Here is a 72,089-nt window from a genome sequence, read left to right as displayed (position 1 = left end):
TTGGCTGATAGAATCCTATCAGCCAATCGGAATTCGAGGGACGCCATCTTGGATGACGTCCCTTAAAGGAACCGTCATTCGTCGGGAGACAACGGAAGAAGAGGATGGATCCGCGTCGCCTGCTTCAAGATGGACCCGCTCCGCACCGGATGGAAGAAGATTGAAGATGCCGCTTGGAGAAGATGTTTGCCGGTCCGGATGTCCTCTTCTTGCCGGATAGGAGGAAGACTTTGGAGCCTCTTCTGGACCTCTTCAGCACCGGATGATGGATCGCCAACCCCCGCTTGGGTTGGATGAAGATGTTGGAGCCAGGACGGATCGGTGAACCTGGTATGGTGAAGACAAGGTAGGAAGATCTTCAGGGGCTTAGTGTTAGGTTTATTTAAGGGGGGTTTGGGTTAGATTAGGGGTATGTGGGTGGTGGGTTGTAATGTTGGGGGGGGGTATGGTATGTTTTTTTTTACAGGCAAAAGAGCTGAAATCCTTGGGGCATGCCCCGCAAAGGGCCCTGTTCAGGGCTGGTAAGGTAAAAGAGCTTGTAACTTTTTTAATTTAGAATAGGGTAGGGCATTTTTTATTTTGGGGGGCTTTGTTATTTTATTAGGGGGCTTAGAGTAGGTGTAATTAGTTTAAAATTGTTGTAAGATTTTTCATATGTTTGTAAATATTTTATTATTTTTTGTAACTTAGTTCTTTTTTATTTTTTGTACTTTAGCTAGTTTATTTAATTGCATTTATTTGTAGCAATTGTGTTTAATTAATTTATTGATAGTGTAGTGTTAGGTTAATTGTAGGTAATTGTAGGTAGTTTATTTAATTATTTTATTGATAGGGTAGTGTTAGGTTTAATTATATCTTAGGTTAGGATTTATTTTACAGGTAAATTTGTTATTATTTTAACTAGGTAACTATTAAATAGTTCTTAACTATTTAATAGCTATTGTACCTGGTTAAAATAATTACAAAGTTGCCTGTAAAATAAATATTAATCCTAAAATAGCTATAATATAATTATAATTTATATTGTAGCTATATTAGGATTTATTTTACAGGTAAGTATTTAGCTTTAAATAGGAATCATTTATTTAATAAGAGTTAATTAATTTCGTTAGATTTAAATTATATTTAACTTAGGGGGGTGTTAGTGTTAGGGTTAGACTTAGCTTTAGGGGTTAATCAATTTATTAGAATAGCGGTGAGCTCCGTTCGTCAGATTAGGGGTTAATAATTGAAGTTAGGTGTTGGCGATGTTAGGGAGGGCAGATTAGGGGTTAATACTATTTATGATAGGGTTAGTGAGGCGGATTAGGGGTTAATAACTTTATTATAGTAGCGCTCAGGTCCGCTCGGCAGATTAGGGGTTAATAAGTGTAGGCAGGTGTCGGCGACGTTGAGGGGGGCAGATTAGGGGTTAATAAATATAATATAGGGGTCGGCGATGTTAGGGCAGCAGATTAGGGGTACATAGGGATAACGTAGGTTGCGGCGGTTTACGGAGCGGCAGATTAGGGGTTAAAAAAAATATGCAGGGGTCAGCGATAGCGGGGGCGGCAGATTAGGGGTTAATAAGTGTAAGGTTAGGGGTGTTTAGACTCGGGGTACATGTTAGGGTGTTAGGTGCAGACGTAGGAAGTGTTTCCCCATAGGAAACAATGGGGCTGCGTTAGGAGCTGAACGCTGCTTTTTTGCAGGTGTTAGGTTTTTTTTCAGCTCAAACAGCCCCATTGTTTCCTATGGGAGAATCGTGCACGAGCACGTTTTTGAGGCCGGCCGCGTCCGTAAGCAACTCTGGTATCGAGAGTTGCATTTGCGGTAAAAATGCTCTATGCTCCTTTTTTGGAGCCTAACGCAGCATTTGATTAAACTCTCGATACCAGAGTTAAATTTATGGTGCGGCCAGAAAAAAGCCTGCGGAGCGTTAACAGCCCTTTTACCGCCGAACTCCAAATCTAGGCCTAAGTGTTTATAACTCTAAGCCAATGGATATCTCAAATTAACTTAAGAACAACAATAGATACCTTAAAAAAAATTATAATAATTATACATGAGATTACAAAATACATTTTATAATTTATCAAATAATCCCATTGCTTTCTTTACCAGATAGTATTAACCTTTCATAAAAAAAAAATATTGCCTACCTCCCTGCAATTATACTACATCAACACCCACCCAAAAGAGGTTGACACTACATTGCACCCATTTACTGTTAATATTATACCTACTCTTCTGGCAGGAACACTAAAACACAACACTACCCAAAAACTACTACACGTCCTTATTCAGAACACATTAATTAAACAAAATTTGGCATTCAATTTTAGTAGATCAATAATGCAGTAAATAAAATTGTATATAGGTAACAATATGAAAGAATATGGGCTATATCACGTAAGTCAAATAAGGTTTATGACATTTACTGTGTAACAGTATGGTCATCGGCATGACTTAAAGGGACACTGAACCCAAATTTTTTCTTTCGTGATTCAGATAGAGCAGCAATTTTAAGCAAATTTCTAATTTACTCCTATTATCATTTTTTCTTCGTTCTCTTGCTATCTTTGTTTGAAAAAGAAGGCACCTAAGCTATTTGTTTGGTTCAGGTCCCTGGAAAGCACTTGTTCATTGGTGGATGAATTTATCCACCAATCAGCAAGAACAACCCAGGTTGTTCACCAAAAATGGGCCGGCATCTAAACTTACATTCTTGCATTTCAAATAAAAATACCAATAGAATGAAGAAATTTTGATAATATGAGTAAATTAGAAAGTTGCTTAAAATTGCATGCTCTATCTGAATAACGAAAGAAAAAATTTGGGTTCAGTGTCCCTTTAAACTTTTCAACAAACTTATGACATTTTTTTAAAGCTTTGTTATGTCTAAAAATCACCCCTTTAGTTTAATATTGCCTGAAAAAAACTGTTATTAAAATAAGCCCTAATAAATAAGTATGAATGAAGATTTCAAAGCATTCATATGAGTCACTGAATGTTGGTCAGATCAGAAATTAAAGTTTGTGTCTGAGACGTAACAGTCCAAATTGAAATGTACATAAAAGTATTTATATTTTGCATAGAAACATTTTTTGCAATATGCTTGTTTTAGCAACAAATATATTCTAGTAAGATATATCATTATTTCATCCACATACACACGTATCAAGTGCCCTGTGTACCCTCATTCAAACAATGTTCGATTTCAAATAGCAAGCGGTGGTGTGTATGATTATTACTTAATTTGTGTCATAAAAGCTAACGCTGACTCTCTGTGCAGGAGTAGTTTTATAATGATGATGTTCATGCATATACAACATAAGTGCATTCACTGCTTAAAAAAAGTAAAAATACTTCAATGCAGAATTAAAATGCACTCATGAACATGAATTTGACTGTTATGTCTCTGTAATATAAACTATTTACAATAGAAGTCCTAAATGTTTGGACCCCATCTGTCTTGATTTTGTTGTCTAAAAAAAATATAATTCCACTGGAAATATGGAAATATTTAACTTGGTCCACAAGACCCACCCAAATAATATATTAACAATGCTTTACTGGTAACTACAAATAAAGTTGCTATATGACGGTATTTAAACTGGTTTATCATAAATATAATAACAAAAGTACTGTCTTTAAAACAAATAAAACACCCACATAATATGGTACATATCCCAAATTCCAAGATCCAAACTTATTCTAAAATCCAAACTTTTTTATTAATAATTAAAAAAAATAATACTTTTTTCCTGCCTGTGTCTATGGTTTGATTCTTTGTGTTCTAAAATGCAAAAAAATATCTATATTTATTTTAAACAACACATATTATCTTTCTGATTACAATACTGTACTTTCTTTCTAAGGGTACTATGTATATAAAAGTATTAATAATGATATAAAACTACCTTTAGGTTACATGTATGAACTGTAATATGACATATAAATATTGCCTAAAAGATATAAGATGTTATTAAGACTTGGTTCCATCCCCTCTCCAAACTGTTCTATTTTTAAAAATGGAAATATTTCAAAATCCAAACTATTCTAAAATTCAAACCTTTTCCAGTCCCAAGCAGTTTGGTTAAATGGTTTTCAACCCCTATCTACATCTGATATAACCAATAAACTGCCAATAGGTTACATGTGTGTGGATACATACAATATTAGATTATTTTTCCCCACATGTATAACCACTTCATTTTTGACCCAAAAGTGTCTTGGACGGGGCCGGCTCTTTAAAGGGTTGCAATGGGACCATGAGATCCAGATGGCATTTTGACAGGGGTGGCACTTATATTATTAACTTGCCGACACCAGCACATCTGCAACCAATCACCTAGATGACAAGTTTTGCGTTAACAGGGGTGCGGTGCTAACGAGCAGTTTTCCCTCACCGCTTACTTGCAGACAGAGCTGGTATTACGGGTTTTTACAAACCCGGCGATAACCGCAAAAAAGTGAGCGAACAGCAAAATTTTGCTGCACATCTCACCTCAATACCAGCGCTGCTTACGGTAGCGGTGAGTAGGTAAAACGTGCTTGTGCACGATTTCCCCATAGTAATCAATGGGGAGAGCCAGCTGAAAAAAAAACCTAACACCTGCAAAAAAGCAGCGTTCAGCTCCTAACGCAGCCCCATTGATTCCAATGAGGAAATACATTTTATGTCTACACCTAACACCCTAACATGAACCCTGAGTCTAAACACCCCTAATCTTACACTCATTAACCCCTAATCTGCCGCCCAGACATCGCCGACACCTACATTATAATATTAACCCCTAATCTGCCACTCCGGACACCGCCGCCACCTACATTATATTTATGAACCCCTAATGTGATGCCCCCAACATTGCCGAACACTACATTATATTTATTAACCCCTAATCTTAAGCCCCAAATTTCACTGCAACCTAACTACATTTATTAACCCCTAATCTGCCGCCCACAACGTTGCCGCCACTATAATGCACATTCTATTGGCTGATGCAATCAGCCAATAGGATTGAGCTCACATTCTATTGGCTGATTGGATCAGCCTTTAGAATGTGAGCTCAATCCTATTGGCTGATTGCATCAGCCAATGGGATTTTTTCTACCTTAATTCCGATTGGCTGATAGAATTCTATCAGCAAATCGGAATTGAAGGGACGCCATCTTGGATGACGTCATTTAAAGGAACCTTCAGTCGGCCGTCATTTGAAGAGGATGCTCCGCGTCGGATGTCTTGAAGATGGACCCGCTCCGCGCTGGAAGGATGAAGATAGAAGATGCCGTCTGGATGAAGACTTCTGTCCGTCTGGAGGACCTCTTCTGCCCGGCTTGGATGAAGACTTCTCATGGTAAGGTGATCTTCAAGGGGTTAGTGTTAGTTTTTTTTTAAGGGGGGAATGGGTGGGTTTTAGAGTAGGGTTGGTTGTGTGGGTGGTGGGTTTTAATGTTGGGGGGGTATTTGTACTTTTTTTTTACAGGTAAAAGAGCTGATTACTTTGGGGCAATGCCCGGCAAAAGGACCTTTTATGGGCTATTTGTAATTTAGTGTAGGGTAGGGCTTTTTTTTGGGGGGGGGGGGGCTTTTTTATTTTGTTAGGGGGATTAGAGTAGGTGTAATTAGTTTAAAATTCTTGTAATTATTTTATTATCTTCTGTAATTTAGTGGGGTTTTTTTTCGTACTTTAGCTATTTTTTAAAAATTGTTATTAATTGTATTTATTTTAGGAAATTTATTTAATTATAGTGTAGTGTTAGGTGTAATTGTAACATAGGTTAGGTTTTATTTTACAGGTAAATCTGTCTTTATTTTAACTAGGTAGTTATTAAATAGTTAATAACTATTTAATAACTATTGTACCTAGTTAAAATAAATACAAAGTTGAATGTAAAATAAAAATAAACCCTAAGCTAGCTACAATGTAACTATTAGTTATATTGTAGCTAGCTTAGGGTTTATTTTACAGTTAAGTATTTAGTTTTAAATAGGAATAATTTAGTTAATGATAGTATTATTTAGATTTATTAAAATTATATTTAAGTTAGGGGGGTTAGGGTTAGACTTAGGTTTATGGGTTAATACATTTAATATAGTGGCGGCGACGTTGGGGGCGGCAGATTAGGGGTTAATAAATGTAGGTAGGTGTCGGCGATGTTAGGGCAGGCATATTATGGGTTAATAATATTTAACTAGTGTTTGCGATGCGGGAGTGCACGGTTTAGTGGTTAATATGTTTATTATAGTGGCGGCAATGTCCGGAGCGGCAAATTAGGGGTAAATAATTTTATTTTAGTGTTTGTGTTGTGGGGGGGGGGCTTGGTTTAGGGGTTAATAGGTAGTTTATGGGTGTTAGTGTACTTTTTAGAACTTTAGTTAAGAGTTTTATGCTACGGCGTAGTGTAAAACTCTTAACTACTGACTTTTAAATGCGGTACCAGGCTTGACAGGAGAGGGTCTACAGTTCACTTTTTGGAAGAATCGTAATACCGGCGCTATGCAAGTCCAACTGAAAAAAGAGGATACGCAATTGACGTAAGTGGATTTGTGGTATTTCCAAGTCTGGCCAAAAAAGTGAGCAGTACACCTGTACCTTCAAGACTCGTAATACCGGCGGGCGTTAAAAAGCAGCGTTAGGACCTCTCAACGCTGCTTTTTAACCCTAACGCACAACTCGTAATCTAGCCAAATGTTTTTCAAGAGAATGTAAAGTTAAATATATATACATTCATCCATGCATTTAGTTTTATGTATGAGACAGAAGCCTCAGATTACTTTGAATGTGAAATTACATTGGACACTGTAACAGTGGTCTGTTCTCATTTTCACTATACAACATAGGAAGAAGGTGCAAGTAGCCTGATTATTTAAACTTCAATATACCATAGATAATGCACCAACATATTCTGTAGCATTTGCATTTACATCTGTGTCAATTTGTGCCCTCAGCAGGTGAAGTGAAAAAAGATCTATAAGCAAAACAGCCATCATATGCTGTTCCTAAAACTTAATTGTGTTCATTGTATAGCAATACACATGTTGACATTCAATCGTATGTTTCACAAAACGTTTATATTTACAGCTGGTAGCACTTGTACATATTTTAAATATTATTTTAACAGTAGAAAATGTCAATGCAGCCCCTTCACTATGTAAGTAAATTGTGTGTTTCTGTGTGGCATCAGTGTACATACTGTATGTATTTATGTTTGTTTCATTATACTAACTGTGTATTTGAGCATGTGTGTGATTTTATTTTTAACTAATGCTAGACAAGCTGGGGTATGGTAAAGCTCAATATACATCATTTAGTTTTCTGGCCCTAAGAGGGTGACTGTATACTAACAATGGCCAAGATTACAAGTGGTGCGATAATGGTCACGTCGGTCACAATATCAATATCTGCATTTAAATTAGTCTATATAACAAGGCAATGGTAAAACAAATTAACCAGAGAAGGTTTACAGTGGCTAACATTATTTTAGCACACCCTATACTGTCAATGGCTATAGCAACTGTAATAAACATTGCACATATTACAAGTTGAAAGCTATGGGTTGCGCTACAGAAAAAAACAAATAGCGTTAGAAGAATTATTGTGACCTGAGACTTGAACTAAAATTTTTTTTCACAAAACACATAAAAACATACTAAAATAAAGTATTACACTCACATATATACATTTTTAATTAAAAAATATATATAAATTTATTATTAAAAAAAAAAGGTTTTAAAGACTTAAAAATGGATGTATTATATAGCAAGGAGTTTAACTGGGAAGGGCTACAAAGTATACAGTATATAAAGCATACAATACATATCTTAAAGGGCCACTGTAAGTAAATATTTTCTATGCCTGTTACTAACTAACTACCCCAAATAAGCTTTTTATCAATAGCATTCCATTAACATATCTCTACCGTATATCAGAAATCTTGTCTGCAAATTTAATTGTTTTCCAAACCCACTCCGTGGGTATCCTTTGCTCTGTACCAATCCGTTTACAATACCTAGGTTTCAAAATGGCGCTTTAAACACAAAGTTATTGGTTTAAGTATTTTGAACACACAGTGCTGAAAATAGTGGGCAGGATAACGTGACATCATCGGCGAATAAAAGATATAACTTTTAGAACGTTATGAAACTTCGTTTTGGAGAAAATATAGGTCAGTAGCTTTTAATTAATGCTTATTAACTTTAATATGTTAGTTGTTTAGCTTAAAAATTATAACACAAAGTAATCCTTTAATATTTGTATGATGTGTATGTATATATGTGCATATATGTCTACATATGTGTATGTGGTTATATGTGTAAATATGTATGCACTATGAAGAAAGGTTCACCGCTCGCCAAAGTTAAAAGTGCATTTTATTCATACAAAAGAATTACAAATACACAGGACACTGCTCACAAACAGATCATCATAGTCCAACAAGCAGACCGGCCTACGCGTTTTGTCCGTGCACCCATAATAATAGCCTTAAGGTCATTGATTAACACTGGCTTTAAAATACATAAAATAACCACCATTGTTTAATGCTATTTTTGGACTACCCTTATTGATTTAGTCAAAAAAGTGATATGCTTCTAATTCGATAATGGTTATATGACTGCTTTTTGCACATATTGATATTAATTCAAGCAATGTTAGACATTCAACTGCTTCTAACACACAACCTTGATATTGCAGATTATATTAGACATTACAATTTCGCACATCTAGATATTGCTTCACTTGGATACCATCTATCAAGAAATATATGAAAAAAACAGTGTGTATCTAATGTGTAGTCTTTATACCTTCCTAACAGCTAGATTATGAGTTTTCAGCACTATAGGGAAATTAACGAGCGCCACAAAAGCATCTGTAATTCACCTCACTATAGCGCTGCTATTGCAAGTTTTTAAAAACCCGACTTGTGCGGGCGATATGGTGGCGTTGAGTTCCATACCTCACCCAAATATAAGCAGTGTTTTGACGTGCTCGTGCACGATTTCCCCATAGACATCATTAGGGAGAGCCGGACAAAAAAAAGCCTAACACCTGCGATAGCGGAAAAAAAAGCTCCGTAACACAGCCCCATTGATGTCTATGGGGAAATAAAAAGTTACGTTTAAACCTAATACCTTAACATAAAAACCACGTCTAAACACCCCTAATCTGCTGCCCCTAACATCTCCACCAGCTACATTACAGTTATTAACCCCTAATCTTCTGCCCCTAACATTGCTGCCACCTACATTACAGTTATTAACCCCTAATCTTTCGCCCCCAGTGTTGCCACCACTATACTAAAGTTATTAATCCCTAAACCTCTGGCCTCCCACATCACTAACACTAAATAAATATATTAACCCCTAAACCTAACCCTAACGTAACCCTAACCCTAAGTTTAACCTTAACCACCCCCTAATTTAAATATAATTAAAATAAATCTAATTTAAACTTACAATTATTACCTAAATAATTCCTATTTAAAACTAAATACCTGTAAATGAAAACCTAAGCTAGCTACAAAATAAATAATAGTTACTTCGTAGCTAGATCAGGTTTTATTTTTATTTCACAGGTAAGTTTGTATTTATTTTAACTAGGTAGACTAGTTAGTAAATAGTTATTAACTATTTACTAACTACCTAGCTAAAATAAATACAAAGTTACTTGTAAAATAAAACCTAACCTGCCTTACACTAAAACCTAACATTACAATCAAATCAAATAAATTAAATTAATAAAATACAATTATCTAAATTACAAAAAAATAAACACTAAATTACGCGCCGTATGTCTTGAAGATGGACCCGCTCCGCGCCGGATGGATGAAGATAGAAGATGCCTTCTGGATGAAGACTTCTGCCTGCTTGGATTAGGGGTTAATAATCTTTAAATAGTGTTTGCGATGCGGGAGGGGCGGTGGTTTAGGGGTTAATAGGTTTATTATAGTGGCAACGATGTCGGGGAGCAGCAGAATAGGGGTTAATACATTTTTTAAGTGGCGGCGATGTCCGGAGCGGCAGATTAGGGGTTAATATATTTATTTTAGTATTTGCGATGCGGGAGAGCCTCGGTTTAGGGGTTAATAAGTAGTTTCTGGGTGTTAGTGTACTTTTTAACAGTTTAGTTATGAGTTTTATGCTACAGATTTGTAGCGTAACACTCATAACTACTGACTTTAGATGGCGGTACAAATCTTGCCAGTATAGGGTGTACCGCTCACTTTTTGGCCTCACAGCAAAACTTGTAATACCGGCGCTATGGGAGTCCCATTTAAAAAGTACTTTTTTAAAAGTGCGGTACTGACGTTCCGTGACGGCCAAAAAGGTGTGCGCTTTACCTATACCTGCAATACTTGTAATAGCGGTGTTAGGGAAAATGCATCATTATGAAGCATAACCATGCTTTTTCACTCATAACGCCAAACTCGTAATCTAGCTGTAACTTATTAACATGTCTGAAATATCACACATACTGAATGCATTTATGTATAAATTGAATGCATTTTACAAATTCATATATTGCAAGAGTAACTGAATATATAAAATAATATATATATATATATATATATATATATATATATATATATATATATATATATATATATATATATATATATATATATATATATATATATATAGATAGATAGATTTATATATATATATTTATATACAGTATATGGATATAAATTAATATTAAAGGGATACTGAACTCAATTTTTTTCTTTCATGATTCAGATAGAGCATGCAATTTTAAGCATCTTTCTAATTTACTTCTATTATCATTTTTTCTTCGTTCTCTTGCTATCTTTATTTGAAAAAGAAGGCATCTAAGTTAAGGAGCCAGCAAAATTTTGGTGCAGGACCATGGACAGTACTTTTTTTGGTGCTGTCTAATCAGCAAGGAAAACCCAGGTTGTTTACCAAAAATGGGCCGGCATCTAAACTTACATTTTTGCTTTTCAAACAAACATACCAAGAGAATGAAGAAAATTTGATAATAGGAGTAAATTAGTAAGTTTCTTAAAATTGCAGGCTCTATCTGAATCACAAAAGAAAAAATTTGGGTTCAGTGTCCCTTTAAGTAGTTATCCCAAAATATCACTCCCAGTAATTGATCAAATCATATGCTAAGTTCAAGCCCAGGGGCAAACACATCCTGAGCTTGAAAATCCAGAACATCTCCCATTTGTTGAGAAGTTTTAGTCTATCATCCCCTCTTTTGGGAACCGACACTTTTTCAATGTCACAGCACCTGATGGATCTGAACAAAATGTTGAGCAATGGGGGTAGAAGAAGTGCCAAATTGATGGTTGAGAAGTGTCCTTGAATGGACATCCCTAGTGGTTAAATCTAGGTACTGCATCTTGCAATAACAGCAGGTAATTAGATATACTGTATAACATAGGTGGAAGAACAGTTCAAACATGCATCAATGTGTAATTCTTCCCCTGTAACCATGGAAGAAAAAGAGTCAGTTAATAATATGTAGGAACAAGGTCTACATTTCCAATGACCACATTTGAACATGCCATGGCAAGTAAGCCAAGAGCTTTGCAGTTGGGAAATATATTTTATTTGGGAAGGTGATATCAGATTACTAAATTGTTTTCACTTCTTGTAAGAACACCTCAACCCTTTGTGTACTGTTTCTTGCAAATGGTCATCTGCTAGCAAATATGTAAAATGCGTATGTTTGCTTATGATTTTGCAAATGTCATAATATTGTGCAAAGTATTTGGTTACAAAAGTAACCCCATTGAATTATGTACATTTATTTTCTACTGGTTTGCCTACCAAGATAGAGTTCCTGTTGTTCAGCTTATCTACCTTGTGTGCTATATTTATATGAACTCTGGAGTAACCTCTGTCTCTTAAACGGGCAGCTAACTGATCAGCATCCCATTGCGGCCATTCTCCAGTGGGTCACTTGAACCCTTTGTTTATTAAATGTGTATGCACACACATAAATTCAGAAATACCCATATATTGACATGTATACACACCCACATATATATATTTAAATACAAGGCCATGACATCAATAGTCAACCATTTGCATTCTTTACTCCATTGAATATCTGTAAGCTGTTCAATTAAATGTGAGCTATCCCTAATGTATCCTGGCAAGGCTAGGACTATTGGCTGGAGTACGTGATCAAGCCATTCGCTCAATCTTTCAAAAAGTGAGCCATTGTTTGCCACTATGGGTCTACCCGGGGGTTTAATAGTGGTTTTATGAATTTTGGGTGTAATTCTAAAATATGGAATTCTGGGGTCATTCACTACGAGATAATCAACCAGATCTTTATCCATGTGATTATTTTCTATATCTGTATCTAATAAAGACATCATCATACCGCTCCCCCCTTGTCTGCCTGAGTAATGATGATGTCTGAAATTTGTAATTTGTGCATTACTAACTACTACTCCAAGTTTTTCTGAGCTAGCATGCCTTCCCCCTTTTTTGGCGTGCTAGTCTGTTGTGGTGATTTAACTAAAGTTTTTAAATCCTACCTCAATGGTTGACCTGTGTGGCTAGGGCCTGCTGTATCATCTAATTGTTCACTCTTTGAGGATGTGGTTGGATCTATATCATGATGGTCTGTTTCTATGCTAGAGAAAGTGACCTTTTTTTGGTTGCTGTCTGTTATGTCTCTTAACTTTCTTTTTCTTGTTTTTATGTTGTTTCCCATTTTCTCCACTGTTATCTTTATTAGTCTGAGTTGGTTTAATTATAATTTTTTTCCCCAAAAATAGACTATATCTGGTTAAATTGGTATTCCATTCTTTTATAAACTCCGGTATGTTCAAAGCAAATGTGGGATATTTTTTCATTCCTCTAGGGTCCCTATTTTCTGTAATGTATAACTCAGGAAACTCAATGTCCCACCATAAGTTGCTTTCTTTAAACCTCAAATTTTCTAAAGAGAAAAACACTATAGATAAATCCTGCTCTCTAACAGAATCTGCAATCTGTGAATGACCCTTTAAAGCATTCTCCATTATTAGCTTACATTTTTTTACATCTATTAACCCGGTGGGAATGTTTTCAGTAGCCATCAGGGAATAATATACAGATAGGTAAATATGAATAAGTATATGTTAAATTACAATGCTTGTATGAATGCGGTTGAAAGACATATATTATGTGTGACGTGAGTCACCAAGATCTGAGGGCCTGTTATGGAACATTCTTTGGGCAGGAGGTACATGGGCTTAAGGATACCCAGAGACTGCATGGAAATTTGGAATTTTATATGCTGGACACCCCATGTACTTTCATAACTCTGTCTTATGTGCATGTCACCCTGTATCCATAAATACAGGATGGGTACAGGGTGTGAGTGCCCCTTGTGGGAGCAATTGTGACTCTATAAACCAAGTGGGCATAAAGGACTTAATAGTTAATACAAGCTGTTTTTATATTTTGTAATAAGTTGTATTTTATTTACGTTTCTGATCTGATTGTGTCTCAGGAGTCTGTCTGGGTAAACTGATTGTGTTCCTGTGTGATTATGTTAACTAGACTGCCCAAAATCAGATTGTCTGAGTAAACTTTCCTCCCCAGTTAATTAACTTGATACTTTAATCTGTTTTACCTGTGAATAGATAATTGTTAGAAGTTTTATGTATTGTTTGTATGTTTGCTTTACTGTTTAACCAATTCCCTCTAAAACCTGAAGCTCTGTGACTCTAAAATGTGAGGATGTATAAATATGTGTGCTGCTTTTAAATAAAGTGTTCATTTTTGTGTTCAGACCACTGAGTGTTGTCTCAGTTCTGTTCCCCTCCATAACTTTAGACTGCGGTCAAAGGGAGATACCAGGAGCTATTGCTCTGGATAAAGGGATGTCCAGGACAAGGGAAGTGTTCTGACAGAGGTACTCATTCAGGGTACCAGGCAGCCATCACATTTGGTGGCAAGCGCTGGGATTTATTTCTTGTCCTGCTGACAGAGGAGGAGTGGCACTGTCACCTGCAGCTATGAAAGCAGAGCTACTATGGCGAATGCAGCAAGTGCTGACCCACCTTGACGAACCTGTTTCTGCACAGGACAAGCTGGGTTAGAGGGATGTGCTGCCTAGCTATCAGTCCCTAAGCAGCACTACAAAGATGCACCAATGGCAGACAGTGAAGGATTGCAGCCAGACGATTATAGATAATGCAGAGGAAAAATTCCACAGCAGAGAGCAGAGAAGGTTGTCAAATCTACAGAGCTAACTCATCTGAAGCAGTAGTCCGGGTAACGAACACTGAGTTTTTGAAGCAGATCACCAGGTATCGGAATATTCGGACAGCTGAGATGCTGGGATCAGATACCTCTAAATGGGAATTTCTGATATGGGACTTTGAGCGACAAATCAAATTCGCCCTTGCTGTTTTAGGAGGGCCAGTTCTAGAAGAGATGTGCCTGGAATGGAGAGCCTTGATTTGGCTAGAGATGTGGGAAGATGCACTGGATAATTGGTTTGGCTGCAGAGGCAAAGTCCTGCCTTCCCCAGAACAGCGCTTCTGGGACCAGGTGAACTTGCGGATCTGCTTACTGAGAGGACAACCCACAGGTGAGGGGATAGCTGAAGTGTCTGGTGCAAAGAAAGGTCGAGCTCAAGGATCGGTACCGAGCGTTATATTGGTTTGCAGAAAGGTGGCCGTCGAGGGCAGAACCGCATTATTCCCCAGAAGGTGATGACTTTGGTGGCCCTGGCTTATTATGGGAAGCATTTGAGGAGAAAGTTGACTTTGGCAGTCCCGAGGGATATCGATTCTGGGACATTAAAAGCAAGAGGCAGGAGCTGTTACAGCCATCGGAAGCACTTGCTTTAGAGCCTGACCTAACAAGGCTTATCTATAAGGAATGGTACCTTGAGGTGGATTACCTAGAACTGATGGAAAGTGGTCCTTTTCATACTTCAGAGGCAGTGGATCTAGTTTACTTCATATCTACGGATGTTGGATCGGAAGGTGTGGGGGAGACAGTGGTCTCCACATGTGAAGTGCTGGAATACGGGGAAGTCGGTCCTGATCCCAAACCCCCTGGCATGGGGAACCTAGTCACCCTGTTATCTCCCCAGCTGGACTCAGAGATTGTGGATCTAAATGACTTTTCTTCTGAGGTGTCAGATGCAGATTACCCAACAGAAGAGCAGGCAACAGGGGAAGAGTGTTGTTGGCCTCTGCCCACCCCTAACCGGCACCCCAGAAAACAGGAATGACAGCCTCATGCTGGCAGAGGGGCTGGAGGAGCATGTAGCAATCCCAGTGAAGGAGCTGCCATTGGGACCGAGAGATGTCAGCCTCACTCCGCAAGCAATGGCAGATTCCTATCCAGTACAAGTGGATGGGACTACAGTCTCCACCTATATTCTCCAGGGATGCTGGGCAGTTGGCCCAGATCTGCAACAGCATGTTGGAGTGAGCCCATCCACCCTGTCTTCTCTTCAGCGACTGAAAGGACTCAAGGAGGGACAGTCGGCACTTCTCCCCAGCAGCGGGTATGTTCTATGAGAGAGGCAGAGGTTGGCCGGGTGTGTGATGCTCTGTTTGGGACAATTTGTTTGGAGTACTGTGTGGATATGGGTTTTGGGGGAATGGATCTACAGACTAACTTCAAAGTCAACCCGTCTGGGGTCTCCTCCTGTGTTAGTCTACTTCCTAAGGGGGAGATATGTGACGTGAGTCATCAAGATCTGAGGGCCTGTTATGGAACATTCTTTGGGCAGGAGGTACATGGGCTTAAGGATACCCAGAGACTGCATGGAAATTTGGAATTTTATATGCTGGAGACCCCTTGTACTTTCATAACTCTGTCTTATGTCCATGTCACCTTGTATCCATTAATAATAAGATGTATTTTATTTATGTTTCTGATCTGATTGTGTCTCAGGAGTCTGTCTGGGTAAAGTGATTGTGTTCCTGTGTGATTATGTTAACTAGACTGCCCAAAATCAGATTGTCTGAGTAAACTTTCCTCGCCAGTTTATTAACTTGATATGTTAATCTGTTTTACCTGTGAATAGACAATTGTTAGAAGTTTTATGTACTAAAAAAAGAGTTTTCTTTACTGTTTATCTAATTCCCTCTAAACCCTCAAGCTCTGTGACTCTGGAATGCCAGGGTGTATAAATATGTGTGCTGTTTTTAAATAAAGTGTTCATTTTTGTGTTCAGACCACTGAGTGTAACTCTGTAACTTTAGACTGCGGAAGGGAGATACCAGGAGCTATTGCTCTGGTTAAAGAGATATCCAGGACAAGGGAAGTGTTCTGACAGAGGTACTCATTCGGGGTACCAGGCGGTCCGTCACATTATGTAATCTATTTCAATAGGCACTATTGTCTCCACAAGATTGCAGTTTGCATAGTCCAGAGTAAAATACATCAGTATTACCAAACAAAGAAAAAAGTGGACTGTGATCTTCCACAAGAAGAATGCCAATGGTGTTGTCACAGCTCGTAAAGATGTAACTCTCTGAGGTACTGTTCGTTATTGGGGCATGAAAGTAGAAGTCATGTCTCAATAAGAGCCCCAGAGAAATGAAAGTTAGTGATAAATCTGAATCACCTCCCCAGTTGCTCTCCAGTAATATGCGACCACTCACCACAAAGTCACTCTCTGTGAAATTCCAGCCGGTGCCGAAGTTACCATGTGAAAGGCCCACCGTCCTCTGCACTAGCTGCCGATAAGCAAGGAAATGCCAAAAGACCTGCATCGTGGGGGTGTGTCCTCCAACAAGCAAAATATTACAGCACCTACTGCTGCTGGAATAGATGTTAAGGCTAACTCTCCTCACACTTCCACCTGGAACTAGATAGAGTACAAAAGTTCCTTGACACACAGAAATGTAGCAATCCGGAAGTCCTTGGGACTGTACTTACGGCTCAACGAATCTCCAGTTTCACTTGTGGCTCTCCGTATCCACCTCCGCCTCTAAGGATAATCCTGGGTGGTTCTTTGTGGTATACTGCATTACCGCTTCAGCCACAAGCTGGTTCGTCTCTGTTCCTAAGCCCCAGATCACTCGGTGTGTGACGTCATCTGGATTTCGATCTGTGATATGCTAGAGGGTGTTCACTCCCATCCAATAGCTGAGCTCGACACACAAAAAACTTGATGAGGAGCACTCGGCAGCTGTATAAAACTTAGCATTTATTGGTTATCATTCCAGCATAGAATAACTAATAAATGCTAAGTTTTATACAGCTGCCGAGTGCTCCTCGTCAAGTTTTTTTAGTGTGTCCCCCAAGACACACCAGGATTGGATCCAAGAATGGCTGTGGGAATCTTCGTGTGTGGTCACACAGTGATGATGTCGATGGATGAGGTTAGAGGTGAAAACAGATTCTCGGTCTCAAGCGCTGAAACAAGGCTATTGGTGGAAGCAGTGAAGCAGCACTCTCCAGCCGCAAATATAATCAGGAACAAGAAGAAAGAAAATACTGCTGGACAACAAGAAGTGCAGTAAAATCCCAGTGAAAATTTTATTCAACCACAGTCATCCATAAGTCACAGACTATAACACCTAACATGTTTCGCGCAGGCATACCTGCGCTTCATAAGAGGTGATTAATTCCAGGTAATGTGTAACTATTTAAAGGCTGAATGGACCAATTATAGCTATGACTGGTGCATTCACTCCCCCCTTTTTAACTTGTTAACTCTTTAATGACTTGTCAGTTTGATATATATGTGTGTGTTTACATGTCTATATATGTGTATATATGTGTATATCTGTATGGGCTAATTTACAATATCACATTAACGTTAGCTTGTGCATGTATTACAAGTTGAAAGTAAACGTGTTTTCTCTGTTAGCGCGACGTAAGAGCTTGTGTAAAGGCTAAGAGTAAATAATAAATAATCACCAAACACAATATAAATACATCAAAGTAAAAAGTTACACTCATATATACACTATATGAAAAAAAAAAAAAAAAAAATATTTAAAAAAAATATTTAAAAGGGTTCAAAGGTATATTCAGTATATGTCAATGTATTTCTCTGTATATGAATAACATTGGAATGTGAAATATTAATAAGTTCTGTTGGGTATAGCACTGTGGGTTTAATATGGTGCTGGGTTAGTGCAGGAGAAATAGAAGTGTATGAGGAGAAGGAGTTAAAGTGGCCGCAATATCCAAAGTACTTTAGTGAACTCGTGTTGGGTTTTGCAAAATCTTTAGTTCTGACAATGTTAACACTTGAGCGAAAGAGCTAATGCACCACTTGTAATCTAACCCTATATTAGTATATAAAATATTTACATATAGATATATAGGTATAACTATATATTTTACAAATAAATATAAAGATATATTTAGAAATGTATATTTAAAAATATAAAAAAAATATTTTCTTCTAAGTGAGGAAAGTAGGTATTTGAATTATTTCTAATGCATCTTCATCTTTAGCGCAGTTGGTCTAAAGCAATTCCAGGTTAGTGCTTGAGCAATAAAAATAGAATGCTTTCTTAGCACACCCCGTAGAAGTCTATGGGGAGATGGAGTTAGCGCAGTGTCGGTATCCAAATTCCAGAAGTTAGTGTATCTGAGTCACTCTCACACTAACTTTTGACTTTCGATTTGTAATACCAGTGCCAATATGAGAACGCTATTGTTTTAATTTGAGCGCAGATAGCGTTCACGAACAATACAAATTTATCGCTCTTCTTGTAATCTAAGCTATATTTACATCTTTATACACTGTATACAGACATTTTCAACCCTGACCCTTAATGACATATAGGGGCCGATTTATCAAGCTCCATATGGAACTTGATGCTCCTTTTTCTGCGCGATCCTTCAGGCTCGCCGGAAACAGAAGTTATGAAGCAGCGATCTAAAGAATGCTGCTCCATAACTGGTCCACCTGCTCTGAGGCCGCGGTCAGAAATCAACCAGATCGAATATGATCGGGTTGATTGACACCCCCTGCTAGCGGCCAATTCACAAGAACTGCTGGTGCAATTATAAATGCTGACAGCGTATGCTATCGACATTTATCGATGTGCAGCGGGAATGATATGCTACATCGTATCATGTCCGCTCGTACTATGATAAATCTACCTCATGGTATAAAAAAAATAAAAAAAATAAAATCAGGTTAATCCACAGCAGTTACAAAGGGCAAACTAGCGAAACATGTGCTGCTGTCAAATAGGTATCTCCTTCTCCAGCCTCCCTTCTACACATTCACAGTTCCTGCATGAGATACCTTCTAGAACAAACATGACTACCACGTGGCAGATAGACTGTTTAGAAGCACATTCGTTACAGAAATGGGCTTCACTATGTCAATCTGTGAATGTACAAGATTTAAATTAGTATCCATTGAGTTACATACTGGAAAAAACCTGCAGAGACTGTAACCTGCCTTGTTAGAAGAAGTTTCTAAGTATAAGTTTATAGTAATATGTGAGTATGCCAGTATGAACTTAACTTTGCTACTTCAGGCATTTATCTTTTTTTTGCGCTTCGTCTTATAGCATTCTCAGATATAAGTTTGTGGTGACCTTATGTCAAGCAAGTCTATTGGCACTATTTTTCCAACATTTATACACATATAAACACATAAATACACATATATACACACCTATTTATATACACCACCAGCAAAAAGATTATGACACACTGAAGGCTCAGACGATGGTAAGTATTTTTTAATAATACAGCATTTTTTAATTATGGTATGTATATTGTTGTTATTGCACTTAATAACTTATAAGGGCATATTTATCAATGTGCGAGCGGACCTGATACGAAGTAGCGTATCATGTCCGCTGCACATGGGTAAATTCGATCGGGTTGATTTCTGTCCGCGGCCTCAGAGCAGGCGGACAAGTTATGGAGCAGAGGTATATTAGTGTAAATATAACTGTTATATGCACTGGGAAACAAAATAAAATAGTGTGACTCTCTTTTGCTATATTCGGTTTATTGTGGTGGTCTGGAACCGAACCTGCAAAATATTCTGTATTCGCCTGTATAAAGCATTACTACTACCATATAGGAGGCACAAGAATCTTCAGTACTCTATGTGTGAGTTGTCCTTGCACAGTTACCTGCCAACTGAACATATTAAAGTTCAGCTTTAATTCAATATTTGACTATAATGTCCTTTAATACCTTTACCAGGTGAATTATTGTACATTTTATTTTTATCCTATGAATGTTATAGTTGGAAAAGAACACAGCTGTCCTGCTTTCTATTCAGAAAACCATGTCATGCCAATTAAACCTATAAAAGAACAACAGAAACAAAAGTACAATGATATTTCAAATTCATGGCACACAGAAGAGAGGGAATGACTTTGAAAGAGTTTGTAATTGGAAGAAAGGAGGTACTGAAGATAACAGCCGTCAAAAAAATCTAACAATGTTATCTGAACCATGGCAGGCGGTTTAGTACCAAATATGTTAGAAGTGCCAATTGAAAGTATCTCAATTGTTTTCCTGCAATAGCATAAAATACCTACCTTTTACTAAATGATCATATATGCATGTGCATTATAATATTTAAACTGTAATTTAAAACACAAATAGCTAAGTAATCTATAAAACATTATAATATATTCATTTGTGGAATGTAATTGAACTTTTTCTTGTCTTTCAAAAGCATAAATATTTTATTAAAACACTGTGGGTAATAAAAATACATCCTTGTCATGTTACTTTGACAGTCCTTTTATCATTCTTGCACACCAAACATATGAGCATTGATTTATATATATATATACAGTATATATTCACTACATGCTCAACATTGCATTTATTAACATTTTATGTTATTTATTATTTTATCATTTCTGTTTATTTTTATTATTAATACATTTTTCTTTTTCTCTCTCTCTCTTTTTTTTTTTTTTGCTAAGAGACCATGCCTTGTCTTTTTTCAATATTTCATTTTTACCACCTCTGTTTTACTTAATTGGTTTCTGTGGTTCTTTGAAATGTATCAATTTTTCCTGTGGTCTGAAAGCTGGATACACCATCCAGTTGAAATTTTCAACTCCAGTGAGTTTCTTAACACATGAAAGTCTAAAACTTCAATTCTGCAGCTCTACCTCCTATTGATTGCTGAGATGCAAAGTGATTGTGCATTGGGGAGTTCTTGTGAGATATATCTGACCATATTGTAAGAAAAATGATAAATAATTTATTCTGTAGAACATGCTTTCTCATGGGGATGTCTGCAAAATACATCTCTTATAAATTTAAAAAAAAATGTAAACATTTCCCTCTCTGGTTTTAAAATAGATTTTTATTCAAACAAAAATATGGCTTTAAGTCTATGTTGTTATGTGTTTTGCTATTATGCTAAGTACCCTTTTTTGTACGTGTTTATTATGTTTACGTGTTTGTTTCTCTATTTCCCTGTTTTAGTACATAGCATACATTTTCTTTTCTATAGGAATGATGATATTAAAATGAATGGTTTTATAACATAGGATTGTGTAGATATAATTTTGTTTCTGAGGTTTTTCAAAATATACTAGCCAAGAATATAGAAAAATTGGGGTAGATTTACTATCAGTCAAGCGGGCATGATTCGCTACAGCATACGCTGTCAGCATTTATCATTGCACAAGCATTTCTACTGAAATGCTTGTACAATGCCGCCCCCTGCTAACTGACGGCCAATCAGCTGCTAGCAGGGGCTGTCAATCATCCTGATCATATTGGATCAGGATCATTTCAATCTGTCACCTAAACGGTGAGCCTAAAATGATGGGACTCCAAAGCAGCAATCGCTGCTTCAAAAATGGAGCCCATAGAATTTAACAGTACATAAAAACCAGGCCAAGGCTTGTCCGTGGCCTAAGAGCAAGGCTTCACAAAAAAACATTAAAAAAAATGTAAAACTACAGTTACACTCATAATAATACTAATAAAAATTACAATATTTTTACAAAAATAGTGCTCCACTTGTAATCTATTCCATGTATTTACTGCTTTTACTGTAAAAAAAAACATTTCTCCGGCTACCCTTTAACTTAAGATTGGAACCCCTTGGTTTGGTAATTCTATTTTTGTGGATAATGCTTTTCAGATTCATCTTCATTCAAAGTTATGGTAAATGTATGCTTCTTACTTACTAAACTGCTAACGTTGGGCTAGATTACAAGTGTAGCGCACCTGCTTATATACTGTATAATATATAAGCAATATTTGTGCACCACTTAGTAATACCAGCACACGCAAAAGTGTGCATGTATTACAAGATAGCCCCACGTTCACATTGCAGGAAAGCTTTGTGCCCCAATGGGAGCCTTGTTCTTATGCCGTCAGACACAATATAAGAACCTAGCGTAGTGAAGGGGGTAAGTCACGCAGCGATGGACAGCAGATTGAAATATATATATATTTATGTTTATATATGTACATAGTTTCTCTATGGTCACTGTTAATCCATCTGAACTAAAGCCATATATTCCACACCAAAAATATAAGTTTGCCATTCATACAGGGAGTGCAGAATTATTAGGCAAATGAGTATTTTGACCACATCATCCTCTTTATGCATGTTGTCTTACTCCAAGCTGTATAGGCTCGAAAGCCTACTACCAATTAAGCATATTAGGTGATGTGCATCTCTGTAATGAGAAGGGGTGTGGTCTAATGACATCAACACCCTATATCAGGTGTGCATAATTATTAGGCAACTTCCTTTCCTTTGGCAAAATGGGTCAAAAGAAGGACTTGACAGGCTCAGAAAAGTCAAAAATAGTGAGATATCTTGCAGAGGGATGCAGCACTCTTAAAATTGCAAAGCTTCTGAAGCGTGATCATCGAACAATCAAGCGTTTCATTCAACATAGTCAACAGGGTCGCAAGAAGCGTGTGGAAAAACCAAGGCGCAAAATAACTGCCCATGAACTGAGAAAAGTCAAGCGTGCAGCTGCCAAGATGCCACTTGCCACCAGTTTGGCCATATTTCAGAGCTGCAACATCACTGGAGTGCCCAAAAGCACAAGGTGTGCAATACTCAGAAACATGGCCAAGGTAAGAAAGGCTGAAAGACGACCACCACTGAACAAGACACACAAGCTGAAACATCAAGACTGGGCCAAGAAATATCTCAAGACTGATTTTTCTAAGGTTTTATGGACTGATGAAATGAGAGTGAGTCTTGATGGGCCAGATGGATGGGCCCGTGGCTGGGTTGGTAAAGGGCAGAGAGCTCCAGTCCGACTCAGACGCCAGCAAGGTGGAGGTGGAGTACTGGTTTGGGCTGGTATCATCAAAGATGAGCTTGTGGGGCCTTTTTGGGTTGAGGATGGAGTCAAGCTCAATTCCCAGTCCTACTGCCAGTTTCTGGAAGACACCTTCTTCAAGCAGTGGTACAGGAAGAAGTCGGCATCCTTCAAGAAAAACATGATTTTCATGCAGGACAATGCTCCATCACAAGCGTCCAAGTACTCCACAGCGTGGCTGGCAAGAAAGGGTATAAAAGAAGAAAATCTAATGACATGGCCTCCTTGTTCACCTGATCTGAACCCCATTGAGAACCTGTGGTCCATCATCAAATGTGAGATTTACAAGGAGGGAAAACAGTACACCTCTCTGAACAGTGTCTGGGAGGCTGTGGTTGCTGCTGCACGCAATGTTGATGGTGAATAGATCAAAACACTGACAGAATCCATGGATGGCAGGCTTTTGAGTGTCCTTGCAAAGAAAGGTGGCTATATTGGTCACTGATTTGTTTTTGTTTTGTTTTTGAATGTCAGAAATGTATATTTGTGAAAGTTGAGATGTTATATTGGTTTCACTGGTAAAAATAAATAATTGAAATGGGTATATATTTGTTTTTTGTTAAGTTGCCTAATAATTATGCACAGTAATAGTCACCTGCACACACAGATATCCCCCTAAAATAGCTATAACTAAAAAAAACTACAAACTACTTCCAAAACTATTCAGCTTTGATATTAATGGGTTTTTTGGGTTCATTGAGAACATGGTTGTTGTTCAATAATAAAATGAATCCTCAAAAATACAACTTGCCTAATAATTCTGCACTCCCTGTAATCGAAGACCCTCACTGAGTGCCAGGATAGGGTAACTTCAGAGCTCTGGTTAACTATTACGCTTGACTTAAAAGCTGCACAAAAACATTAAAATTATATTTAAAAGTAGATTTACACTCATAATAACACTATCTAATAATTATTATTTTAAATAATTGCAATACAAACTTAAAAGGGCTCAAATATATGAGCGATATATGTGTACATATGTATATATATATATATATATATATATATATATATATATATATATATATATATATATATATATATATATATATATATATATATATATATATATATATATATATTATATGTAGAGATGGTGTTTCTAACAGAGCTTCCATGAGAGGTTCCACATGTGCATATTTGGGTACAAAGAGATAAATATATCCCCAATGAGTACAATTGTGTAATCAGCAGTAGCAGACGCTATAAAATAGCTCACCTGTAGAATTACAGGAACCAGTGATCAACGACGTAGAATCCTTTAAGTGGATTAGGTCTTAAATAGTTAACTTTATAACTTTTAAACAAGGAAAGGAATTTCACAAAAACAGTCAAAACAGACATGCCTCTGATGAAGTGAGCTGATACGCCCACAAAATGCGTAAGGCACGTGACGCATGATCGTGACGTCATTTCTGGATATCCATCTGCACTTCAGGAGGCTACACTAACGATTTTTCTTTTTTCACAGTTACTCCAGATACTTCACATAGTTAGTGCTCCTACGGCCCCTCTTTCTCCAATTAAATAAGGTTCAGTCTCTTAATGTTCTGAGTTACTTACACCGCACTAGAAAGTGTTATAAGCATTCTCCTCACTACTACTTGTTAAACCAGGGGTCTTTTATTACGCTCACATATTATATATATTTTTTTATATATTTTTTTTTAATTTAATATCATACGCCTAGATTTAGAGTTCTGCGTTAGCCGTCCAAACCAGCGTTAAGGGGTCCTAATGCTGGTTTTGGCCGCCCGCTGGTATTTAGAGTCAGCCAGGAAAGGGTCTAACGCTCACTTTCCAGCCACGACTTTTCCATACCACAGATCCCCTTACGTCAATTGCGTATCCTATCTTTTCAATGGGATCTTTCTAACGCTGCTATTTAGAGTCTTGGCTGAAGTGAGCGTTAGAACTCTAATGACAAGACTCCAGCCACAGAAAAAAGTCATGAGTTAAGAGCTTTATGGGCTAACGCCAGTTCATAAAGCTCTTAACTACTCTGCTCTAAAGTACACTAACACCCATAAACTACCTATGTACCCCTAAACCGAGGTCCCCCCACATTGCCGCCACTCTAATAAAAATTTTTAACCCCTAATCTGCCGACCGCACACCGACGCAACCTACATTATCCCTATGTACCCCTAATCTGCTGCCCCTAATATCGCCGACACCTACATAATATTTATTAACCCCTAATCTGCCCCCCCACGTAGCTGCTACCTAACTACACTTATTAACCCCTTATCTGCCGACCAGACCTCGCAGCTACTCTAATAAATGTATTAACCCCTAAAGCTAAGTCTAACCCAAATACTAACACCCCCCTAAGTTAAATATAATTTAAATCTAACGAAATAAAATAAATCTTATTAAATAAATGAATCCTATTTAAAGCTGAATACTTACCTGTAAAATAAACCCTTATATAGCTACAATATAATGAATAATTATATTGTAGCTATTTAAGGATTTATATTTATTTTACAGGCAACTTTGTATTTATTTTAACTCTATTACTAGGTAACTATTTAATAGCTACCTAGTTAAAATAATTACAAAATTACCTGTAAAATAAATCCTAACCTAAGTTACAATTAAACCTAACACTACACAATCAATAAATTAATTAACTAAACTATCTACAATTATCTACAATTAAATCAACTAAACTAAATTACAAAAAAAAACAAACACTAAATTACAAAAATAAAAAAAGATTACAAGAATTTTAAACTAATTACACCTACTCTAAGCCCCCTAAAAAAATAACAAAGCCCCCCAAAATAAAAAAAATGCCCTACCCTATTTTAAAATAAAAAGTTAACAGCTCTATAACCTTAACAGCCCTTAAAGGGCCTTTTGCAGGGCATGCCCCAAGGAAAACAGCTCTTTTGCATTAAAAAAAAACATACAATACCCCCCAACATTACAACCCACCACCCACATACCACTAATCTAACCCAAACACCCCTTAAAAAAACCTAACACTAAGCCCCTGAAGATCTCCCTACCTTATCTTCACCACGCCGGGTATCACCGATCCGTCCAGAAGAGGGTCCGAAGTCTTCATCCTATCCAGCAAGAAGAGGTCCAGAAGAGGGTCCAAAGTCTTCATCCTATCCGGCAAGAAGAGGACATCCGGACCAGTATACATGTTCATCCAGGCGGCGTCTTCTATCTTCATCCATCCGGCACGGAGCGGGACCATCTTGAAGCAGCCGACGCGGATCCATCCTCTTCTTCCAGCGACTCCCGACGAATGAAGGTTCTTTTAAGTGACGTCATCCACGATGGCGTCCCTCGAATTCCGATTGGCTGATTCTATCAGCCAATCGGAAGGCTGATTGAATCAGCCAATCAGATTCAAGTTCAATCCGATTGGCTGATTGGATCAGCCAATCAGATTGAGCTTGCATTCTATTGGCTGATCGGAACAGCCAATAGAATGCAAGCTCAATCTGATTGGCTGATTGGATCAGCCAATCGGATTGAACTTGAATCAGATTTTTCCTACCTTAATTCCGATTGGCTGATAGAATCCTATCAGCCAATCGGAATTCAAGGGACGCCATCTTGGATGACGTCACTTAAAGGGACCTTCATTGGTCAGGAGTCGCCCGAAGAAGAGGATGGATCCACGTTGGCTGCTTCAAGATGGTCCCGCTCCACGCCAGATGGATGAAGATAGAAGACGCCGCCTGGATGAACATGTCTACCGGTCCAGATGTCCTCTTCTTGCCAGATAGGATGAAGACTTCGGACCCTCTTCTGGACCTCTTCTTGCCGGATAGGATGAAGACTTTGGACCCTCTTCTGGACGGATCGATGATACCCGGCGTGGTGAAGATAAGGTAGGGAGATCTTCAGTGGGCTTAGTGTTAGGTTTTTTTAAGGTGGATGTTTGGGTTAGATTAGGGGTATGTGGGTGGTGGGTTGTAATGTTGGGGGGGTATTGTATGTTTTTTTAAATGCAAAAGAGCTGATTTCTTTGGGGCATGCCCCACAAAAGGCCCTTTTAAGGGCTGGTAAGGTAAAAGATCTCTTAACTTTTTATTTTAGAAAAGGGTAGGGCATTTTTTTATTTTGGGGGCTTTGTTATTTTTTTAGGGGCTTAGAGTAGGTGTAATTAGATTAAAATTCTTGTAATCTTTTTTTATTTTTTGTAATTTAGTGGGGTTTTTTTGTAATTTAGTTTAGTTGATTTAATTGTAGATAATTGTAGATAGTTTAGTTAATTAATTTATTGATAGTGTAGTGTTAGGTTTAAATGTAACTTAGGTTAGAATTTATTTTACAGGTAATTTTGTACTTATTTTAACTAGGTAGCTATTAAATAGTTATTAACTATTTAATAGCTATTGTACCTAGTTAAAATAAATACAAAGTTGCCTGTAAAATAAATATAAATGCTAAAATAGCTACAATATAATTATTCGTAATATTGTAGCTATATTAGGTTTTATTTTACAGGTAAGTATTTAGCTTTTAATAGGATTAATTTATTTAATAAGATTTATTTTATTTCGTTAGATTTAAATTAAATTTAACTTAGGGGGGTGTTAGTGTTAGGGTTAGACTTAGCTTTAGGGGTTAATACATTTATTAGAGTAGCGGCGAGGTCCGGTCGGCAGATTAGGGGTTAATACTTGAAGTTAGGTGTCGGCGATGTTAGGGAGGGCAGATTAGGAGTTAATACTATTTATTATACGGTTTTTGAGGCGGGAGTGAGGCGGTTTAGGGGTTAATACATTTATTATAGTGGCGGCGAGGTCCGGTCGGCAGATTAGGGGTTAATAAGTGTAGTTAGGTAGCGGCGACATTGGGGGGGGGGCAGATTAGGGGTTAATAAATATAATATAGGGGTCGGCGATGTTAGGGGCAGCAGATTAGGGGTACATAGGGATAATGTAGGTTGCGGTGGTGTACGGAGCGGCAGATTAGGGGTTAATAATAAAATGCAGGGGTCAGCGATAGCGGGGGCGGCAGATTAGGGGTTAATAAGTGTAAGGTTAGGGGTGTTTAGACTCGGGGTACATGTTAGGGTGTTAGGTGCAGACTTAGGAAGTGTTTCCCCATAGGAAACAATGGGGCTGTGTTAGGAGCTGAACGCTGCTTTTTTGCAGGTGTTAGGTTTTTTTTCAGCTCAAACTGCCCCATTGTTTCTTATGGGGATATCGTGCACGAGCATGTTTTTGAAGCTGGCCGCGTCCGTAAGCAACGCTAGTATTTAGAGTTGAAGTGGCGGTAAATTATGCTCTACGCTCCCTTTTTGGAGCCTAACTCAGCCCTTCAGAGAACTCTAAATACCAGCATTGTTTAAAAGGTGCGGGGGGAAAAAAACACGCGTAGCTAACGCACCCCTTCTAACGCAAAACTCTAAATCTAGGTGATATATTGTTACTAATATTTACATATTGCACAGATTACTCTTGTAGCACTTTAAAGATATTGCTCCTTCCACATAGAAACTGGAAATATCACTTTGATCACCTGTCCGTTTTTGCATCTATTGTCTTTTATTACTGGACTAGTATTACATGAATTATAACTATTCACTATTTTTAACATATTTATATTAAACATTAACTGTTTTTATTATACATTTTTATATAGTCACATATATTTTTTACCCTAATAAAATTATTTATATTTTTTCACTTGTTATATTTGTTATTAAATACGATTAAACATTTATCAGCTCATATTAATTTGGAGCACCCCATCGTGTGTCCCTCCATTGAATTATATGGAGTGGATTTAGATCAAGGGGGATCCTACAACACAAAATACAGTCCCCTGTTTTGACTGTTTTTGTGAAATTCCTTCCTTGTTTAAAAGTTATTAAGTTAACTATTTAAGACCTCGTCCACTTAAAAGATTCTACGCCGTTGATCACTGGTTCCTGTAATTCTACATGTGAGCTATTTTATATCGTCTGCTACTGCCGATTAAACAATTGTACTAATTGGGGATATATTTATCTCTTTGTACCCATATATGCACATGTGAAACCTCTCTTGGAAGCGCTGTTAAAAACACCATCTCTACAAACTACTAACATTTAATCTCACTCTGGAGGAAGCGGGATACCCCTAACAGCAGCATTCATCAGACCCATTCCCATTGCTCCTGTCCTCTTTCCACCTCTTTAGGTGCAACTACCTACAAACACATCCAGAAATATATATATATATACAGGTAGCCCTCAGTTTATGCCGGGGTTAGGTTCCAGAAGGAATGGTTGTAAATCGAAACAGTTGTAAATTGAAACCCAGTTTATGTAATTCAATGGGAAGTGAGGGAGATAGTTTCCATGCCCCTCTCAAAAATTGTCATAAGTAACACCTAATACATTATTTTTAAAGCTTTGAAATGAAGACTTAAATGCTAAACAGCATTATAAACCTAATAAAATAATCACACAACACAGAATATATAATTAAAGTAAGTAAAATGAACAAAAACATTTGCTAAACAGCATTATAAACCTAATAAAATAATCTCACAACACAGACTTCACTTGCATTTTTCTGCAAACAGATCTTTCTATGCATTCCAATCTGGACTGATTTATAGACAGGAAGATCTTGTTCCTTTTGAAATCTGCTTGATAGCTCATATCTGGTTAAACTGATTAATTTCAGCTTGCTTGGCTTTGCTGCAACACAAGCGGACAGCTTCACCTACTGGCTGTTTTAATAGCAGTCACATGACTGGAAAAAAAGGTTGTTATTCTGAAACGGTGTAAATTGAACCGTTGTAAAATGAGGGCCACCTATATATATATATATATATATATATATATATATATATATATATATATAGTGAAGATTGGAGTAGCCGTGTTAGTCCAGTAGATAAGATGCTCAAAAAACAAAGTATTGCAGTATGCAGTGATACCTTTTTTATTGGACTAACATAATATTTCAAAGACAAGCTTTCAAGAGTTTTCCTCTCTTCCTCAGGTCTAAAGCAATACTGATCAATCTGATATAGATACACATCCAGACATCCCAACCTGCAAAAACGAATTTCAGGGAGGTGGCTTCACCCGCTACTGCGCCGCCACCCCCAACCCCCCCTCGCAGTTATATATTGGACAGCTTGAAACCCTAAATAAGATAGACTTATCATTAAAGTAGCTTCCCACTAAAGTCACATTAAAAAAAAAAAAAGTAGCTTTATTGCTCAACCACATACAACAAACCTATTTTCCAGTGATCGTACGCTTGTTGAATGCTTAAATATTTTAGAATACAAAGTTTAATTACGTGCAGTAAATAAGGTAGTATTTGTGTTTTTATTTTATTAATATCAACGGAGGCTTTTTGGTTACTGATGCATGCTTTGCGGGTTCTATAACGTCCCAGCAACTATAGACATTCCTTAAAGAAACAGTTTTACGGATTTGGGCCACATTGGATCATGGTACTTTGAGTTTCAGGGAGATTGCATTCCATTTTCTGGCATCAGGGAGCCGCTATTACTATCAGGGAGACTCCCTGAACTTCAGGGAGAGTTGGGATGTCTGCACATCACATACAACAAATGGAAGGGAGGGAGGAAGGGGGGTGAGAGGGGTGTCATAAAAAGCAGATAATGTGTCTGAAGGAGAAAATAGCTGAGAATAGCCAGAAAGAGTAAATAAACAGAGGAGAGTAAATAGGCCAGATGAGAGGAAAAACAAAAGGAAAAAGAAACCAATATAGGACAATAAAAATGACAGATTATAGAAAGTTATGGTAGTGTGTGAGAAAGCCAGAGTCTACATTAAGTCCTTCATTTCTGGTATTGAAATGTGTGATCATTTTCATCTCAAACGTCTTTCGTTCATGAGAGTCTTTGAAATTCCCTTAAAGAATTTTAATCCTGAGGTTAAGGATGGAGTGACCAGTCTTGGTGAAGTGATGACCAACAGGGGTACAATATTCATTAACCTTGTGGTTTTTGATCGAGTGTCTGTGTAGATTCATTCTGAGATGCAGCTTTAGGCCAGTTTCTCCAATGTAGCCACCTCTGTCACACGCTGTACACTGTATTATGTACACCACATTAGCAGATGAGCACGAATAGGATCCTTTAATATTATATGATGTGTTGTTGTGTCTGGCTTTGTTGTTGTCACATATATGTTGTCACAGTTTACAGAGTGATTTGTTGCATTGTGCAGTGCCATTCTGTGTAAGCTTCTGTTCTGTGGTTAATTTGCTGCGGACCAATCTCTGTCTCAGGTTAGGCGGTTGTTTGAATGCTAGTATGGGGGGTTCAGGAAATATTATTTTGAGTGTGGGGTCCTCTGAAATTAGTGATTGTAGCTCTTTAATAATTTTGCGTACTCCTTCCAGAGTAGGGTTGTAAGTGACTCGCACTCGATCAAAAACCACAAGGAAAATGAATATTGTACCCCTGTTGGTCATCACTTCCCCCAGACTGGTCACTCCATCCTTAACCTCAAGATTAAAATTCTTAAAGGGAATTTTAAAGACTCTCATGAACGAAAGACGTTTGAGATGAAAATGATAACACATTTCAATACCAGAAATGAAGGACTTAATGTAGAATCTGGCTTTCTCACACACTACCGTAACTTTCTATAATCTCTCATCTTATTGTCCTATATTGGTTTCTTTTTCCTTTTTGTTTTTCCTCTTATCTGGCCTATTTACTCTCCTCTGTTTATTTACTCTTTCTGGCTATTCTCAGCTATTTTCTCCTTCAGACACATTCTCTGCTTTTTATGACACCCCTCTCGCCCCCCTTCCTCCCTCCCTTTTATTTGTTGTATGTGATGTGTATCTATATCAGATTGATCAGTATTGCTTTAGACCTGAGGAAGAGAGGAAAACTCTTGAAAGCTTGTCTTTGAAATATTATGTTAGTCCAATAAAAAAGGTATCACTGCATACTGCAATACTTTGTTTTTTGAGCATCTTATATATATATATATATATATATATATATATATATATATATATATATATATATATATATATATATATATATATATATATATATATATATGTGTGTGTGTGTGTACATATGTATTTATATATATATATATATATATATATATATATATATATATATATATATATATATATATGTGTGTGTGTGTACATATGTATTTATATATATATATATATATATATATATATATATATATATATATATACACATTATATACATATATAAACACAAAAAACACACACACACACACACATATATATATATATATATATATATATATATATATATACACATATATTTAAATGCATTGGAGCACTTTGCAGTCAAGTAGCTGAAAACATGTAAAATCATATTGATATATTCATATTTAATAAAAATGTTTAGTTAATTATTAAAAATATATTCATTCATATATATATATATATATATATATGTGTGTGTGTGTGTTTGTGTATTTTTGAATAAATAAAACATATTTTTCTATGTGAAGAACAATGGAATGTGAAAAATAAATTTTTCATGTCGGGTTAGGGCACTTGAGAAATGTGATCAGGTTTGCGTGGCTTGTTGGGTGTTACAGGTTCTTTCCACTTGTTGCGCTCCATTTAAGTCTATAGGAAAATACATTAACCAGGTTAATATATTTCAAATAAATAAAAAGAGAGAAGCGCTCAACCTGGGAACGAACAATAGCATAATAGCTTGTTCTATGGCTAGTTATACCACCCAAGAAGCAGCCTCTTTTTGCTCAACATGTGCCTTTCACAGAGAAGAACCTTCCTTTAGCATATCAGTCTGATCTTGACTTAAAGGGACAGTCTAGGCCAAAATAAGCTTTCATGATTCAGATAGAGCATGCAATTTTAAACAATTTTCCAATTTACTTTTATCACCAATTGTGCTTTGTTCTCTTGGTATTCTTAGTTGAAAGCTTAACCTAGGAGGTTCATATGCTAATTTCTTAGACCTTGAAGCCCACCTCTTTTAGATTGCATTTTAACAGTTTTTCACCACTAGAGGGTGTTAGTTCACATATTTCATATAGATAACACTGTGCTCGTGCACATGAAGTAATTTGGGAGTAGGCACTGATTGGCTAGACTGCAAGTCTGCCAAAAGAACTGAAAAAAAGGGGCAGTTTTCAGAGGCTTAGATACAAGATAATCACAGAGGTTAAAAGTATATTATTATAACTGTGTTGGTTATGCAAAACTGGGAAATGGGTAATAAAGGGATTATCTATCTTTTAAAATAATAAAAATTCTGGTGTAGACTGTCCCTTTAACAGTACAGTCCAGCCCTGAAATATCAGGCAATTTCTCTCTGAATGAGAGAAACGGCAAAACCCCAGTCGTACGTTTCGTAATTCTTTTATTAGAAAAATAATCATATATGCATATATGCAAAATAAAATCATAATAACAAATGCAAACAAAATATCTCTTGTTACAAAACAACTGAAGTATTGACCCAAACTTTTGTCATCAGAAATTATTAAAAATGCAAACATAAAACTTAAATAATGACACAGAATAAAATTAAAAATAATTGAAATACAGACAAAAACAAACTGAAGAAAAAACTAAAAATCCAATCCTTTCACTAATTTGTCTTCCAGATGCCTTCAGAATCTAATTCCCCATATCACCATCCTATCAAAAGAAAGACAAAAACATGTTCCCATGGATCATATCCACACAATCACCCACAGTAACTAGCTCTTTCTTAAAAATGAATATATTATGCACATCCCACAACACCTTCTTTACACGACATGCTAACAACCATATCAATCTTGCTTTCTCCTTATCCACACCACTTCCACACAAACCATACATCATCATATTAAAAATAAAAAACTGCACTCCAGTTAGACCCTTAATCATCCTACTCAAACTTCTCCAAACATCCCTAGCATACTCACAATTCCAAAACAAATGAATAACCTTCTCACTTATAACATAACTCACTTTGACAACAACTATCTCTAGGACACACTTCTGAAGCCATTAAACGACTCACTCTCTGAAAATCCCTTGTTGGCAAACTCTTATGCATACTCACCCAACTAATATCTTTCTGCCTATTCATCAAATGCTTATTACACACATTTTTCCATACCATCACACATTCATTCTCATCCAAACCCCCAATCAACTCAAGATCTTCCTTCTCAAACATTTTCAACACCATTCTGTTTTCACACCACATCTCCCTACTAACATTCTTAAAACCATATTTTTTAATCCAATATTACACCCTTACATAAAACCACGGAACAGAAAAACATACTGGTTTCTTTCTATCAATCTCAAAAAACCATATTGTCTTAAAACATTTCCACAAGCATACTTTACCATACAACCAGCCACGCTATCCTTACCACACACCTACTTATATATTTCACATACAGGAATATCTCCACATTTGGAAAACCCTTACCACCAACATTCTTACTCTTAACAACAACATCTCTTTTCAAACGCTTTATACCAGAACTCTATAAAAAAGAAAACAACACTCTCAAAATTCTCTGAAAAATCCTCTCAAGAGGCGGAAAAACTAACGCTAAATATAACATAATAGGGATCAAAACAGTTTAATAACTAAAATTTTTCCTTCCAAATATAAAGTGCTTAAAGACCAAAACTGAAGTTTTCTACTGACTTTATCAAAAACATTCTCCCAACTTTCCAAGCCTTTCAAATCCACATTAAATTTCACACCCAACACCTCAATTGCACGGTCAGTCACAGGCCATCCACAGGGATCAATCTCCCTATCATTACCAAAAACTTTAACTTTACACTTATTCCAATTAACTCTGAAACCACTTGCCATACAAAAACATTCAACTAAAGTTTTCACCCTCCTCTTAAAAGGGAATGGGGAAAAAATGTAGAAAGGAGAATGACACTACTTATAAGAGATGTCCTAATATATGTTTAACTACAATGTTGCCGTATGAACACAATAGGATCAGGTGCTGTACACTCAGAAATCGAAGACCAATAGTAGGTGTGACCCTACATCAAAAGTGTGTAACTGTAAGCACTCATCGTCTCAAGAGTAGCCTTGAATTGGTAGTACTGAATCTTTGTTAATACTAAGACAGTATTGATTCCCCTATAGGGGGATACTGTGGTTAAAACTTCAAAACTTTATTATATAATTTAAAATGGGACACATACATATATAAAAACAAAAAGTAGAGGGTGGGACTCCAATATGCAATTATTAGGTTTAGGTGGGTGGTGGTTAATAGACCGTGTATGCTGTTATTTTCTGGCTCCAATTAATAAAACCTGCTGGTGCTCTCTAGTGTGTAAGTTATTGAGAGATCATAATTGTCAAATTATAAGAGAGAAAAAAGGAGGAGGGGAGATGGCAATATAAGCTTCATATATGATTGAATAATCAAATTGTATTTGTTTATAAATGTGATACTTGGTAGATTAGCATAAAGGATTGGTACCATGCACACCAGAATGGCCTATATGGAACAAAGAGTTGCCCAAGTTAACCCCTTAATGACCACAGCACTTTTCCATTTTCTGTCCGTTTGGGACCAAGGCTATTTTTACATTTTTGCGGTGTTTGTGTTTAGCTGTAATTTCCCTCTTACTCATTTACTGTACCCACACATATTATATACCGTTTTTCTCGCCATTAAATTAACTTTCTAAAAATACCATTATTTTCATCATATCTTATAATTTACTATAAAAAAAATTATAAAATATGAGGAAAAAATGGAAAAAAACACACTTTTTTTAACTTTGACCCCCAAAATCTGTTACACATCTACAACCACCAAAAAAAAAACATGCTAAATAGTTTCTAAATTTTGTCCTGAGTTTAGAAATACCTAATATTTACATGTTCTTTGCTTTTTTTGAAAGCTATAGGGCCATAAATACAAGTAGCATTTTGCTATTTCCAAACTACTTTTTTTCAAAATTAGCGCTAGTTACATTGGAACACTAATATCTTTCAGGAATCCCTGAATATCTATTGACATGTATATATTTTTTTTTAGAAGACATCCCAAAGTATTAATCTAGGCCAATTTTGGTATATTTCATGCCACCATTTCACCGCCAAATGCGATCAAATACAAAATATCGTTCACTTTTTCACAAATTTTTTCACAAACTTTCGGTTTCTCACTGAAATTATTTACAAACAGATTGTGCAATTATGGCACAAATGGTTGTAAATGCTTCTCTGGGATCCCCTTTGTTCAGAAATAGCAGACATATATGGCTTTGGCATTGCTTTTTGGTAATTAGAAGGCCGCTAAATGCCGCTGCGCACCACACGTGTATTATGCCCAGCAGTGCAGGGGTTAATTAGGGAGCTTGTAGGGAGCTTGTATGGTTAATTTTAGCTTTAGTGTAGTGTAGTAGACAACCCAAAGTAATGATCTAGGCCCATTTTGGTATATTTCATGCCACCATTTCACCGCCAAATGCGATCAAATAAAAAAAAAACGTTAAATTTTTCACAATTTTAGGATTCTCACTGAAATCATTTACAAACAGCTTGTGCAATTATGGCACAAATGGTTGTAAATGCTTCTCTGGGATCCCCTTTGTTCAGAAATAGCAGATATATATGACTTTGGTGTTGCTTTCTGGTAATTAGAAGGCCGCAAAATGCTGCTGCGCATCACACGTGTATTATGGCTAGCAGTGAAGGGGTTAATTAGGAAGTTTGTAGGGAGCTTGCAGGGTTAATTTTAGCTTTAGTGTAGAGATCAGCCTCCCACCTGACACATCAGACCCCCTGATCCCTCCCAAACAGCTCCCTTCCCTCCCCCACCCCACAATTGTCCCCGCCATCTTAAGTACTGGCAGAAAGTCTGCCAGTACTAAAATAAAAGCTTTTTGGGGGGTATAGGTTTTTTTTTTTTTTTTAAATAATAATTATTCTGCTGTATAGGACCCCCCTTAGCCTCCAACCTCCCTGATCCCCCCCAAAACAGCTTTGTAACCTTCCCTATCTGCCTTATTGGGGCCATCTTGGGTACTGGCAGCTGTCTGCCAGTACCCAGCTTATACAAAAAAGTGCTTTTTTTTCTTAAGTTTTTTTTTTTCTGTAGTGTAGCTTCCCCAAACCCCCCCCCCACCACCACCACAAACCCCAACCACCTCATTGATTGTTTTTTTTCTACAGTTTTTTTAAACTGATTGCACCTTTTTCTGTAGTGTAGCGGTTCCCACCCGCTCCCTCCCCGTGCACGCGCCCGCCCCCGCCCTCCCGTGCACGCGCGCGCGTCCGTGCGCGCCCCCGGGCATCCCCGCCCACGATCCCGCCCCCCTCCACATCTCCAGGGCCATCGATGGCCGCCACCCGCCTCCCGGTAATGCTCCCACCCACCAACGAAGGAAGCCACCGATCTCCGGTGCAGAGAGGGCCACAGAGTGGCTCTCTCTGCACCGGATGGCTTCAAAAGGTTATTGCAGGATGCCTCCATATCGAGGCATCACTGCAATAACCGGAAAGCAGCTGGAAGCAAACAGGATCGCTTCCAGCTGCTTTCCACACCGAGGACGTGCAGGGTACGTCCTCAGGCATTAACTGCCTTTTTTTTGAGGACGTACCCTGCACGTCCTCGGTCGTTAAGGGGTTAAGCTATAATAGTACTCTGCTTTAATGAGTTCTGTTCATACAACTCCCAATGATCAAAAAATATACATAGACAATTTGATACTAATTTGGAGGGGTGAACCATCATTAGTGGAGAACTTTATCAAGTATATCAACAGTATCGATGTTGGCATTTCTTTTACCATGGAATATCAACCCATGGAAATTAATTTCCTAGATGTCACCTTAAGAGCGCCACAGAATTATGGCACCAAGGTGGAGACTACTTTATTTCGGAAACCAATATCAGGGAACATGATATTGCATGGGGAGAGTTGCCATCCCCGCCATGTCCCATATGCTATATCTAAAGGACAATTCATTAGAGCAAAATGGAATTACTCCAGTGACTTGGAATATACAAAATAGAGTGAGATCCTTAGAAAATGTTTGAGAGTAAGGGGTTACCATGAAATGGATGTGACCAAAGCAAAAAGTGAAGTAGATTCCATGGACAGGGAGTCTCTCCTCAATACCCAGAACAGCAAGAATAGAAAAAGAGATTCTGTAAGGTATTAAGGGGTAACCTTCGTCACATAATATTCATCAGAATATGATAAGATCTGCAGTATTATAAAGAAGGTTATACACAAAGGGTGCAGATTCACCTATAAACGTGATGTTACACTGGGTAACATACTTTCACTGAGTAAATTGAGGGTCAACAAAGATAAGACAAGTTCTTGGTTAACTTGCAAAGGCATGTATAAGTGCCACTATGGGGCATGCATAGCCTGTACACATGTGGACAAGGGTCCAGACGTTGAGTCCCTTACAAATGGTAAATTGTACAAGCTTAAGTCTTGTGTAAATTGTCATTCAAAATAAATGGTGTACCCGATTTGGTGCACCCAGTGCAAATTACAGTATGTAGCTTGCACTACTACAGAGAGTTGTGATAGACTCAGGGAACATCTTTTGGATTTCAAGAATCTCATTATCTCATCTCTTTTGGTCAGACATTTTCTGGAGGTGCATCATGGAGATGTCTGCTCTTTTAGATGGAAAATCATAGAGAAAATTAGGAACTGTAAGAGAGGTGGTGATCAAAGCAGACTCCTCTTTAAGAGAGAGACATAGTGGATTTTCACCCTGGATACTGGGTCACCTAAGGGTTTTAACTTCCAGTTTTACTTGGTTAATTTCTGGGAGTAGTCTTGACAAAATCACAAAATAACCCAAGTAAATAGTATTCAGTCCAAGTGTTTATATTTCATGTTTGACAGTACTAACAGAAGCCAGGAATTGGTCCATTTATTCATTTCAGTATATTTAGTGTTTTTTTTTAGTTCATATCCAAACATTTTAACTTTAACTCTATTCATCAATCAAATTTATCTTATCTTTCAAAGAAAGTTTTTCATCTAGTCTCAATATTAGTATGTATTTTACGAACAAGTGATGTATAGTTAATAAGTTCTCTTATGTTCTCTTGCTAGTTTTCAAGTGAAGTGGTTCTATGAGCAGGAACAATTGCTTTAAGTCTTATTTAGAAGAAACAAACTCACTTAAGTGCAGGAAACACACCATAAATGATCATTTTGATTTTATTAAGGGATGCTCAAATACATTTTGGGTTTTTAGTAAGATAAATTGGACAGTAGGATTTAGAAGCAAACAACCATTAACAAGTTTTAAATACACATTGGCATTAATGGCAATAGCTGTACATTTAAAGGTAGCACATATGTGGCTATGCATGAATATATATATATACACATTTGGCCAAAAGCTATTTTAAAATGTATAATTTATAAGCTTATTTGAATGAGTACATAAACCAGCTAGTCGTATTTGAGAAAGTCTTATGTTTGTTTTTGGTTTCGTTTTTGTATTGTTTTCTCACTTCCCTCGTATATTTATCAACATTATTATTATTAATATTGTCCCAAATTACTGTATTTCACCATTGACGCAAAATATATTATCAGCATTGTTATCATTTTTTTGGTTCACAATGTGTTAATACGTTTTTCATCATGTGATTTATGTGCCTTGAGTTTGACCAATTGGCAACTGACTATGCTCTTTAATACATCTATGTTTATAATTTGAAGGCAGCATCTATGACTAAGGCACTAGTCAAAACGCATAAGATTTATGTTTCAGCCTAGTACCATTGAAATGGGCTTACCGCAATAAAATAAATTAAATTTAACTGGGGTGCCGGAATTTTTCTTTTGTTTCTAGTTACATCATCCATATACCCAATCACTTTCAACCACCTTCTATTACTGCCAACTAATTTATCCTTCCTCAAACTAGCTAACAATGGCTCATTGACACATACAAATAACACAGGAGACAAATGACACATAATTTCTCAGTAAAAAAAAAACATTAACCTGACTTGACTCACAATATCACAATACAAACATTTAAACCATCCAATAATTCTAAAGCATGAAACATAAAATCATGCACTACCCTATCATACACTTTTTCAAAATCCACAATAGCATCAGCAACAGAAAAAGTGGATAAGAAGAGGCGCACAAATGTGTGTATCAATAAGCACAATAAGCAGATGAACTACAGATGATCTTTGCACAGGGTACTCACAATAGTGAACAGCACACCAGTGTGCTTGTGGAAGCGGGCTGGTAATCAGAGCTGACCAGCTGGCTCTCTCCGGTGTACAGCTATCCTTGATAGAATGGGTGTCTGGTAGTAGGACTGCTTGTTAAAAACTTCGAAGGCACCAATTATGATAAAAACAAATTTTATTGCAAGCTCTGCATATTGAGCCTTAGCAAAGATTAAAACATAACAAGCAGGTAATTCAGCATTTAACAATTGCAACGCGTTTCTCAGCTCTCCTGGCCGTTTCTTCAGGCATACTTTACAAAGATTTAAAACCGGCTTTTATAGGATATCATTATTATATATTTCCAAATTATCCCCAATGTCTTCCAACAACTCCTTTTCCAATAAAACATCTCTTGTCTTTTCTTTATACAGCTCCCTATAAAACTCACGAACTTCACGCAAAACACCATCCATACCATTAATTTCACACTCATCCTTATCAAAAACACTAACAAAACCAATCTTTCCATCAAAAGCTTTCTTAAAAAAATAATTACTACAAGACTCATGCTTTTCCATTTTCTCCAATCTTGCTAAAAACAATTTTCATTCCTTTTTTATGCATGCACATTTTAATTATCTTTCTTGCTTCAGCAATTTCCTCATGGACATCAATACCACAATTTCTCAATTCATACAAATACAACAGCCTCAGATACCATTAATTATACAACTCATTTTCCATTCTAGCTTTCTCACAACCTTTCTTAATAAAAAAAAAACACTTTATTTCCACCTTCAACCATTCCAATCACTTACAAACAAACTGACGCTTAATCTTCTCATCTTCTAACAAATCCACATTCAGTTTCCAAACACCCTTACCATACTTGATCTTCAAATCACAAATCACCTTACACATCAAAAGGGCATGATCTGTAAAGGGCATCCGCTTTAAAGAAAAATTATCAACACCTGTGAGCATATTGTCTCTTTAGAAACTCATATTGGAGTTCTGGAGGAACAAATTGCAACACTGCATGAAATTCAGACACTTGAAAGGGAAATGGATAGGACTGAGCTAATTGTTAATGGTTCTAGCAGTAGGAATGAGGAGGATTCAGTTGAGGAGACTCCAGGATGTAGTTGGGTCACAGTTAGAGGGCGAGGTAAAGGTAAGCGGAAGAGACAGGCCAGTTCTGAGCTGGTACACCCCAACAGATTTGCCAGATTAAGTGAAGATGTTGGGGATATCAGTTCAGGGGTGGCAGTGTCGGAGAGGGCTGTGCTGCCTAGTATAGTGAACAGTCCTTTAGTTGTGGAAGAGCAGCATACTATGGTGGGTAGTCCTTCAGACATGGTAGAGGGGCATACTATAGTTAACAGTCCTTCAGTTATGGAAGAGGGACAAACAAGTCAGGGCCTGAGACAGATGTTGTTGGTAGGAGACTCTATTATTAGGAAGGTTGATAGGGTAATTTGTCATCCAGACCCTTTAAATAGAACAGTTTGCTGTCTTCCAGGGGCTCATGTTAGGCTTATTGTGGAGCGTATTGATAGATTGTTAGAGGGATGTGGGTCTGATCCTGCAGTTATGGTACATATTGGTACTAATGAAGGAATCAGCAGGAGATGGAGACTCCTAAAAAATGATTTCAGGGAGTTAGGTAGCAAGCTTATAGCAAGGACTTCCAAAGTAATATTTTCTGAGATATTACCAGTGCAGTGTGCTAATTCAGTAAGGCAGAAGAAGCTAAGGTCTGTTAATTCATGGTTAAAAACATGGTGTAAAAATGAGGGGTTTGACTTTTTAGAGTACTGGGCTGACTTTTCACTTGGGTACAATTTGTACAGTAAGGATGGATTGCATCTGAATGACATGGGTGTAGGTGTGTTGGGGGAAAGGATGGTAGCAAGTTTAGAGAATCTTTTAAACTAGGCAAAGGGGGGGAGGGTAAGTTAGAACACAATAGAATAGAGGGATCAGTCTGTTAATCTGTCAGTCCTTTGATATCTCAAGGAAGAGATGACTTAAGAAATGTCACATTAGAAAGTATGGAGGAAAGCACACCAAGTATCAGCAGAAAGCACATGAAAATTAAATGTATGACAACAAATGCAAGAAGCATGACAGGTAAAATGGGGGAGCTGACACTCTTAGTTGCAGAAGAGGACTATGATGTTATCAGTATAACTGAAACTTGGTGGGATGATTCACATGACTGGGCAGTTAACTTAGAAGGGTATACTTTATTTAGGAGGGACAGAAATAGTAAAAGGGGTGGAGGAATCTGCATGTATATTAAACCTAACCTTAAACCTACAATAAGGGAAGATATTTCTGATACAGGCGACAATGTAGAGACCCTGTAGGTGGAAATAAAGAGTGGGGGGGGGGGATCCTAAAAAAATATTACTAGGAACATGCTACAAGCCCCCCAACATTAGTGACCTGGATGAAACTCAACTACTAATACAAATAGGTAAGGCTGCTAATAACAGTGCTGTAATTATGGGAGATTTTAACTACCCTGATATAAACTGGGCTAATGAAACTAGTAATTCAGCTAAGGGGGATAGATTTATAAATGTTCTCAGGGATAACTTCTTGTCACAATTAATAGAGCAGTCAACTAGGTGTAACGCTATATTGGATTTAGTGCTATCAAATACTACAGATATAATATCAAACATAAAAGTCAAAGAACATTGGGTAACAGTGATCATAGCATGGTCACATTTGAAATTTCTTTTCATAAGCAGTGTCTTAAAGGTTTAACCAAGACTTTTAATTTTAAGAAAGCAAAATTCAATGATTTAAGGAAATCATTAAATAACATAAATTGGGACAAAGTATTCTCTAATAAAAATACAGAGGATAAATGGATAGCATTTAAAACTTTGTTAAATACATATACATATCAACAAATACCATATGGTTATAAAAATAAAAAATCCAAGCCAATGTGGCTGAGTATAAATGTGTTAAGAGAAATTAGGAAAAAACGTAGGGCATTTAAATTATTCAAAGAAAATAGTACAGATTCAAAATTCCATATTTATAAGGAATGTAACAAAGCATGCAAAAAAGCAATCAAATTAGCCAAAATTGAAAATGAAAAATTAATTGCAAAGGATTATAAATCTAACCCTAAAAGGTTATTTAAGTACAAAGCAAAAAATCTAAGAAAGACAATATAGGTACATTAAAATGCGGGGAGGGTAGCATGATTAACAGTGACAGGGAGAAGGCTGAGATACTAAACCAGTTTTTTTCTTCACTATACACAAGAGAAGAACCATTGGATGATACTTTGGAACAAAATAGAACATGCCAGCCCATACCATTAATTGGGTTATGTATAGAGGATATCAGGAACAAATTGGATAATATTAAGGTAAATAAAACTCCAGGCCCAGATGGAATACACCCAAGGGTGTTAAGGGAATTTAGCACTGTTATAGACAAACCTCTAATCTTAATTTTTCAAGACTCATTATCCTCAGGCATGGTACCCATGTATTGGCGTAAAGCTGATGTGCTGCCACCCTTAAAAAAGGGAAGAAGGGATGATCCAGGAAGCTATAGACCAGTTAGTCTGACATCAATAGTGGGGAAGATATTTGAAGGGATTATAAGGGATTATATTGATGACCATATTCGTGTAAACAGGATTATGAGTTCTAATCATCATGGTTTTATGAGAAATAGATCATGTCAAACTAATCTAATTAGATTCTATGAATAAGTAAGTAAAAATATAGATAAAGGGGAATCAGTTAATCTGATTTACTTAGATTTTGCAAAGGCATTTGATACAGTGCCACATGAGAGATTAATGCACAAAATTAAGGGACAAATGCTAGTTTGTGGATAAATAACTGGATAAAAGATAGGGAGCAACGAGTAGTAGTAAATGGATCATACTCTGATTGGACAAAGGTAATCAGTGGAGTACCCCAGGGATCAGTGCTGGGCCCTATTCTTTTTAATATTTTTATAAATGACTTGGAGCTAGGATTAAATAGCGACATCTCTATTTTTGCAGATGATACTAAGTTAAGTAAGGTCATTAGGTCAGAGCAGGATGAACTTTCGTTACAAAGGGACCTGCAAAAATTAGAAGTATTGGCAGGTAAATGGAAAAGGAGATTTAATACGGGAAAATTTAAGGTTCTACATTTTGGAAGTATAAATAAGCAGGCAATGTATTATTTAAATGGGGCAGAAACTCTGTTTATTCAAAGAAAATTGTTTGTGACCAGAGGTCACAATTTAAGGTTGGAGGAAAGGAGATTTAATTTCCTGCAACGGAAACGTTTTCTCACTGTAAGAGCAATAAAATTGTTGAACTCATTACCAAAGGAGGTAGTGAATGCCAACACCATAGATACATTTAAAAATTATTTGGATACATTTCTGTCTATAAACAAAACTCATGGATATGATTGCTAGTATTAAATGGGTCACCTTTTAGTGGGATTATTTAAGATTAACTGGAGCTTTTTGTATATATTTTAGATTTGTATAGGTTGAACTCGATGGACTTCAGTCTTTTTTCAACCTCATCTACTATGTTACTATGTTACTATGTTACCTAGAAATTTAGATAAAAAAACAAAAATCAATTTAAGATTTTATCCCACCACTATCATTAAAGAAAGTAAAACCCTCCCCTGAAAATGAAACAGACCCGAAGGTATCCTTCAAACCGAAAGATTTAAGCACATCAACTAAAAAAATGCCCTGAGCTATCCACCCTACAATCACTCCCACCCTTTCTGTCCCCATTCTTAATAATACAATTAAAATCCCCAACTAAAAGAGTTGGATCTCGACCTGGCAGAAAAAATTTTAATGTTTCAAAATTAAGCAAACGTTCTACCCTATTTGGAGAAGCATATACATTAAACAAACAAAAAACAGCCCCACAAAAACTGAAACTAACCAAAAGAACCCGACCTGGCACCCCCCATTCCTATCAGAAGAACAAGACCATACTTTAGGACCATATTCCCAGTCAGAACTTGTAGGCTGTTTAGAGAGACCACATTCCTGCAAACAAAAAATATTAGCAGAACATACAAATAATAACTTATACATTTCAGCTCTCCTTGCTATAGTTTTCATACACCTGACTTTAAGGGAAGAAATGGTCAGAAACATCACAATTTTTTTTAAAGAAAAACAAAAAAAGAATTAACATCAGGGCTTCTTCTTTCCTTTCTTTTTCTTAGGACTCAAAGGAGATCCTTTAAATCTGCCTCTGTGACTTTCTGACCTCCTAGGCTCCCCTTTGCCAGCCTCATAACCAGTAACTTCAGCAAGTTGGTTCACATCTCTTTTATCTAGATAACCAACAGATGAGGCATCAACAATATCCTGCCCAAAATTGGGCAACAGGGCTTCAAGAACATCGGCAACAGCTAACAAATTAGATGTAGCAAGATCCACCTCCTGAAGATTAGATTGGACTTCATCCACCTTCTCAGCCACATGAACCACAACAGGAGCATCAGACACCTCTCTGACAGGGACCCCAACTGCAGATTTCTTACACAAAAGAGATAATATAGAGTTCACTGCATCATCAGAGACCTCCTCATTCACAGATGGCTCAATCGCAACTGAAGATTTTTTTTGCAACATCAGCATAGGAAGGCTTCACTCTATCAAGCCCCTGCAACATCATCAAAGGACTCATCCTGCACAGATGACTTGAACAACCACACAGTTAACAGGTCCGGCTTTTACTGCAGTGGGAAACAAGATGATCCTCCTCACTTTCCATTGAAAGTCTGAAACTGATTCTTCAGCTTGCTACCTCCTTGAACATCATCAAAGTAGCGACAAAGAAACAGGCGAATTTCCACATCATTGACCCATGGGTTGTACATATGTACTGTCACCGGGATTCTTCTCTCCCTCTGTACACAGGCAACAAATCTCATGCCCACCAATTCTAGAGCAGCAGCCATATCAATAGTCTGTTGATATCAGGTCTGTAAATGATGCTCATCGGTGAAAGCCACATCAAAGATCCCTCTTCAAGGGAAAGACTGAACACAATGTAAACTTGCTCTTGGCATCTTCAAAACACCCTCCAAAACAACTTGCTGGACATGAGCCAAACCATTCTTATCTCGGAAGTCCACAGCAATCAACACCCGAAGTGTATGGGGAACGTTTTGGACACATTTGTAGCCATAATTGCCCTATTGCCTCTTTAGGCTGGATTTCAGAGTGCCCCCCCAAAAGCAGCATGTGGCTGAAGTCCAGGGAGGATGCCACAAGGCCAAGGGGACGGCCCTACTACTCAGTTGCTATACGCCTAAGGAGTAGCCACCCCCCAATAGCAGCAGGAGCCCAAACCCAGAAGGGAATAGACCCCAGGCCGAAGGAGCAGGTCTCCAGGCAGAAAATCTTTCAGCCAAGACCAAGCACAGAAAACTGCACTTGATCCCAGTGAAAGACCCTAGAAGCGACCCCAGACTTACGTTTTGGCCTAGTGTGGGCCTCGTCAGTGAGGTTCAGCCATATTCCTCTAGGCACACTGAGCAACAGGCCCACATCTAGATTCCCGCATCACGATTAAGGACACTTCCCTAAGAGTCATAATTTTCATAAATAAAAAGAGAGAAGCACTCAACCTGGGAATGAACAACAGCCTAATAGCTTGTTCTATGGCTAGTTACCACCCAAGAAGCAGCCTTCTTTTGTTCAACATGTGCCTTTCACAGAGAAGAACTTTCCTGTAGCATATCTGTCTGATCCTGACTGAACAGAACAGTCCAGCCCCGAAATACCATATTTAGAAAAAGCTATTATGCTATTTTCGTTCCCAGGTTGAGCACTTCTCTCTTTTTATTTATGCAAATTATCGGCTAGATTACAAGTTGTGTGTTAAGGTAAAAAAGCAGCGTTAAAAGGTCCTAACGCTGCTTTTTATGCCCGCTGCTATTAGGAGTCTTGCAGGTATAGGTGTACCGCACACTTGTTTGGCCTTACCGCAAACCGACTTACGTAAAGTTCGTAAACCCTTTTTTCTATGGGACTTCCATAGCGCCGGTATTACGAGTTTGTCCTGGGAGGCCAAAAAGTGAGCGGTACAGCCTCTACCGACAAGATCCGTAACGGATTCTAAAGTCAGTAGTTATGAGTTTTACTCTACAACGCTGTAGCATAAAACTCATAACTAAAGTGCTAAAAAGTACACTTACAACCATAAACTACCTATTAACCCCTAAACCGAGGCCCTCCCGCATCGCAAGCACTAAAATAAAAATGTTAACCCCAAATCTGCTGCTCCGGACATCGCTGCCACTAGAATAAACATATTAACCCCTAAACCGTCGCACTCCCGCCTCACAAACACTAGTTAAATATTATTAACCCCTAATCTTCCGCCCCTCACATCGCCGCCACCTACATTATACTTATTAACCCCTAATCTACTGCCCCTCACATCGCCGCCACCTACATTATACTTATTAACCCCTAATCTGCCGCCACCTAAATTATATTTATTAACCCCTAATCTGATGCCCCCAACATCGCCACCACCTACCTAAATTTATTGACCCCTAATCTGCCGTCCCAAACGTCGCCGCCACTATTCTAAATGTATTAACCCTTTAAACATAACCCTAACACCCCCTAACTTAAATATAATTTAAATAAATCTAAATAAAATTACTATCATTAACTAAATTATTCCTATTTAATACTAAATACTTACCTATAAAATAAACCCTAAGCTAGCTACAATATAACTAATAGTTACATTGTAGCTAGCTAAGGGTTTATTTTTATTTTACAGGCAAGTTTGTATTTATTTTAACTTGGTAGAATAGTTATTAAATAGTTATTAACTATTTAATAACTACCTAGTTAAAATAAATACAAATTTACCTGTAAAATAAAACCTAACCTAAGTTACAATAACACCTAACACTACACTACAATTAAATCAATTCCCTACATTAAATACAATTAAATAAATTAAATTAAATTAGCTAAATCACAAAAACCCCCACTAAATTACAGAAAATAAAAAACAAATTACAGATATTTAAACTAATTACACCTAATCTAATAGCCCTATCAAAATTATAAAAGCCCCCCAAAATAAAAAAACCCTAGCCTAAACTAAACTACCAATAGCCCTTAAAAGGGCTTTTGCGAGGCTTTGCCCCAAGGAAATCAGCTCTTTTACATGTAAAAAAGAAATACAAACACCCCCCCAACAGTAAAACCCACCACCCACACAACCAAACCCCCCCCAAATAAAACACTAACTGAAAAAAACTAAGCTCCCCATTGCCCTGAAAAGGGCATTTGGATGGGCAATGCCCTTAAAAGGGCATTTAGCTCTATTGCTGCCCAAAGCCCTAACTTAAAAAATAAACCCACCCAATACAGCCTTAAAAAATCCTAACACTAACCCCCGAAGATTCACTTACCGGGACAAGTCTTTATCCAAGTGACAAGATGTCCTCAACGAAGAAGGCAGAAGTTGTCCTCCAGACGGGCAGAAGTGGTCCTCCAGATGGGCAGAAGTCTTCATCCAGACGGCATCTTCTATCTTCATCCTTCCGACGCAGAGCGACTCCATCTTCAAGACAACCGGTGCGGAGCATCCTCTTCAAACAACGCCTTCTTAGGAATTAATATCTCTTTAAGTGACGTCATCCAAGATGGCGTCCCTTAGATTCCGATTGGCTGATAGTATTCTATCAGCCAATCGGAATTAAGGTAGAAAAAATCCTATTGGCTAATGCAATCAGCCAATATGATTAAACTTCAATCCTATTGGCTGATCCAATCAGCCAATAGGATTGAGCTTGCATTATATTGGCTGATTGGAACAGCCAATAGAATGCCAGCTCAATCCTATTGGCTGATTGCATCAGCCAATAGGATTTTTTTCTACCTTAATTCCAATTGGCTGATAGAATTCTATCAGCCAATCGGAATCTAAGGGACGCCATCTTGGAGAGATATTCATTCCAAAGAAGATGTTGTTTAAAGAGGATGCTCCGCGCTGGATGTCTTGAAGATGGAGCCACTCCGCATCGGAAGGATGAAGATAGAAGATGCCGTCTGGATGAAGACTTCTTCCCCTCTGGAAGATTACTTCTGCCCATCTGGAGGACCACTTCTGCCAGCTTCGTTGAGGACATCTTGCCGCTTGGATGAAGACTTCTCCCGGTAAGTGAATCTTCGGGGGTTAGTGTTAGAATTTTTTAAGGGTGTATTGGGTGGGTTTATTTTTTAGGCTAGGGCTTTGGACGGCAATAGAGCTAAATGCCCTTTTAAGGGCAATGCCCATCCAAATGCCCTTTTCAGGGCAATGGGGAGCTTAGGTTTTTTTAGTTAGGGTTTTATTTGGGGGTTTGGTTGTGTGGGTGGTGGGTTTTACTGTTGGGGAGGGTGTTTGTATTTTTTTTACAGGTAAAAGAGCTGATTTTTTTGGGCAATGCCCCACAAAAAGCCCTTTTAATGGCTATTGGTAGTTTATTGTAGGCTAGGGTTTTTTTTTATTGGGGGGGGGGGGGTTATTTTGATAGGGCTATTCGATTTAATTAGTTTAAAGATCTGCAATTTGTCTTTTATTTTCTGTAATTTAGTGGGGGTTTTTTGTAATTTAGCTAATTTAATTTATTTAATTGTATTTAATGTAGGTAATTTATTTAATTGTATTGTAGTGTTAGGTGTTATTGTAACTTAGGTTAGGTTTTATTTTACAGGTACTTTTGTATTTATTTTAGCTAGGTAGTTATTAAATAGATAATACGTTTTTAGTAACTATTCTACCTTGTTAAAATAAATACAAACTTGCCTGTAAAATAAAAATAAACCCTAAGCTAGCTACTAGTTATATTGTAGCTAGCTTAGGGTTTATTTTATAGGTAAGTATTTAGTTTTAAATAGGAATAATTTAGGTAATGATAGTAATTTTATTTAGATTTATTTAAATTATATTTAAGTTAAGGGGTGTTAGGGTTAGGTTAGATTTAGATTTAGGGGTTAATACATTTAATATAGTGGCAGTGACGTTGGGGGATGGCAGATTAGGGGTTAATAAGTGTAGGTAGGTTGCGGCGACATTGGGGATGGGAGATTAGGGGTTAACAAATATAATGTAGGTGTCGGCGATGTTGGGGGCAGCAGATTAGGGGTTAATAAGTATACTGTAGGTGTCAGCGATGTCAGGACAGCAGATTAGGGGTTAATAAGTGTAAGATTAGGGATGTTTAGACTCGGGGATCATGTTAGGGTGTTGGGTGTAAACATAAAATGTGTTTCCCCATAGGAATCAATGGGGCTGCATTACTGAGATTTACGCTGATTTTTTGCAGGTGTTAGACTTTTTCTCAGCCGGCTCTCTCCATTGATGTCTATGGGGAAATCATGCACGAACACGTACGATCAGCTCACCGCTGACTTAAGCAGCGCTTAGTATTGGAGTGCGGTATGAAGCTCAATTTTGCTCTACGCTCATTTCTTGCCTTTTAACGCCGGGTTTGTAAAAACCCGTAATACCAGCGCTGTAGGTAAGTGAGCGGTGAGAAAAAACTACATGGTAGCACTGAACAGCTCATAACACAAGACTCGTAATCTAGCCTTATGACTCTTAGGGAAGTCTCCCTAAGTGTGATTCCGGAATCCAGACTTGGACCCGTTGCTCAGTGTGCCTAAAGGGATATGGCTGTATCTTACTGACGAGGCCCACACTAGGTTGAAATGTATGTTTGGTGTTTTGCCGTTTCTCTCGTTCTGTGAGAGATTGCCTGGTATTTCGGGGCTGGACTGTACTGTTAAGTCAGGATCAGACTGATATACTACAGGAAAATTATTTTCTGTCAAAGGCACATGTTGAGCATAAACAGGCTGCTTCTTGGGTGGTAACTTGCCATTGAACAAGCTATTATGCTATTGTTCATTCCCAGGTTGAGTGCTTCTCTCTTTTTATTTAATATGTTTCGAAGTTTGGCATTTTGCTGGCGTCAGGTTAGCACTCGTGTGAAAACGTTTTACCTTCAACTTGTAATACGAGCGATAAAATAGTGCTCCACTCATAAACTAGCCCTATATTCTGTTTAACTGGAAGAGTTTAGACGTTGTTAGTTATTTCTTTTGACTGGATGGGAACATTTTCTTAAACATTTAATTCAATCATAAAGTAATTACCATAATAAGCATTAATACCATGAATTTAAGTTGACAGCATTAAAATGATGACACTAAATTCATGTTGAGGACATGAAAATAAGACAGAGGTAATTTAATTTGTGATCAAGAAGCAGTCATTTATAAATTCAGTCTCCACTAATTGTAATAAGCAGAACAAAAACATATTTAATACCATTCATCAAAAGCCACACATCACTTTCTCTGCAAGTCTCTCTCTGTCTCATTTTCTCACTCTCACATTTTACTATTAAAGTGGTATAAAAATATTTTAGTATAATGGGCTCCATGTACTAACAGGCGGGCAGACAGCTTCTGAACTTGTGAAGCTGTCCTCCAGTCTTTGATACATACGGCAGGAGATTTGTTGATCTGCTGGCCCGTATGTATCATTACACGCTCATCGCAGTGTGTAATGCCCACCCCTTCATCCACGGCAACTGAAGAGGCTGTCAATCACCGAGAGCAAGCGAGCTCTCCATGATTTTCCCTCACCACCTCAGAGGTGTTGTAGGGTGTAGGAATATGCGAACCTGCCCCGCAAGGGCTCCGGAGCAGCTGCTTCGTACATGGAGCCCAATGTCTCTTGAGTAAACTCCCCTAATGTAGCACTTATTGATAGTGACAAATGGCGGTGCTTTCCCACCTTTCTACATATACATTCATTATAACATGTTTACTGTGAACTATAAAACAACATTAAAACATACCTGCAACGCCATTTCATAAAAATATTAAATAAAGAATATTGCAAAAAAAGTTATAAAGGTATAAACATATGAGGTTTCAGGTGTTAGAAAAGAAAGGTAGGCCACAGGTTTTAACATAGAGATTCTTAAATATACATTTCTAAATATGTATATGTATATATGCTGTATATATATAAATATATATATTTATACACAAAGAGAGAAGCGCTCTACCAGGAACGAACAACAGCTCAGTAGCTTGTTCTATGGTGAGTTACCACCTAGGAGCAGTCTCTTTTAGCCCAGTTGTGCTTTTCACAAAGGAAACATTTCCTGAAGTATATCAGTCTGATCCCACCAAGTAATTTCAGTCCAACCCCCGAAATACCAGGCAATTCTCCTCTGAACAAGGAATATGACAACCCCAGACAATTGTTTCGGCCTTCTGTGGGCTTTGTCAGTGAGGTGCAGCCACATTCCTCTACGCACACTATCAACACCTAAATACATATGTAAACGTATAAAGACATACTGTATGCATTGGAGCCCTTTGCTGTTAAGTAGAGGCAAACATATAAAAACATATGCAATATTCATATTTTTTTAAATGTTATACTGTGTATTTACTATAAATATTTTTCATTCCAGTGTTCTGCACATAGCAGAAATGTTCTATGCATTTATAAATATATATATTACTATATATTTATCTGTATATTTATATAACTATATATAATGATAGATGAGATAGATAGATAGATAGATAGATAGATAGATAGATAGATAGATAGATAGATAGAGATAGATAGATAGATATAGATAGATATAGATAGATAGATAGATAGATAGATAGATAGATAGATAGATAGATAGAGGATAGATGAATAAATAGATAGATAGATAGATAGATAAAGCTATATAGTGTATATCAGATATATATAGAAATACGTATTTATGAATAAATAGCACGTATTCTGTTAAGTGAAGAACATTGGAATGTGAAATTTACATATATTCATGTTGGGTTAGCTCACTTGAGAATAAGCAATCGGGGTTGCTTGTCCAAATTGATGGGATCATAAATGCTGAAAATTACCGACAGATTTTAATTAATCAATCCATTCCTTCTGGAAAGTGCCTGATTGGGAATGGTTTTATTTATTTTTAATTATTGTTTTCATGATAACGATCCCAGGCACACTGCTAATGCAGTGAAATCATATTTAGAGAGAAAATCAGCTGATAAACCACTGACAGTCATGTACCGGCCTCCACAGAGTTCAAGAGAGTTCAGGATGTGCTTAGTGACAGGGGAGGTGCCAGAATAAGCCATTTTGTTCTGATATATATATATATATATATATATATATATATATATATATATATATACATATATATATTTTGTGTTTGTATCTTAATAAAGAGGCCAAAAATAAATATGGATGATCATTTTCTTTGATAAAATAACAAATCTAAAGGTGGCTTAAGACTTTTGTACAGTACTGTATATATATATATATATATATATACAGGGAGTGCAGAATTATTAGGCAAGTTGTATTTTTGAGGATTAATTTTATTATTGAACAACAACCATGTTCTCAATAAACCCAAAAAACTCATTAATATCAAAGCTGAATAGTTTTGGAAGTAGTTTCTAGTTTGTTTTTAGTTATAGCTATTTTAGGGGGATATCTGTGTGTGCAGGTGACTATTACTGTGCATAATTATTAGGCAACTTAACAAAAAACAAATATATACCCATTTCAATTATTTATTTTTACCAGTGAAACCAATATAACATCTCAACATTCACAAATATACATTTCTGACATTCAAAAACAAAACAAAAACAAATCAGTAATCAATATAGCCACCTTTCTTTGCAAGGACACTCAAAAGCCTGCCATCCATGGATTCTGTCAGTCTTTTGATCTGTTCACCATCAACATTGCGTGCAGCAGCAACCACAGCCTCCCAGACACTGTTCAGAGAGGTGTACTGTTTTCCCTCCTTGTAAATCTCACATTTGATGATGGACCACAGGTTCTCAATGGGGTTCAGATCAGGTGAACAAGGAGGCTATGTCATTAGATTTTCTTCCTTTATACCCTTTCTTGCCAGCCACGCTGTGGAGTACTTGGACGCGTGTGATGGAGCATTGTCCTGCATGAAAATCATGTTTTTTTTTGAAGGATGCAGACTTCTTCCTGTACCACTGCTTGAAGAAGGTGTCTTCCAGAAACTGGCAATAGGACTGGGAGTTGAGCTTGACTCCATCCTCAACCTGAAAAAGCCCCACAAGCTCATCTTTAAAGATACCAGCCCAAACCAGTACTCCACCTCCACCTTGCTGGCGTCTGAGTCGGACTGGAGCTCTCTGCCCTTTACCAATCCAGCCACGGGCCCATACATCTGGCCCATCAAGACTCACTCTCATTTCATCAGTCCATAAAACCTTAGAAAAATCAGTCTTGAGATATTTCTTGGCCCAGTCTTGACGTTTCAGCTTGTGTGTCTAGTTCAGTGGTGGTCGTCTTTCAGCCTTTCTTACCTTGGCCATGTCTCTGAGTATTGCACACCTTGTGCTTTTGGGCACTCCAGTGATGTTGCAGCTCTGAAATATGGCCAAACTGGTGGCAAGTGGCATCTTGGCAGCTGCACGCTTGACTTTTCTCAGTTCATGGGCAGTTATTTTGCGCCTTGGTTTTTCCACACGCTTCTTGCGACCCTGTTGACTATTTTGAATGAAACGCTTGATTGTTCGATGATCACGCTTCAGAAGCTTTGCAATTTTAAGAGTGCTGCATCCCTCTGCAAGATATCTCACTATTTTTGACTTTTCTGAGCCTGTCAATCCTTCTTTTGACCCATTTTGCCAAATGAAAGGAAGTTGCCTAATAATTATGCACACCTGATATAGGGTGTTGATGTCATTAGACCACACCCCTTCTCATTACAGAGATGCACATCACCTAATATGCTTAATTGGTAGTAGGCTTTCGAGCCTATACAGCTTGGAGTAAGACAACATGCATAAAGAGGATGATGTGGTCAAAATACTAATTTGCCTAATAATTCTGCACTCCCTGTATATATATATATATATGTGTGTGTGTGTGTGTGTGTTTATATGTGTATAGATGTATATACATATATAAATACATAAATACACATACAAGACTTTCTATCCTTCTAAAATATTTCAATGAATATGTATATGAATGATTTTTATTATATAATGTATATATGAGTGTAACACCTTATTTTATTTTTTTAATTTATTGTATTTATTTTAGCCCTAACCCTTTATGCAAGGTCTTCAGTCATGCTCTTGAGACAAGCAAATTTAAATTGAACTTGGCGGTACAAATTAAATACGCACACAAGTTATCTTAGCACTTGTAAGCTAGCCATTAGTAGGTATAGGTAGTGAGCAGCTAATGCTTAACGGGAGTCATTGTAAACAAATAACATAATGTTAGTACATATTTACAAGTGACCAAATAATATCCAGCAGGATCTATGAGCAGGACATGACCAGCAGAATACTAGGATAAATAGGACAGATGTACAGGGAGTGCAGAATTATTAGGCAAATTAGTATTTTGACCACATCATCCTCTTTATGCATGTTGTCTTACTCCAAGCTGTATAGGCTCGAAAGCCTACTACCAATTAAGCATATTAGGTGATGTGCATCTCTGTAATGAGAAGGGGTGTGGTCTAATGACATCAACACCCTATATCAGGTGTGCATAATTATTAGGCAACTTCCTTTCATTTGGCAAAATGGGTCAAAAGAAGGATTGACAGGCTCAGAAAAGTCAAAAATAGTGAGATATCTTGCAGAGGGATGCAGCACTCTTAAAATTGCAAAGCTTCTGAAGCGTGATCATCGAACAATCAAGCGTTTCATTCAAAATAGTCAACAGGGTCGCAAGAAGCGTGTGGAAAAACCAAGGCGCAAAATAACTGCCCATGAACTGAGAAAAGTCAAGCGTGCAGCTGCCAAGATGCCACTTGCCACCAGTTTGGCCATATTTCAGAGCTGCAACATCACTGGAGTGCCCAAAAGCACAAGGTGTGCAATACTCAGAGACATGGCCAAGGTAAGAAAGGCTGAAAGACGACCACCACTGAACTAGACACACAAGCTGAAACGTCAAGACTGGGCCAAGAAATATCTCAAGACTGATTTTCTAAGGTTTTATGGACTGATGAAATGAGAGTGAGTCTTGATGGGCCAGATGTATGGGCCCGTGGCTGGATTGGTAAAGGGCAGAGAGCTCCAGTCCGACTCAGGCGCCAGCAAGGTGGAGGTGGAGTACTGGTTTGGGCTGGTATCTTTAAAGATGAGCTTGTGGGGATTTTTCAGGTTGAGGATGGAGTCAAGCTCAACTCCCAGTCCTATTGCCAGTTTCTGGAAGACACCTTCTTCAAGCAGTGGTACAGGAAGAAGTCTGCATCCTTCAAAAAAAAACATGATTTTCATGCAGGACAATGCTCCATCACACGCGTCCAAGTACTCCACAGCGTGGCTGGCAAGAAAGGGTATAAAGGAAGAAAATCTAATGACATAGCCTCCTTGTTCACCTGATCTGAACCCCATTGAGAACCTGTGGCCCATCATCAAATGTGAGATTTACAAGGAGGGAAAACAGTACACCTCTCTGAACAGTGTCTGGGAGGCTGTGGTTGCTGCTGCACGTAATGTTGATGGTGAACAGATCAAAAGACTGACAGAATCCATGGATGGCAGGCTTTTGAGTGTCCTTGCAAAGAAAGGTGGCTATATTGATTACTGATTTGTTTTTGTTTTGTTTTTGAATGTCAGAAATGTATATTTGTGAATGTTGAGATGTTATATTGGTTTCACTGGTAAAAATAAATAATTGAAATGGGTATATATTTGTTTTTTGTTAAGTTGCCTAATAATTATGCACAGTAATAGTCACCTGCACACACAGATATCCCCCTAAAATAGCTATAACTAAAAACAAACTAGAAACTACTTCCAAAACTATTCAGCTTTGATATTAATGAGTTTTTTGGGTTTATTGAGAACATGGTTGTTGTTCAATAATAAAATTAATCCTCAAAAATACAACTTGCCTAATAATTCTGCACTCCCTGTATATGGAAAAGTTCAGAGCCTACCATGCAGCACCTACCAAGAATGGCTAAATAGCTCATCTTAAATAGCCTAAGTTATGTTCCAAAGTAATGTTGTGAAACTGAACATCACATCAAGCATTTCAGTTTTTTAGCTCTATTTACCTTGTATATATGTTTTGTTGTTGATTTTTAGTATTAGTTAATTCCTCCTTTTCTAGTCTTGGTTTCATTTTCTTTTTACCTTCATTATTTTGACCTTAGATTTATTTAAGACTTTCCTCTTGGACAGCAATTACTATTAAAACTAATACCTGTGTTTTTTTGGCTGGACTTTCTCCTACTCTTTGATTTGCTCTTTAAAGGGACATAAAACAGGTTGAGATATGTGCATATCCTAAAAGGGCTAATTAATAAAAAAAAATTTGCATAATTTTTTAAAAAAAAAAATATGCTGGGAAGTATTTTAAAATCATTTTCAAAAATAAGCAAAATTAATTATATAGCTAAGCTGCCTGGGGCAGCCAACTCCACAATCCCTTATCAGTGTTTAGACACAAGCATTGTATTTCAACTAAATTCAAAGCTTCTAGGCATGCTCCAGCAGATAATCCCTATGAATGTTTGTATTCTAATAAAGCACAATAGATACAGCCATAAAAGGAATTGTGTGGGGGGAGTTAGAGCTTTACAATTCAGAAACTGAAAAGAAAGGGTTAATGGTGAGGCACTGCAGTATAAATTTTCAGATAAAATTTTTAAAGTACATATTATTATATTTTGTCTCTATCCCAATTTGATGTATGTCCCTTTAAGCCTCTTATACCCTTTGTATGGCTTTGACAAGGTTTTCACTTATGGATTGTGGAAAGAAGACAACGAGAAAGAGGCGCCAATGGTGCAGATCAATGGTGCTTGTATGAAAAATATATGCAGTGTGAACACAAGGTACTCACAAATGACAAAGGCAATCAATTATGCCAGTCGGGGCAGGCTGGATTTTATCAGCAATCCAGCTGGCTGATCTTAAAGGCTGCTCTCTACCGACATCCAATAGGAAGAAATCTGAAAGTAAAAGCAATAGATGGAGGCGCCAATGGTGCAGATCAATGACGGTCTGATAGAAATAATCATATACAGTGATATACAGGGTACTCACATGTATTGAAGGCAATCACTTATGCTTATAGGGACAGGCTGGATTTTAACAGCAATCCAGCTGGCTGATACGGCATCCAATGTCAGTTGATGGGTGTCAGAGCATTAACTCTCTACAAGTAGCATAGCAAAATACCATACACTGCACTCAGAGTGGATATAAATAAAAACATTTTTATTAAAAACTATAAAAAAAGTTTACCACTCATCTTGGTGCCAACTAGTGTATGGCTTGTGGAGAAACAGTGCGACGCATTTCTCAGATATACTGTTTCCTCAGGCATGTTTCTCAACTGTACTTAACCTCCTTATGTAGGGCTATGCTACTTGTGGATACCCAAGTCCCACCCCTACCAATTGACAGATCACTGACCAATCATAAACCTTCATTTAGCAATGGACCTCCCCTGCTGCAATGATTTAGCATATAGTTCTTTATATATACATTTTGCATATAAATTATATATACCCCCCACCTGTAGATTACATTCTGTGTATATTTTTCTGAAAGAGACAAACTGTACTCTAATGTATAGTATCATAAAATACAATCGTTGCTGGCCGTAATGCCTGTAATGTTATATAACCATCCATCAAATTGCGGATCATATATCCAGCTCCTTATTGGACCTGATAGTTGTCTATCAAAAGTATCTGCACGGGCTTCCTTGTGAAATATATGCATGACTCAGCGGCACATCTGCCAATCAGGTTCCGTTTGGGACCACACCTCCGCTCATGCTCTCACAGCTGCGTGTCAGTTGCTTACGCTCAAGAACTAGCAAATCAGCTATTGGCCATATAGGATGTAAACAAACCCATCTATTGGTTTACTCACCCAAATCGTCAGTGTGTAAAACATATGTTACCGGTTGATATGGAAAGTAAAAAAAAATATACCTATTGGATATATTGTAACTGGCTAGAAATACTATTAGCCGCAATAGAAAGATATATAAATATATTGCCGCCGATGTTACCATGTAGCTCCCCTAAGTGTATATTTGTTATAAGGACATACGGTGGTTATATTTTTACGTGAGGGTTTAGTTACAATATAGGTACAATCGGCATATAATGGGAATACCTGTACGTAGTAGGGCAGAATTCCCATATGAAGTGTACTTGGAGTTATAGCGTACAGGTAACCACACTTAGAGATTGGCACCCGGAGATCATGTCTAGATACAATATCTATATATTAGAAGAATTTTACATGAGTGTGTGGTAGTTAGTGTCCGGATATTTATATAAATAATATGATATATATATAAAATAATGATTGCGTGATTCAGTGCACGATATATATTGTGAATAATATAGTGTGTGTGATTGTGTCTATACTGATCTATGGCAATGATGCTGCCTTAAGTGAATTAGGAACTGTAGTGTTAAGGAGGTAGGTTGTTAGGTTAGAGTGTACCAAGATTTTTCTTGTTCTCCATATTAATAATTGTCCTAAAAGGACTATTAAGTGAATAATCAGTGAACCATTTGTTGTGAATGTACAGAGTGATAAAGTGCCATGTATATATAAAGAACTATATGCTAAATCATTGCAGCAGGGGAGGTCCATTCCTAAATGAAGGTTTATGATTGGTCAGTGATCTGTCAATTGGTAGGGGTGGGACTTGGGTATCCACAAGTAGCATAGCCCTATATAAGGAGGTTAAGTACAGTTGAGAAACATGCCTGAGGAGACAGTATATCTGAGAAATGCGTTGCACTGTTTCTCCACAAGCCATACACTAGTTGGCACCAAGATGAGTGGTAAACTTTTTTTATAGTTTTTAATAAAAATGTTTTTATTTATATCCACTCTGAGTGCAGTGTATGGTATTTTGCTATGCTACTTGTAGAGAGTTAATGCTCTGACACCCATCAACTGACATTGGATGCCGTATCAGCCAGCTGGATTGCTGTTAAAATCCAGCCTGTCCCTATAAGCATAAGTGATTGCCTTCAATACATGTGAGTACCCTGTATATCACTGTATATGATTATTTCTATCAGACCGCCATTGATCTGCACCATTGGCACCTCCATCTATTGCTTTTACTTATGGATTGTGGACTGGTTGGTTATTGATAAATTGTATATCTAACATTGGCTTGCTTGATTCAGTTTTTTTTTATATTTGGGAAATGCCCTATATATGACCAACAATGTAGATTCTGTATATTAAATGGAAATTGTATGACATTAAAAACTTTAAAATATAATTTCCTTATATATTTTGTTCCTTTTTTCCTGTCATTTAAATCTGAAAATATATTTTTCCTAAACTTCACTGAGTTTCTATAAAGTTTTTCTCTTATCTATCTAGATTGCTGAGGACAATTAGGGGCATATATAAAACAGGCAATAAAAAGACAATCAAACAAGGCTATGGGGAACATAGGATTGCTGTAGTAATTAACAATGACCAAGATTACAAGTTGTGCCGTATGGCTTTACTGCTAAAAAAATGGCCTTTGAGTGCGGAATGGTCATTTACTCGGTATAACAAGTTGCGCAGTATAGCTGTCCCGCTGTCTGTGGCCTATACTGCAACAATCCATTCCCCATTCAAAGACCTGTAGTTATGGATTTTGCAAAACCAAAAAGTTTAATAGAACCAATAAAAAATATGTTACAAAGTACGCTAACACCCATAAACTACACTGTTAACCACTAAAACACCATCCCCCAGTGTCGCAACTAATAATAAAAGCTGTTAAAGGAACATAAAACTATTGTTTTTTAAATAATGGTGTGGCTTGTAATAGGGCTCCTTAGCGTGAAAGGCACTTTTTTTTTTTTTTAAATATATTGCTTTTTGCAATCTTACCGTTTCCTTCTTAACCGGCCATTTTAACTCCTGGATGACTTCCCCTCTGGCACTTCAGAAATTTCCATAATGTATGCATCCAATAGAAGACACTATGCTAATGTTATATTAGCATATGTAAGTGGCTTATGCACGCTCCCGTGCACCTGGGCAGTGTCTCCAAAGTTGAAGAAATGGGAAAGTATATGAAATGTAAATAAAGTTTTTTTGAATTGGTATAAAAAAAAACGTTTTCAGCATTATTGAGCCTGTCGCATCTAAAACGAAGCATCATTGCTTGAGAAGTAATTGTATTTATGCTGAAATTTGTGAGTGGCTCATCAGACTGTTTTAAAAATCCATATACTGTATGTGTATAAGATTAGATTAAAGGGACACTGTACCCAAATTTTTTCTTTCGTGATTCAGATAGAGCATGACATTTTAAGCATCTTTCTAATTTACTCCTTTTATCAATTGTTCTTCATTCTATTGGTATCTGTATTTGAAATGCAAGAATGTAAGTTTAGATGCCGGCCCATTTTTGTTGAACAACCTGGGTTGTCCTTGCTTATTGGTGGATAAATTCATTCAACAATAAAAAAGTTGCTGTCCAGAGTACTGAACCCAAAACAAGCTTAGATGCCTTCTTTTTCAAATAAAGATAGCAAGAGAACGAAGAAAAATTGATAATAGGAGTAAGTTAGAAAGTTGCTTAAAATTACATGCTCTTTCTGAATTACAAAAGAAAAATTTTGGGTACAGTGTCCCTTTAAACGTTGCAATAGTAATACTCATGTTTTTTTAAATCATCTGATTTCTAAAAAACAAAAGTAATGTTAAAATATCATATATGGATAGTTTTATGAAGTATGAAAAATCAACTTACTATCACAGTGCTGCTCATGTCTCAAATGTCATTACACTGCCACAAATATATACATATTTATTTTATGTCTATATGTTTTTCTTCAGCATTCTAATATCCTATATTTTTCTCATGATTTTCAGGGAAACATTGCTATGTTTAAAATTCAACTTGCTAGCATGCTCTATTTATTTATCTTTATTTCAGTATCTATCTGTCACTGTGAATATTTGTATTTATTTTTTGTGCACTTAACTGTTTTCAGATCATTTTTTCATACTATATCACTCTCTCTCCTTTAGTGTTTCTCAATCTGTTTTTTTTCTCACTTTACAATGTCTGTCCTCTTTCACCCTGTTTCTCTTTTTCCTCTCTATCTCAGGCTTTGAAAGAACCCCAAGTTGGGGAGCAATTACATATACGGCGCAGGTTTCTGCGCAAGCGTGGGAACCCACGCTGCTAGTAATTTCACCTCGCACATCGGGGTATTACATATACTGCACAATTAGATGCTAAACTGGCGTACGTAGGACAAACTGGTGATCTTCTGAAATGTGCGCAAATACACATTTTAGTTGTCGCAAGGGTCAGTGGGTTCTAAAGAGATGAAGGTAATACAATTATGATTTCCCATTGATCTCTCCTCCAAGTATTGTTGATTGTTTTGAGAACAAAGATAAAGTAAATAAGCAAGTATATGTCCTCAATGTGATAAACTGATATGATCTGATTCTACCTACAAGCTCAATCCATTTGATTAGGTTGTGGCTTCAAACAACAAAATCATCTATTTCAAATACACAAATAAACCTTAAAAAAACAATATCATAGTATCCTGTCCCTTTAACTTTGAGATGCTGCTTAAATGTATGTGTTTGTTAAGGCTTCCAGGGAGTTATGCTGCTTTTTTAGTCAGTCCAAGGGTTGCTGTGCCTGCAATAATGTGGCGAGATGAGAATGGAGTCGATTTTCTGAATTCGGCGCGCGTAAATCCTTACGCCGTATATTGGATACCAAATTGCGCGGCTGTTCTATGTTAGTCTATGGGGATAAAAATTACGGCCGAAGGGTGAAATATACGTGCGTAGCTTGTATGCCGCGCCATATATGTAATACCAAAATCGCGTAACATTTGGCGGCATAGGATTTTGCGGGCGACGCTACATATGTAATGGAGCCCCTGATGTTTGTCTAAGTACATTTTAAAGGAACATGGAACAATTTTTTTAACAGGATCTCTGCTATTTTTTCAATTTTCTTTTTCTTTTTTAACATTTTACAATGCTTCCCTCTTTCCTCTAATCCTAGATTAAGAGAGAACATAAAATTTAAATCAACTCCACAATATACCTCTAAAAATAAATTAGCTTCATTCATATTGTATCCTTTATGGAAAGAGCAACATTATGCTTTTTTGAAGTATGTTTAAACAACAAGTGAGCCAATGATAAGAGTTATATTTATTCAAAATTCTATAAATAATTTACAGTAGTGCATTGCTACTACTCAACCTACCTAAGTATGTTTTTCAATAAAAGATCCCAAAACAATGAAGCAAATTATATTATGTAAGTAAATATGAAAGCTGGATGTTCTATGTGAATGTTTCAATTTTTTATGGCACGGTAAAATATAAAACAATCTCTCTCAAAATAGTTGACCAAATGCTGTAACTAACTCTTCTTTTTTTATTTTACATTAGTTGGGTGTCATGTGTATATGTGTTGTCACAACTGTATTTGTGTGTGAAGTGAGCAACATGAGCAGTTCATTTTGTGATGTGCAACCTCTGCAGAGTTTTACAGGCTGTGTCAAAGTGCAGTTGTTTTAAATATGGCATGTGTGTATGTAGGTTAGGGACCCAGGTATGAAGAGGCCTTGACTAAACACCTGGGCTTATCAACCTCTGGCCAAATGCAATAACTAATTACACTATTGCGTTGTGTTTGTCCTGTCTAACTTCCATCCTTGTCATTTTATTTTCATTCTCTGTCTCTTTCTGACACACACTCACACACATTCACACACACTCACACACACACACACACTCACTCTCACAATCTCCTCTCACACTCACACTCTCTTACTCTCATACTCACTTACACTCACACTCTCAAACTCACTCACTCTCTCACTCACTCATTCTCTCACTCTCTCACTCACTCTCACACTCTCTCAATCTCACACTCTCTCTCACTCTCACACTCTCTCTCTCACTCTCACACTTTCTCTCACTCTCACAATCTCTCTCACTCTCACACTCTCCCTCACTCTTACTCTCTCACTCACTCTCTCACTGTCACACTCTCTCTCTCACTCTCACACTCTTTCTCAATCTCACACTCTCTCTCACTCTCACACTCTCTCTCACTCTCACACTTTCTATCACTCTCACCCTCTATCTCACTCTCACACACTCTCTCTCACTCTCATACCCTCTCTCACTCTCATACTCTCTCTCACTCTCATACTCTCTCTCACTCTCATACTCTCCCTCTCATACTCTCTCTACCTCTCATACTCTCTCTCCCTCTCATACTCTCTCTCCCTCTCATACTCTCTCTCCCTCTCATACTCTCTCTCACTCACAGAGAGAGAATGAGAGTGAAAGATAAAATGAAAGATAGAGACAATGATTGTTGGATAACACACAAGCATAAATTTATATAAAGATATTTTAGATTATATGAGTCTAATGTTTTATATCTCTCCAAAATAGATAACTTTAATGAGATACCGTGACTTCTCGCAGAAAGAGACACATCTTGGAGGATGATTGTTATGCAAAACAAGAACTAGAGAGAAAAGTAATTGTTTTTAAAAATAATATCTAATTATTTTAAACAAAAATATACTAATATTAATTAATTTTATAGAGGGCAGAGTTTGAAGAATGTAGAAGGAATCGACCATAACCATTTGATCCAGCACTTACACACAAGTGGGACCCAATAATAGATGTTCCTGTGAGTCAACCCACCAAAGATATTGGAAATGTCACCAACAATGATCGTCCATTGCGTGTTGGCAACACTCAATAGTGTAACTGTATTGAAATGCAAAGTGAAATTGAGTCTAGATGTTGTCAAGAAATATCTAACATTGAAAAGTTGATGACCCACGATTTAAAATGTATCTGTGAACACACTTATTTTCACAGATTGAGAGACCTCAGTTACCTTATTGATCTTTATAGATACAGTGCAGCATATAAAAGCCTTCATTTGCGACAGGTTCAGGATCTCCAGGAAAGGTAATTGTTAATGGTTTTTCAAATTTTAAGGACATGAAATGCAATGTATTTATTTCATGATTTATACTTGTATACATAATACTATTGATTTTTTTTAAATTTTGCTAGGTAATTTGTTTTATTTTCCTGCTCTTATATGTTGATCAAACGGCAATGCACATGGGTAAGGCAATAAAATGACACATATGTGCAGCCAGCAAATATGAAATGCTGCCTAGTTATGCTTTTCAACAAAGGTTATAAAAAATAATATAATAGAAGTGTCTTGCAAAGTTGGTTACCATTGCATGCTGTCTCTAAAACATGAAAGAAAATATTTGTTTATAATTTACATTTAAAACTAATAATTTTAATTTTTTTATTTTTTTTTTAGAAAATCCAGCTCAGAATCACAAAATATCCATCACAAACATTTGGACTACAGTGGCTTAAAATGAAAAGCACACTCAATTTAAACAAACCACTTTTAAAGGATGCCACCTTTGCCACAAGTCAGTTTAACAAATGACTTCCCTACTGAGCTGCTAAGGCATCCCACTGGCAAAACACTATTTTTCCTTTTTGGCTGAAAGTTGACGTTTCCTCCTCATAGCCAATAGCCGTGCAGGAAATCAGGCTTGGCACCACAATATGCGGCCCCAAGCCCGATTTCCCGCAGGGCTATTGGCTAAGAGGTGGAAAAGTCACCTGTCAGCCAAATAGCAAAAATAGTATATATGCGGTGCCAAGGTGGATTTCCCGCACGACTATTGGCTAAGAGATGGAAATTTCAAATAGTGAAAATAGCATTCTGCCAGTGGCCTGCCTTATCAGCTCAGTGCGGAGATCATTTGGAACAAATAAAGCAGCTTTCAGCATGAAGAATTTTATACTTCATGAATGAAAGACATCTTTATTTGTTCCAATGGTAAATCCTAGTGTTTCACAAACTCTAGGATATACCATCACTTTAATGTTGGCCGGAAAAGTGAAAGTGCTGTTATTTCAACATTGTACTATATATAAGCAATAACAGTTCACAAACTATGTCAGGCCATGGTGTCTTTACAAATGTTATTAGCTAACGCTGTATTCTTGCTCTTCAACAAAGGTTAAGAAAAATAATCAAATTTTATAAAAGTATTTTAAATTTAATCTGAATAAAAAAGTATGTTCACTCTGAATCATTAAAGAAAAATATATCTGACACGGCCCTTAAACTTTTTAAAAAAACATATACATCATGCTTCTTTTCTAAATGAACAAATTTGAATCAAATTCAATTCTTTCTTGATATCCTTTGTTGAAGATCAGAACATGATATGATCAGGAACACAAATGCACTAGTGCAAAATACCTGGCTATTTGTGTCTGCACTCTGCACGTATATGCCTATTGTCATTGGAGGTCAAGAAGCCACATTAGTGCAATTCCTGCGCCTAAGCCTTCTCTTCCAAGAAACATAAAGAAACCAAGACTATATCATAAACCAATTCAATTTAAAGGTTTTCCATGTTTTATCTAATTTAAGTATACATTAAATATTAATGTTCCTTCAAATAGTATATAAACATGTAAAGTTAAAAGTATATATTTTCAAATAAATTCAAAATTGTATGTATTTGAGTATAGCAAAGTTCTTAGAAAGGAATTTTAAAGTTCACCATTTTACATTGTGCAAATATTTAATTGCATTTAAATTGATGATATATATGCACTTTGCAATTAGCCTTGCATAAATTACCATTGCGAACAATAAACATTTTTATTTTATTGTTAACAAAAATACTACACATTACAGAAATTATTTAATTATGACTTAAAAAAAAATTGAACCATTATTTTACACAATCATATATATGTATTATAAAATACAAACAAATTTACATCCATATGCTTTTTTAAAAAAAAGGAAATCGGTAGCAATTATTTCTCCAATTATTTCTCCAATGTTAAAAATTTTCTTGCTAGTAAATCGTGATATGTGTTTCTGTATCAATTCTGCAGTTGGTGTTTGTTCTGTATTTGAAATATTTCAAGGTAAATTCGGCAACTGAGACTGCCATTCATGGTTTAGTTCCCCCAGAAGTAATTTTAGTATATCCTCCATTATTGGGAAAACATATGCATTTGTTGTATCTTCATAAATTCACTTTACATGCCAAGTTTTGAATTTTTTTGAAAAATAAGGTTTATATTTATCCTGACCCAGATCTGCACTTACTTTTGTGGGATGTTTATTTTTAGCCTGTGGCCTATCAATGTTTGGATTGTGTGCTATCACAGCTAATTGTGTCCTTGCAAGCATTGCATCCATTTTAAAATGAACACGTTTTGGTCTAAACTTGAGCAACATACTGTGAAACACTTCTATACGGCCAGTGTGACAAAAATGTCTTACATAATATAAATCGAATATTTTGGCCTTTCAAACTATTGACCAACATCTCTCTCTTTTCCAAAGAAGGTCTATAGCTTTGAACAAATATTTGTTTTGATGTTTGCAGTAGGTTGTGCTGGAGACAAAAGGCATATACAAAATGTCAAAGTATTCCTTTATTTTACGGTAATGATTACCAGTTCATATGATAGCCGCACAAGTCATGATGTTACCTACTGGAGTTTTGCCTATATGTGGCTGGCTTTCCCATAGTTTAGAATAATGTCCAATTGTACACTCTCCATAGATGTATAGACAGATTCCACGGACAGACTTTGAAATGTTTTCCAAAGGTGATCCACATTTAGCATAGTATGTGCATTTCAGATATTTAAACAGTTTATCTAGACAAGATTTAAAGACCAAGAACTTTTGTTCTTTCACAAGTACAGAAGATGTATCCTTATGTTCTTGCTCAGATTCTGTGGAGGACCATGAATCACTTTCTGGAGTATAGGATGTGTCATTTACATCTATTGGAATATTTAAGAAGGATTTGCTTTGATGTATTATTAGCAGTTGATGCAGAAGCAGGTTTTTTTAAAGCTTTCAGGACTACATTATTTTTTTTTTCAAACATAAGATTATCTATTGAAATAACATTTGAGACTGAGTGTTCAACTTTATTCATGGCTTGTGGAATTTGTTTTGAACAGTTATGTGAAGCGATGCTTTCATTTTCAAATCCATGTGTTTTCAGTTGGCAAAATCTCACGAGCCAGTATAATTTTCTTTGGTGCACTTACAAACTTTTTTTGCTTTGTAATGCTAACATCAGTATATTGGTGAACATTTGATATCCCAACAGCATAATTGTGATCTATTGCCCAACCAGGTAGATGTGAATAATTTGACCTGTCTTCACATTTTTGGTCACTATCAATAGACAATACTTCATCTTGTGAGGGGCAAGAAGTTTAGCATTCCTTCGAGGTACCTGATGTCTGAATGACAATATCAACATTTCTGAAAATAGAGGAAACTGCATCACTCTTTAACTTTCGTTTAGATCCAATAATTTCAAAACTATCAGGTGTAAAGTGTTCAGAACACATTCTATAATTTGTACTTGCTTTACTAAGCATTATATTATGTATTATTTCATCTGCTTTCTCAAAGTATTGTCCAGTACTGTCAAGTCATAGTTGGATTCACATTGGTGACTTAGGAAAGCAGTGAAGGCTAATTGTTCCAGACTTTTTTGTTTTTTATTTTGCTTACACTTGCATCCTTGACAATACACTTAGTCATGGTTAACTAAAATACAAAATTAAAATTACGGTAACAAATATATATAATTATTACCGCAATTTGAAATATAACAAATAATTTTCAAGCTAAATATCGGTCTCACTTTTCCACTTTTGAAAAAACAAACAAAAGAGAAATATAGAGAGATCATGTGTTTACATAAAAACATATATGCATGTAGATATATATTTCATGCTTTCATATTTTGTGTGTGTGCATGTGAATCAAATTATATGCACACACATCAGTGTACACACACACACACACACACACACATCCACCCACATACACATATATGATATGATATAAAGATAAAAATGAAACTAGCATGATTTACATTGAATAAGTAATTTTAATACACTTTCAAAATTAAAGAAAATCTCAATTTTTTTTTTTTAAATAAGGTATCCATTGTTGACAAATAATATATTCATATGATACAATATTTGAGATTTGGTAAACATTGTATGTTCTATATGAATTGTGATTTCAAAACATTTATTTGCATGTACCTTTAAAGGGATGGGAAGGTCAAAATTGAAGAGTTTGGTTGCATTTAAATTTGAAATAGAAGCACTTTTGCAATGTACTTCCATTAGTAAAGAAGCTTATAGAAGAAGTTTGTAATTTTTTTTAGTGGCATATGCACATATGCTGTTAGGGCCTATGCTCCAGTAGTCCAATTCAGAGAGCTGGCGGTAGTGTGTATTGCTTCTGTGTACATAATTTGTGTCATACAAGCCACCACTGTCTCTTTGAGAAGCTGTAGTGTTTGAATACTGGTGCACGGCCCTCAAATGATATGTTTGTATGCTAGTGGAAAACTGTAATAGTATATTACTGTAACAGTATATTGCAAAAATAATTCTATTTCACATTAAAATGCATCAATACACTCCAGGATTTTTCAAATCATCACCATTTTAATAGTGCAAAGTTTTGGGGTTTTATCCTATTTATTGTTATATTTTTTGTGTCTGAGGAAGGGGATAAAACCCTGAAATGTTACACTATTAAAATGATGAAGATTTGAAAAATCCTGTAGAGCGCATCCTTTTGTTCTTGGTACATTAAAAAGTGTTTTATTCCTTGTGAACGTTTTCAGGGAGTGACCCCGTCCTCAGACAATTACAAAAAATACAAAAAATACAAAAGTTTACATACCCTGGTGATTTTGACCTGATAACATGCTTACAAGTTGACACAAAAGGGTTTGAATGGCTATTAAAGGTAACCATCCTCACCTGTGATCTGTTTTCTTGTAATTAGTGTGTGTGTATAAAAGGTCAATGAGTTTCTGGACTCCTGACAGACCAGTGCATCTTTCATCCAGTGCTGCACTGACGATTCTGGATTCTGAGTCATGGGGAAAGCAAAATGCGGGAAAAGGTAGTTGAACTGTATAAAACAGGAAAGGGATATAAAAAGATATCCAAGGAATTGAGAATGCAAATCAGCAGTGTTCAAACTCTAATAAAGAAGTGGAAAAAGAGGGGTTCTGTTGAAACCAAACCATGGTCAGATAGACCAACTAAAATTTCAGCCAGAACTACCAGGAACATTGTTCGGGATGCAAAGACAAACCCATACATAACTTCAGGTGAAATACAGGACATGTGGTGTGGCTGTTTCAAGATGCACAATAAGGAGGCATTTGAAGAAAGATGGTCTTACCAGAAGAAAGTCATTACTATGCAAATGCCACAAAGTATCCCGCTTACAAAATGCCAAACAGCACAGAGACAAGCCTCAAACCTTCTGGCACAAAGTCATTTGGAGTGATGAGACCAAAATTGAGCTTTTTGGCCACAACCATAAACGTTACATTTGGAGAGGAGTCAACAAGGCCTATGATGAAAGGTACACCATTCCTACTGTGAAACACAAAGGTTGATCGCTGATGTTTTGGGGATGTGTGAGCTAAAAAGGCACAGGAAATTTGGTCAGAATTGATGGCAAGATGAATGCAGTATGTTATCAAACAGAATTTGAACACTGCAGATTTGCATTCTCAATTCCTTGGATATCTTTTTATATCCCTTTTCTGTTTTATACAGTTCAACTACCTTTTTCCCACAGATCCTCTGACAATTCTTTTTCTTTCTCCATGACTCCATGCAAGGGTCTGTCAGGAGTCCAGAAACTCATTGACCTTTTATACACACACATTAATTACAAGCAAACAGATGACAAGTGAGGATGGTTACCTTTAATAGACATTCAAACAGCTTTGGGGCCTATCTATCAAGTTCCGAATGGAGCTTGATGCCCTGTGTTTCTGGCGAGCCTGCAGGCTCACCAGAAACATAACCTGTCCGCCTGCTTTGAGCAGGCGGACAGACATCGCCAGAAAACAACCCGATCAAATACGTTCGGGTTGATTGACACCTCCCTGCTGGTGGCCGATTGGCCGCGAATCAGCAGGGGGCGGCGTTGCACCAGCAGCTCTTGTGAGCTGCTGGTACAATGTTAAATGCAGAGAGCGTATTGCTCTCTGCATTTAGCGAGGTCTTGTCGACCTGATCCGCACTGTCAGATCAGGTGCGCAAGACCTTTGATAAATAGAGGCCATAGTGTCAACTTTTGTGCATCAGGCCAAAATCACCAGGGTATGTAAACTTTTAATCAGGGTCATTTGGGTAGTTTCTGTTGTCATTATGATTTAAAAATAGTAAACACAGTTGATTTATAATAAAAGGCTTCAGTCAAACACTAACCATGAGTGAAAGAAAAGTTTTTGTGTTAACATTCATATTCTCTGAAAAATGGCCAAGAAATCATAAATTCTTACAGGGAATGTAAAATATATATATATATATATATATATATATATATATATATATATATATATATATATATATATATATATATATATTAATATTAAAACAGAGAGAACAGCACTCTTGAGATAGAAGAAAAAATATCCTGTAGCATATCAGTCTAA

This window comes from Bombina bombina, chromosome 1 (assembly GCF_027579735.1).
Source record: "Bombina bombina isolate aBomBom1 chromosome 1, aBomBom1.pri, whole genome shotgun sequence".
Taxonomy (NCBI): Eukaryota; Metazoa; Chordata; class Amphibia; order Anura; family Bombinatoridae; genus Bombina; species Bombina bombina.
The sequence above is the reverse complement of the archived record's forward strand: the minus strand, read 5'-3'. Positions refer to the sequence as shown.